Source organism: Leptodactylus fuscus, chromosome 11 (assembly GCF_031893055.1).
Source record: "Leptodactylus fuscus isolate aLepFus1 chromosome 11, aLepFus1.hap2, whole genome shotgun sequence".
NCBI lineage: Eukaryota > Metazoa > Chordata > Amphibia > Anura > Leptodactylidae > Leptodactylus > Leptodactylus fuscus.
The window spans coordinates 35474977-35547065 of record NC_134275.1 but is presented as its reverse complement, the minus strand read 5'-3'; the positions used below and the strand labels follow the sequence as shown (position 1 = coordinate 35547065).

The window sequence follows — 72089 nt, the reverse complement described above, 5'->3', positions numbered from 1 at the left end:
TATCTTTGAGAATATGGCTGTGGACTGTTTTTGTGCTTATTTATTGTCCTTAATACCCTGTTCGCAAGACAGCTGTAGGTCCATAAAGGCATCAGCTGTACACTTCATCTTATGGGGTAGGTGTCTATCCAGCCATTCTTCTGTATCATCTAGAGTGTCCTCACCTTCCACCATTGAGTTTCTGCACTCTCACTGCCTGGTACATCCACTCCATAGCACTGCAGAGCAAAGTATAACATGGCCACGGCTATATGCTGTGCTTCATAGCGGAGGCAGATGTCCCCATGATAGCTGTCCCTTAGAAGAGCCCAAGAAGCGGTGGCAATAGGTGTGCGCTCCCAGCTGTGCCGGTTCATCCAGTTCTTTAGCGATACAAGGTAGTGCAGCAGATACTACAAAGAAACATAGACTATAAAGCAGCCACAATTATATAATATATACACCTCTAGCAGGAAATGGAGAGTAGTTGATATATTTTAGAGTGGTTTCCACCTTGGTTGTGCCCTTCTTTGAAAAGAAGCAAACTCCTACATTTGCAGAGACATCTCCCATTCACTGTCTGCACGGACATGGTGGTTTAAGGCTGGGGTGTGGGGTTGGCGGATCAATGTTCTGAAAATCATTGTAGGACCGTCTACCTTCAGACCGGAAGACATGACAATAGGTCATGGGGCAGAGGGAGTTGAGCAGTGTCTGTATATACACATGGGTGACTATACACAGGGTTGATGCAAACATGGAGTGGTTATAAGCCGCGTTTGCCTGGTGTGGCATGGATCCAGAAGGTTCTGTCTCTGCTCCAACACAATGAACATACCCTCCACTACAGCATATGTTGCTGCATAGATGGAGGTGCTCTAACAGGTAAAATATAGTGCAGACTAAGCAAAGTGAATGGTAATGAGTACATGGAAGATTCACCAGAATATTAAAGTGCCGAGGGTGGAAAGACAAGAAACAACTCTCACCTTGTGCGGATGGATGAAAGAGACGCGGAAGTGTAAGAGGCGGAGCATCAATAATTCACACTGTACAATGCTATCCCGCAGCTCCCAAAACTTGGCATCTACTTCAAGGGGGTCACTCCCTGGATTCAGATATCTGTTAAAAGAATGATTAAAAGAAACACAGCAGAAAAAAATTCTCTGAGATCTCAAGTTGTAAGAGTATGACTTTGGAAAGCACGCCAACAAATAAAGCATGCATTACTGTCTCCTACTGTAGAAAAATGGCAGGCAGATTGGGCATGGTTTTTGAAGAGGATTTTGAAGCAGACTCCTCTCCAAATTCTGCAGTGTGAACATAACCCTAGGCCCCCTGCACATGAGTGTGCCATCCATCGTGGGGCCATCTGAGTGCATTCTGTGATTTCGGGGGGAAGGGTTATCAATGCTTTGAGCTCCGATGATTCGGAACAGGATCAAACCTGTTCATAGGAACGGACCATTGAACAGCCCTTGGAGGAGTGGCAGATGGTGAACTCCAACGTGTGCATTAGGACTAAAAATTCGTCCACACGGGATGGTAAAAAAAAAAAAAATCCTTTGTGGATTTCGCTATAAGTTTTACAACAAAATTGTGAATTTTTTTTTTAGATTTGTAGTGAAAATCTTCAGTAAAAATAAACTGCAGATTTAGAATGATGTTAGGGGGTGGGTACACATTCTCTGGGATCTGCCCCTTCTGGACAGAAGTCAAGTCCCTTACTGATGGCCTTTTTATCCAAGGTGTTCCCCTGGATCCCTTTACCTATATATTTAATCCCCCCCACCCCCAAGCACTTAAGTAAACAGACCTAAATTGTTTCTATATTTATGTACTGCCACCAAAACCCTTAGGCTGATTTCACACTGTTTTTTTGGTCCAGAAACTGAGGCGGCCTCCGTCTCAGTTTCCTGACCAAAAATGGGTAGCTGCAACTTGATGTCGGTGCAGTGACCTGGCATCTAGTCGCGCACTCCGCTCTGGATTAGGCCAAGTGAATGAGAATGTCGCTTCTTTTTTCCAGGAGCCGGAACAAACGGCTCCCGGAAAAGAAAGGACTGAGCGGCTCCCATTGATTTCAATGGGAGCCGTCTTTTTGGTCAGGATTTTGAGGCGAATTTGGACTTGGGTGCAAATGTAAATGGCTACAATGTGCAAAACATGTGTGTAAATTTACAAAACCTCAGGGAAAATCCACAGCACGTGTGGACAAACCCTAAATTCCTTTCGTCATGGAGTAAAAATCTAAATCCTTCTTGTTCTCAGGGGAGGCTGGAACCTTGTGACCCCATTGATCCAATACACTTCAAAATATACCAGTACTGTGTGTGAACAGAGGCTTAAAAGGGAAATGCAGCTAAAATAATCTGATTTCCAGAATGAAAAGCCTTTATAGAGAGTAGGAATCCCACTGGTACTGCACAGATTTCTATTACTGAAATCAGACAACATGCAAAGCCAAGAACCATTGATATAGATGTACCTTTACTGACCAAAAAAAACAGACGAAAAGGGGGTTTTGTCTTAGAGTTTGCTTTTTGAAGGTAATGTATTCCTATAGCCACTATGCTATTTACTTTGGATCCTTTAGCTAGACTATTAGTAGTTTTAGCTTGACTGAACAGCAGAGATCCTCACTAAGTATTAGTAGCCAGGCCTGGGTTCTCTTCGATGTGAGATGCACTGAATACCAATTATAGTAATGTTGTGGACGCTTCTTACCGGTGACACACATTAATGATGTCCCTTGTCCTGAGATGTTGCTCCTCTACCTTCCCAGCCAGGTAAATTGCAGACATGGCCACCAGGTATGGGTCATAGGCTTCTAACGTGGTCTCGTGGAAGAACTTGTGATACACAGTACATGCCGTCGCTATAGGGATGGACTGCATCCCGAGCTTCACCCCTGCAAAAGATGACACTACAGTGAAATGTCCAGGCCCATTGATGATCTCCTCATAACCAGGGAAAACGGTCACTCTGTCTATCCTAGAGATCTCAAATGCAGTCCTAGACTCATCACATGCGGGCAAATTATATGCAGCCGGGGTCTGAACAAAGGGTAGATACAATAGGGAGACTCGTACAGCTCTCCCTCCCTGCACCAGCCACCATTACACCTCTCCCACTCTGTGCTAGCTACCGCCACATCTGTCCCTTCCTTCACCAGTAACCATTACACCTCTCCCACCCTGTGCTAGCCACCACCACACCTCTCCCTCCCTTCACCAGCCACCACCACACCTCTCCCTCCCTGCACCAGCCACACCTGTCCTACCCTGTGCCAACCACCTCCACACCTCTCCCTCCCTGCACCAGTCACACCTCTCCCACCCTGTGCTAGCCACTGCCACACGTCTCCCTTCCTGCACCAGCCATCATTACACCTCTCCCTCCCTGCACCAGCCACCGCGACAACTCTCCTTCCCTCCTTGCACCAGCCGCGGCCAAACCTCTCCCACCCTGTGCCAACCACGGCCACACGTCTCCCTCCCTGTACTAGTGACCATCAAGCTTCTCCCTTCCTGCTCCAGAGGCCATCACACCTCTCCCTCCCTGTGACTGCGACACCCCCTTTGTCCCTTTGCCTGAGACCCCCACACTTCTTCCATCCTGTGCCAGCAGCCATCACAGCCATAGATATCCCTCCTTAGAGGAATTACTTACCGGTCTCCATAATAAATCTTGTAATCTTGAAGTGGGTTTTTTCCGCTTTGTCTTTTTCTGGTGGCGCTGTACTCGATGACTCCTCCATCTCTCCAGTGCTGGAAATAAAGCAGGTCAGGAGAGGCGTCAGCGCCATATGCAATAATGTGTAATATAGAAAGTAAGTGCCCTGCAGTGTAGTGATAATATGTGAGGTTACCATGCTGCGCCACAGTCCATAATATCAGTATCATAGTGTTTGGTAAAATCTGCATATCTATCCCTGCATTACAATACAGATATGCCATTCAGGGTGCTAGGAAAGCTGGGTGAAAAGCATCACTACAGCCCCTATAGCGGTTGTCACACAGCTGTCCTGCAAGTCTGCCTGCCTATAGATCTGCTTACAAGTGATCTATCCCTGCATTACTGTACAGACATGCCAGTCAGTGTGCTAGGAAAGCTGGGTGATGACCTTTTCATGTGCAATAATTCAGCCACACTGGTTGTCACCCAACTTTCCTAGATACAGATATAGTAACGTTACACATCAAGAGCTTCAGAAGTGGTGTGAAACTACAAGTCCCGGCATACACTGCTGTCCACCAGCCCGGCACTGGAGGAGAGGAGCCGTAGTCCATTTACCTGCTGTGCAGCACTGGTGTCCGGCTCTCTGCTGCTGCTGCTCCACTGTCCAGTATGGAGCTGCTCATGGTGTGATGACGTAGAGGTCACGTGCTATTCAGATCACATGACCGACCTGGGAGGAGCCTACAAATAATACAACTCTATGGAGCGGGAAGCAGAGGGGGGGGGGGGGGGTGTAGTATGGTGACAGAGGGCTCCTCCATGTGAGGGCTCCCTGACCAGCCGCCATCTTCTCCCTATAATGGGGGCAGTGCTGGTGTCATTAACCCCTCCCTGTGTAAGAGTGCATTCACACGGTGCAGCTACAACTCCATTATATTTATAGCTTACAACTCCATTATATGTATAGCTTATATGAAGAAAAAAACACCTCAAGGTTCTCTCAGGAAAAAGGTTCTGTGGAACCTGCAGCAGAAAGCGTCTCTGGTCCTCACGCCGCTGTAAACTGTGGCGAGATCGAGCAGACGCTTATACATGGCCGCAACCGTGTCCTATTGAAATCAATGAGAGGAGCAGGAATCCACCTCAGAATCCGCTCCAAATTCTTTTGCCCAGGGTCTGGTCAGGCGGGGTGCGTCCTCTATATTTGGGCTGTGACCAGTGATGGCGGCCTCCTTTAGCGTTACTGGTGAATGGAGTCTCATGGCAGCCACTAGTGTGCCGTCACCGTCGCATAAAGGAGAGCAATGTCTGATTTTCTTTGTGACTAGATGTTGCGGTGACGGCTCTTTCATGGTCACAATATGACGCCATTAACTAACAATAGTGAAGGTGTCACAGGGTGATCTTTGGTCGCCACCAAAATGATTGTGTAGCCCTAACCTATGGCTACATGTACACAACCGAAGAGCACATGGATGACATCTGTGTGCAGCCTGAGCCTCTGACCCGCTCACTTCATCCTGACAAAGATGTATTCTAATATCTGTACTATAACTATAGCTATATACACATGCTGCGGGAGCCATCAGCTATAACTAGTGTCTATGGCTACCATTTATATATGGACTGGTGCCACCTCTGTATCCCCAGCACTATGTTCTGTGCATCCTCCTGTAGTCTGTACTCACTGTTGCCACCTCCTGGTTGTCACTATGCAGCTTCAAAAAGTTGGTATGAAGCTCCTGACTTCATGTGTAAAGAGTTGGCAGGGGCAGCAATTCTCTGACAGATGGATGGCTGCAATCTGGATATGTCTGCCATGCTAAAGAACAAATAAGAGCCCCGCTGATATTAATAATAGTAGTGTGTGCCAATAAATATATGTGTGCTACAACATATGGAGCTGATATTATAGCACTGTCACATAGTCTATAATGAATTGTCTACAGAGGACAGTGCTGCCCTTTGATAGTCTGAGCTCTAGGTGGGCAATGATCCTATTTTTAACCCTCCACCTGCAATGACATATCATATACCATACTGTGGGTCTCCAGTCTCTACATTGTGAAGTACCTCCACAACCAAGTTATAGAAGCTGCCATCAACCACTTGTGTGACCTGCAGATATTGCAGGGCGCTCTCCTGGTATTTCTGCTTCATCTGTCTACAGTCACTTAAAGCCTAAGTGTATAAGGCGATGGTCAGTGTCCCCGTAGACATCTACAGATGTTTTACCTGCCCCAAGAGTGCAATGAATGAATGACGAGAAGTTAAACCAGAAATACATGGGATGTACGGGGGCCTGTATTTAGGCCACTGTAACAGTAGGGCTCATGTCTAACTCTGCTAAGGCTAAGTGATGGCTTTGGCCTCAACTACAAATGCCTGGCCACAGATCACCATGTCACCCTTGCACACCTTTTCTAATGTAATTGAATGTGATCTGTAACTGTAACTCCTTACTAATTGGCCTTCCTCTTACTAAACTCTCCCCTCTACAATCTATTCTGAATGCAGCGGCCAGGCTCACCTATCAGTCTAGACGCTACAGCGATGCCTCTGGTCTGTGCCAGTCACTACATTGGCTGCCTATTCATTATAGAATAAAATATAAAGTTATCACCCTCATCCACAAGGCTCTCCATAATGCTGCACCTCCCTACATTTCCTCCCTCATCTCTGTCTTCCGCCCAACCCGTATTCTCCGTTCACTCAATGACCTAACACTTACATCCTCTATTATCAGAACCTCCCACTCTCGTATACAAGACTTCTCCCGAGCTGCACCACTTCTCTGGAATGCTCTACCCTGGACAATCAGATTAACTCCCAATTTCTACTGCTTCAAACGCAAACTAAAGACACATCTTTTCAGACAAGCCTATCACAATGTCTAACGTAAACCCTTCCGTACTATAATTAGAATCCCCAAAATGTAACCCTCCTCTGTCCCCGCTCCCACATTAGCCCACATGATATGTCATCTCATGCTAACTTTATCTGTGCAAGCTCCATCCACATGTTAAAGGACACGACAGTTGACGGCTCATAAAGTTTTATGTTTGTGTAATGACAGTCACCTCTATTACAAAAGTGTCTGACCTCTGCATAAGCAATGCCGCCCCTGCTACCTCTTGTGTCACCCCCTCTACCTCATAGATTGTAAGCTCTTGTGAGCAGGGCCCTAAGTCCCATTGTGTGAAATGACTTTCTTTGTAATGTATCTTTCTGTCTGTATTTGAACCCTACAAATTGTACAGCGCTGCGGAATATGTTGGCACTATATAAATAAAATGTATTATTATTATTTATTATCACATTGCAACCCTGAAGGTGCTGTGACTGTGATTGAGCAGTGTTCAATATTTTTGCAATCAGAAGTCATAGACGCAACATCCACTAGGTCGCACTGCGACTCCATTCACTTACATTAGTGAAGAAGCCTAACGTCAACATGGCGATCTTTGGTTAAACCTCAAGAATCCTCATGCATCCCTAGTCTTAATGGACTTTGAAATCACCACATTTCATGGAGGGCCAGTTTGGTGCTGTGAAGACCCCTTCCTCCTATGGGTGCATATTGATGCTATTATCTCACCTCACTAAACATAGTTCTGTCATTCTGATCTTTGGGATTCTTCAGGGCATTGAGCAAACTCTGCATGGAGCTTGCCCAACCAGTCCTGTCACCCACGGCCTGCCCCATAACGCATCACTACAATAGAGGTAGTTGGTTAAGGTGAAATGGCAGGAAGATGATACCATCTCAGGAGCTGAGCCGGTGCCATCAGCCACAGATGTAAGCTGTAACATACAGCTGATACCCAAATATATTGTTACAGCTGTGTAATCCCCTTAGCTGCTGCTCTCAATAGAGACTGCAACATGTAGGGGGTTTGCAGGTATCACTGCTCCCATTCATTGGCTACCTCCACAGCACAGGGTGCCAATATTTTGTGACTGTGACAGAGGCTGTAAAAGGCCCTCACTTCTCCCATCTGAGTGAACCTATTAGATTCTGCTACTAATATCAGCTGAATAATACAATACACTGCAACACAGTACTGCAGTCTATTGTATCAGCCCCCTAGTGGTCAAGTTCCATACTGGGCCCAAACAAAATATAAAATAAAGTAACATATATTTAAAAATAAAAGGAAAAGTTTCTGATTAAAAAAGTTGTGTATACCCCAAAATGATACCAGTAGTAAATATAACACACAGGAATATTCGGGGATGTTCACAGGAGGAATTTGGGGCCGATTTTCAACTGTTTTCAATGGGACACAGTGACAGATGATTCTTTTTTCAAGACGTTGAACTAAATAAGCGTCCTGCTCGATCTTCCTGTGGACTTCTTTCCTGATTCTTCCGTGTGAACATAAGGGACCATTTACACTGAGAAATTTAGGCACAAAAACAGCGTCAGAAATCTGAGGCAGATTTTAGAAAAGAATTTTGATGCGTTTTCTGAAAATCTGCACCAAAATCTGCTTTGAAAAGCACCTGAAAAATGAACAGGACTGCCAGTAAAGATTTGCCATTGCGAGGCAGATTTTAAGGCAGAATCCTCCGCTTACCATCCATTCTACATAACTCCATAATTTGAGAAATTTGCCTTTCAGAAATTTAGATATTTTGTGGGCTGTAATGTTTCATCACCCAGCTTTCTCATTACCCCAATGGCGGTGTAGAGCTGCGGTAAGCCTCCGCACCTCTCAGAATCCCCACGATAAGATTGCAGGGTCCGAGGGGTTGCCATGACTGTCAGGAAGCCCAGCAATGACCTCCTGACTGCCTTTCCCTGTCGCAAAAATAAAGTATAAAAAATGAACAAAAACATAAAAAGCTAAAAAAAACAAAACAAAATTTGAATAACCCCTCCCCCCATACACACACATATAAACAACATAAAATAACAAACATGTTAGGTATCCCCAGTTTTTTCCATATCAAAAAGTATAAAAATGTATTGGGGTCACAAACGAAAATTGCTATAAAAAAAACAACTACTGACATCTCCTTCAACTAAACAGTAAAAATGTTATAGGCTTTGATAATAAACACGGTATCGCCCTAATTGTAATGACACGTCGGGCAAAGTTGCCTTTGCAGTGACAAAATGCAAAAAATAATGCTAGAATTGTAGGTTTTTGACATGGACTCCCCCAAAAAGTTTATCAAAACATTTTATGTACCTGAAATAGCGCCAAATGAAAGCTCAGCTCATCACGACAAGAATAAGCCCTCACATACCTGTGTGTCAGCAGAAATATAAAAAAAGAAATACAGAAAAGAAAAATATAATAAAATGTCACGAGTAGAGATGAGCGAGTACTGTTCGGATCAGCCGATCCGAACTGCATGCTTGCATAGAAATGAATGGACGTAGCCGGCACGCGGGGGGTTAAGCAGCCGGCCGCCGTCAAAGCGGAAGTACCAGGTGCATCCATTCATTTCTATGGAGCGTGCTGTTCGGATCGGCTGATCCCAACAGTACTCGCTCATCTCTAGTCACGAGCATTAACGACCAAATTACCCTGTGTCCTTAAAGGGTTAATCATTGACCCTTATTGCACAATTTCAGGAATAACCACTAGGTGGAGCACTTGTCCATTGTACAAACCCAGGAGGAATCTCATCAGCCTGCAAGCAGTGAATTACCATTAGGCTTGTCATGCCAGAGCGCCCTGCACAAAAGAAATCTCTTCCAACTTTATCAATACACACAGTTACAAACCATTAATCAGTTCTGTGAGCTGTGATGCCCCCCTCCCCCGTCTCTCTGGTCCTGTGCCTCTCAGCTAAGAGTCTGCACTAGGTAAAGCTGTGTTCCCTAAATATTCTCTCCTTTCCTCCCGTTGCCATGGTGGTACAGATGCTGCATGGTTACAGAGCACGAAGCATTGCTCATCCAGTCTTCCCTGCTCGCTTGGCTGTGAATTGAAAGATTTTTTTTGGTGTAAAGCCTGCTGGGTGATTCTAAACTTAGCTCTCAATGTCACTGCCAGAAAGGTGGGCTGATGAGAACAGCCCCATCTGCCCACAGACGGCAGGAACATTGGTGAATTACTGGTAGGAGAGACCCTGTGCTGGAAACTAACAAGGTCACCCTGTAACTCCATGTTCTCTGCGTTTTACATGTAGCGGTGGGATGTCGTAACTGTGAGGTGACTCACAAAGCCGGCTGTATATGTTATGTAACTCCGAACAGTCCCCAAACATGCAGAACGGAGGAGGGAGCGACAATACAGACGCTTAATTTTCCATGAAATGAGTGTGCTCCAACCTGTGGCTGTCCAGCTGTTGTGCAACTACAACTCCCAGCAAGAGCAGGCTGGAGGCTATGCCACCAATTAAATCTAATGGCCCCCATACACGCAAGAACCAAGTTGTTGGACCCCGCTGATTATCTAAGAGGCCATTCACACAGGGCTAATCAGGAGTAGTCTCGCAGTGTCTGAGACAGTCACGAAATCCATAACAAGATCGATCAGGACGTTTCTTTTTCAGTGAACTGAAAAAAAAGAAGTTCCCGGTGATGTTGCCCATTAAAAACAACAGGAGACAGAAATAAGACGGAATTTGGTAATCTCCTTGGTGGTTTTGGGCAGTAAAGGGGTTCTTTATATTCATATTCTCCTCTCTGTTTGGGCTAAAGTGGTTAAGTTTAACATTTCTGTTAGTTTAGGGCAGTAAATGGGTCAGTATTAAAATTTATGATGGTCTAGGGCAGTAAAGGGGTCAATAATAAAATTGGTACTTTAGGCAGTTAATGGGTTAATAGTAACATCTCTGGTGGGCTATGGCACTAAATGAGTTAATATTCATAACCTTGGTGTCTAGAGCAGTAAAAGAATAAATATTAACATGTCTGGTGGACTAGGGCAGTAAAGGGGTCGATATTAGCATTGATGGTGGTCTAGGACAGTAAAGGAGTCGATATTAGCATTGATGGTGGTCTAGGGCAGTAAAGGAGTCGATATTAGCATTGATGGTGGTCTAGGGCAGTAAAGGAGTCGATATTAGCATTGATGGTGGTCTAGGGCAGTAAAGGGGCCGATATTAGCATTGATGGTAGTCTAGGGCAGTAAAGGAGTCGATATTAGCATTGATGGTGGTCTAGGGCAGTAAAGGGGCCGATATTAGCATTGATGGTGGTCTAGGGCAGTAAAGGGGCCGATATTAGCATTGATGGTGGTCTAGGGCAGTAAAGGGGCCGATATTAGCATTGATGGTGGTCTAGGGCAGTAAAGGAGTCGATATTAGCATTGATGGTGTTCTAGGGCAGTAAAGTGGTCAATATTAGCATTGATGGTGGTCTAGGGCAGTAAAGGGGCCGATATTAGCATTGATGGTGGTCTAGGGCAGTAAAGGGGCCGATATTAGCATTGATGGTGGTCTAGGGCAGTAAAGGGGCCGATATTAGCATTGATGGTGGTCTAGGACAGTAAAGGAGTCGATATTAGCATTGATGGTGTTCTAGGGCAGTAAAGTGGTCAATATTAGCATTGATGGTGGTCTAGGGCAGTAAAGGGGCCGATATTAGCATTGATGGTGGTCTAGGGCAGTAAATTAGTTCATATTAACAGATCTGGTGGTTTATAGCTGTAAATGGGTTAATATTGACATCTCTGATGGTCTAGGACAGTAAATGGTTAATATTCACATCTCTGGTGATCTAATTCAATAAATGGGTTAATAGATATTGACATCTTTACTAGTTTAAGGCAGTAAAAGGATTCATAGTCACATACTTAGTGGTCTAGGAGAGTAAAGGGCTTAATATTCACATTTCTGGTGGTTGGTGTAGGGCATTAAAGGGGTTAATACTCACATATTTAGTGGTCTAGGGAAGGAGAGGACACCTGTGGTTATTTTGTATAAGTATAATAACTCGATTACTTTGCAGTATTGGTTTATCTCTTCTCCTCGTCAGCGCCCCTACACAGCACTATTATCTGTTTGAGAGCCATTTTCTTCCTGACTCACTTTAAATGAAAACAATGATTTTACCTGCTGCCACCACTAGAGGGAGCTTAGTAGCTTACTTTATATATGGTTTCTACAGTATGCAGTTATCGCCCTCTGGTGGTGGCGGCAGGATGTCAGAATTTAGGCTTTTAGCTCCATACCTATGCTGGGGATTTGAAACTTTGTTTCAGGGTAAATTAAAGCTTGGACATAAATGATAGAATAACGAATAGAAACTGTAAGAGGAAGTGATAGAATTATTTCTCGGCAATGTGGGCTGTGGTGTGAATGTTCCTGCCCTGGTGTAGGAGGGTCTTCCTCTTTTGCTATGATTAGGGTTGAGTCGGAAGGCGCCGAGACATTTACGTGAATAACCTGCAGAATATTGGGATGGTAAAGGGGAGGTAAGAGGCTGCGTATAATGCATGTACACATGGGTGACCAAGGTCAGTGCTCCTTAGTCTACAAGATGGCTGCCCACCTTGTCACTTCTTATCCTAACATGGAAATGGACAGTGTCTGAAAATTCTGCATCACTATATTGGTGAAATAAATACTTGCCCCCTTTATATTATTACCAAATGCTTTGGATGATTTGACACACGCTAGGCTGTATACATCCCACAATAAGTAAGTGCCCCCTCTACGTAATGTTATCTCAGTCAAGCAGGCCATTGTTGTTGTAGTAGTCACCCACAGGTTCTGCCAGCGAGCTGTCTGAGCGCTGCCCCAATGATTTAGGCTGGCGTGTTCTGTACAAACAATGGGGCTGTTGTCAATGCCATCCGATATAGGAACTGCCCAGGGCATCGCTGTGAAGACAATGCCCTCAGTCAGTGACAGAAGCGTGTGTACATGTAGGCAGCTTAAAGAGCATTTCCCTGAAAAATTTTAAAAAAATGTCATTGAAAAATCCACTTTGTCTATTCAGAGGTATCTGTGTCTGGAAAAGCTGTGTGACAACTAACACGACCGCCACTACACTTCCTCTCATGTGACAATTCTGTGTGTGTGGCGGCCATATTGGCATACTTGGCAAAGATTTCCAAGAAAAGGAAGGCTTCCTGGGGGAGAAGACAAAGCACCCATGTGTCCTCTCTAAATACTCACCTCTTCATTCCTGGGGCTGGGACACAGACAGTGTCCTCTGGCTGACAGCGGGAATTGAAGGGGGTTGTAAGGTGTAGGAAGTGAGTGCCTTTAGGGTCTTTTCTGGGGCCTGAATTTATTTAGGGGGTCTGTATTTATTTGGGGTGCTGGGCTCGGGTCTCTATTTAAGGGTCTGGTCTGGGGTCTGTGTTTACTTAGGGTGGCAGGCTGGGGTCTTTATTTCATTAGGGGGTTTGGTCTGGGGTCTGTTTTTCATTAGAGGGGTCTATAAGGCTGAGATGGGCCCTAGAGCCTGAAGGAGCCCAGTAAGGCCCTTGTGTAATAGTTAGGGGGTCCTGTTTTCTTCATTGGGTCTTACAAGCCCCGCTGCAGTCTATCAATGCGCTTCATGAGTGTCAGATGACCTTGTGTCGTCCTTCGGAGTCAGCTATCAGAAGACACCAGCAGTCAGCAGAATCTGGTATGGTCTGAGGATGCAGGAGTAGGATTTTATGATGAAACATGGCGAGCATCTCAGATAGGGTCAGGTGGACTCCCTGCACGCAAGATGTCTGAAGCTACCAAGGAAAATAGCAAATTGTCCAAAAATAGTAACCTGAGTCATTGCCCTCGCCATATTGTGGATAGAGATCTAAGAGGTGACATATGTATAGGAAGAAACAAGTATCCTTATTGTTCTAGCAGGCTTCCTGTACCGGATGTGCGCCATAAGTCGTCTCCTATGTAACACCTGCAATACCAGCTAATTACAGACAGGGGACAGTATTGTCACCAGGTGTATACCTATAAGATAAACTTTACCATGATGAAAAGGTTAGTACAGGATTAGAAAATCATGACTGCTTTCTCTACAGTGCCACTATTGTGTATTGGTTGTGTCTGGTATTGCAGCCAAACCCCACTGGAATGACTAAATCGGAGCTGGAATAGCAGACACAATGAGGGAAATTTATGAAGACTGGTGTACTCAATGGCAGTCTTCATAACCCCTGTGCCGGCAGTTATGACAAGGTACACCCTCTGCCGGGCAGGGTGCCCCGACTGATACCTATGCCAGCTCTTGGCTGGTGTAGATTTCCAGCATCATCTACACAAGTTTTCTGACCTAAATAACAATAAATCTGCCATTAACCCCGCCCTCTGCACATCCTCACTGCACCCACTTTTTGGGGAGAGTGGCATGGGCAGTGCAAAAATCTGCGGACAGGTGTGGTACTGTTTTTCTGGCCTGTAGATTCATTGATGATCGCATTTGTTTGTTCCATACAAAAGATTGCTGTATCCTGGTGGAATAGCATGCAAAAAGTAGTGAAGTCTGACACACAAGTTCATGCTCATCATTCTGGTATTGGAATAGAATTCCAGAACTACAGTTAAGACTGACACACAAGTAGATATGTTAAAGATGGACGAAGTACTGTATTTGGCAGACAAGGACTGTAAGAAGCCACTCTGGGTATAATGTACATATTATAGATAAGGAATTTGAGCATTTGGCAGACAAAATATCTTGCCCCATGAGCCCTGCCTGGGTATCTCTGGCACTACAAATGTAAAGCTTCATTTTACTATATAGCTAATGGTCCGTGTCATCGTCCATCTCATGATTTATTGAAAGGTTCACCAGCTCGGAAATTGCTTCCATCCGTCTATTTTATGGGGAAACGCTCCATATGTATACCAGACGTCCTGGCCCATTCCCATTGTAGTCATTGCTATACTCCAGAGCAGTCTCCAATAATCTAATCTGAACCACTTAAAGGGATTGTCTTATCAAGACCACTACTCATATGCCATGCCGCAGGATAAGGATGTCACATGGACCCTGGTGTACCAGACCTGGCCATATCATTACTTTGTAGCTGCTGGACTTCTGCTGTTCATCTGATACGGACATGAGAAATTTACTGCAGCCACACATACAGATTCTATATGTCCTGTAGCGCCCACGCCAGGAAACCATATGGTATTACAGATGTATGTAATCAAAATATACAGAATTTATGGTTTTAACGTTGCAGACAGAGAAACAAATATTGTCTGTACATAACATCTGCACAACTATCACAGTGTCATGTCACAACCTTACCATTATATAGAGATGAGCAGTGCTATATTGGCGCAGTTTATCTCTTCATGTCAGAACAGTTTGTTGCAGATTGCTTTTATAGGAAGTTCATTCTTTTGTTTTAACTACTGATTCGGTAGCGTTCCATCTTTTTTGTGTTGCAGCTGCTGCAGAACATCCTAATACATAGCTCAGATACTGCAGAATATCATAAATCACACCACAGATGCTGCAGAACTTCATTATATACACCTCAGCTGTTGCAGAATATCATAATATGCAGCTCAGTTACTGCAGGGCATCATAGTACACAGCTCAGATGTTGCAGGACATCATAGTACACAGCTCAGACATCATAGTACACAGCGCAGATGCTGCAGGATATCATAGTGTACAGCTCAGATGCTGCAGGACATCATAGTACACAGCTCAGATGCTGCAGTACATCATAATGTACAGCTCGGATGCTGCAGGATATCATAGTACACAGCTCAGATGCTGCAGGATATCATAGTATACAGTTCAGATGCTGCAGGACATCATAGTGTACAGCTCAGATGCTGCAGGACATCATAGTGTACAGCTCAGTTACCGCAGGGCATCATAGTGCACAGCTCAGATGCTGAAGGACATCATAGTACACAGCTCAGATGCTCTAGGTGTAGGACATCATAGTGTACAGCTCAGATGCTGCAGGACATCATAGTATACAGCTCAGAGGCTGCAGGATATCATAGTACACAGCTCAGATGCTGCAGGATATCATAGTGTACAGCTCAGATGCTCTAGGACATCATAGTATACAGCTCAGATGCTGCAGGACATCATAGTACACAGCTCAGATGCTGCAGGATATCATAGTGTACAGCTCAGATGTTCTAGGACATCATAATGTACAGCTCAGATGCTGCAGGACATCATATTAGAAACTTCATGCTGTAGAACATCATAATATACACTTCAGATGCTGTGGGACATTATAAGATGCTACAGAACATCATAAGCTACAGCTCAGACCTGAGATATTGTATTACAGTGGGGCAAAAAAGTATTTAGTCAGTCACCAATAGTGCAAGTTCCACCACTTTAAAAGATGAGAGGTGTCTGTAATTTACATCATAGGTAGACCTCAACTATGAGAGACAAAATGAGAAAACAAATCCAGAAAATCACATTGTCTGATTTTGTAAGAATTTATTTGCAAATTATGGTGGAAAATAAGTATTTGGTCAGTAATAAAATTTCATCTCAATACTTTGTTATATATCCTTTGTTGGCAATGACAGAGGTCAAACGTTTTCTGTAAGTCTTCACAAGGTTGGCACACACTGTTGTTGGTATGTTGGCCCATTCCTCGATGCAGATCTCCTCTAGAGCAGTGATGTTTTGGGGCTGTCGCTTGGCAACACGGACTTTCAACTCCCTCCAAAGGTTTTCTATAGGGTTGAGATCTGGAGACTGGTTAGGCCACTCCAGGACCTTGAAATGCTTCTTACAAAGCCACTCCTTCGTTGCCCTGGCGGTGTGCTTTGGATCATTGTCATGTTGAAAGACCCAGCCACGTTTCATCTTCAATGCCCTTGCTGATGGAAGGAGGTTTGCACTCAAAATCTCACGATACATGGCCCCATTCATTCTTTCATGTACCCGGATCAGTCGTCCTGGCCCCTTTGCAGAGAAACAGCCCCAAAGCATGATGTTTCCACCCCCATGCTTTACAGTAGGTATGGTGTTTGATGGATGCAACTCAGTATTCTTTTTCCTTCAAACACCAAAAGTTGTGTTTCTACCAAACAGTTCCAGTTTGGTTTCATCAGACCATAGGAAATTCTCCCAATACTCTTCTGGATCATCCAAATGCTCTCTAGCAAACTTCAGACGGGCCCGGACATGTACTGGCTTAAGCAGTGGGACACGTCTGGCACTGCAGGATCTGAGTCCCTGGCGGCGTAGTGTGTTACTGATGGTAGGCTTTGTTACATTGGTCCCAGCTCTCTGCAGTTCATTCACTAGGTCTCCCCGCGTGGTTCTGGGATTTTTGCTCACCGTTCTTGTGATCATTTTGACCCCACGGGGTGAGATTTTGCGTGGAGCCCCAGAGCGAGGGAGATTATCAGTGGTCTTGTATGTCTTCCATTTTCTAATTATTGCTCCCACAGTTGATTTCTTCAATCCAAGCTGGTTGCCTATTGCAGATTCAGTCTTCCCAGCCTGGTGCAGGGCTACAATTTTGTTTCTGGTGTCCTTTGACAGGTCTTTGGTCTTCACCATAGTGGAGATTGGAGTCTGACTGTTTGAGGATGTGCACAGGTGTCTTTTTATACTGATAACAAGTTTAAACAGGTGCCATTACTACAGGTAATGTGTGGAGGAAAGAGGAGACTCTTAAAGAAGAAGTTACAGGTCTGTGAGAGCCAGAAATCTTGATTGTTTGTAGGTGACCAAATACTTATTTTCCACCATAATTTGCAAATAAATTCTTACAAAATCAGACAATGTGATTTTCTGGATTTGTTTTCTCATTTTGTCTCTCATAGTTGAGGTCTACCTATGATGTAAATTACAGACGCCTCTCATCTTTTTAAGTGGTGGAACTTGCACTATTGGTGACTGACTAAATACTTTTTTGCCCCACTGTATATTTACTATAGTGTATTAATATGTTGTATTATGTTAGATTTACCAGTATATTATTATATTATATTGTATTATGTTGTATTTAATAGTGTATTATATTATATTTACTGTTGTATATTAATGTTATATTGTATTGTGCTATATTTACTATAGTATATTATTACATTTATATTATTATTATTATTATTATTATTATTATTATTATTATTATTATTGTATTATATTATGTCATAATTTTTTTTTACTATTTTTACAATTTCCCTGTTATCATTTTGTTTTTAGTTGAAGATCACTGGACTGTGCGCCCGCCATTGTTATTTGCTTGTGTGGGGCCTGTCTTTGTCTATTGTGCCTGGGTCTGTGTGAGTTGTTGGTGCAGTGCATGTCTGATGTTGGTCAGTTCTCTGCTGAGATTTCGGATAACTTTGACTTGTCCTGTTTGTCTCCTTCGGCCTTGAACTCTGTTTTGAAAACATCCCATTCTTTACTTCCTCCCCCTCTCCGCCACCCCCTTATCTGTCCCTGCTGGAGGAAGGGGATTATAACTGAAGTGCACTTGGCCGGACGCAGGGCTGATAATACCAGGAAGCTCTTAATGGCTCCAGAACAAAAGCTTGTCTTTACTGTCCTGAATCAGCGCAGCAGATGGCTGGTGATATAAAATAGTCTTAGCGGGTGCGTGCAGGCTGTGCGGGTGGGCTGCACACAAGTTGTACTATCATACCAAGAGAGGAGACCACCACTATGCAGTAAGATAAGAGACCACCACTTCACAGCTAGAGAGGAGACCACCACTGTGCAACAACAGAAGAGATCACTACGACGCAGGTAGAGAGCACAATACTGCTATGCAGCAAGAGAGCCCACCACTATGCAGTAAGATAAGAGACTACGCAGCTAGAGAAGAGACCACCACTACGCAACTAGAGAAGAGATCACTACTACGCAGCTAGAGAGCAGACTTACTGCTATGCAGCAAGAGAGGAGACCACCACTATGCAGTAAGACAAGAGACCACCACTTCACAGCTAGAGAGGAGACCACCACTATGCAGTAAGATAAGAGACCACCACTTCACAGCTAGAGAGGAGCCCACCACTATGCAACAACAGAAGAGATCACTACGACGCAGGTAGAAAGCAGACTACTGCTATTCAGCAAGAGAGACCACCTCTATGCAGTAAGATAAGAGACTACGCAACTAGAGAGGAGACCACCACTATGCAGTAAGATAAGAGACTGCACAGCTAGAGAGGAGACCACCACTACGCAACTAGAGAAAAGATCACTACTACGCAGCTAGAGAGCAGACTACTGCTATGCAGCAAGAGAGGAGACCACCACTATGCAACTAGAGAAAAGATCACTACTACGCAGCTAGAGAGCAGACTACTGCTATGCAGCAAGAGAGGAGACCACCACTACGCAACTAGAGAAAAGATCACTACTACGCAGCTAGAGAGCAGACTACTGCTATGCAGCAAGAGAGGAGACCACCACTATGCAGTAAGATAAGAGACAACGCAGCTAGAGAGGAGACCACCACTATGCAACTAGAGAAGAGATCACTACTACGCAGCTAGAGAGCAGACTACTGCTGTGCAGCAAGAGAGGAGACCACCACTATGCAGTAAGATAAGAGACTACGCAGCTAGAGAAGAGACCACCACTATGCAACTAGAGAAGAGACCACCACTATGCAACTAGAGAAGAGATCCCTACTATACAGCTAGAGAGCAGACTACTGCTATGCAGCAAGAGAGGAGACCACCACTTGCAGCAAAATAAGAGACTTCCGCTAAGATGAGATCACTACTATAAAGCAAGAGAAGAGACCACCACTATATAGCAAGAGAAGAGACCACCACTATATAGCAAGAGAAGAGGCTACCACTATGCCACTAGAGAAAAAGTCACTACTACAAAGCTAGAGAGCAAACTACCGCTACAGTGCAAGAGAGGAGACTACCTCTATGCAACTACAGAAAAGATCACTACTATGCAGTATGAGAAGGTGACAGGCAGAGTGCTGGAGTCATGGTATATTGGAATATTTCCCCCAGATTCCTGACGTATATGTGGTCCAGGACGGATCTTGAGTAACCTGCAGCCCAGGTGTTGGTCATAGGCTCCTTACTGAGCCATAAAAGGCTGCAAAGCCTGCACTTCAGGGCAGATCTTGGGAGGAGAGGAAGTGGCTGGGGATGTCTTGACATTGAGAGCCTTGTGTTACGGTACACTGTTTTTTTCATTGATTTGTGTGGCTGGTAGTAAGCCACACATAGTTAGTATTTTCTGTTTAGTTAGTGCTCAGACGAGCAGGATTATTTTTGCCTGAAGGTAAGGCTGTATTTTATTTGCTTATCCTGTGCCTGAGCGCAGTGTCAGGACAGACCCAGCCACCTCCTCTCCTCCCAGGATCTGTCCTGAAGAGCAGGCTCTGCATCCTTTTATGGCCCAGTAACAAGCCTATGACTCACAACTGGGCTGCAGCTTATTCAAGATCTGCCCTGGACCACACATATGTCAAGAATCTGGGGGAGATGTAACGCGACTCCAGCACTCTGCCTGTCACCTGCTTACAGCAGCTAGAGAATAGATCGCCGCTATGCAGCAGGATTGGAGACCACCACTTTGTAGCAAGAGAGGAGACCACCACTATGTGGCTAGACAGGCGACTACCACTGTACAGCAAGAGAGGAGACCACCACTTTGCAGCAAAAGAGGAAACTACTACTATACAGAAAGGTAGAACAGCTCTAGGAAGCTAGAGGGGAGACCACAGTTATGCAGCTAAAGAGGAATCCACAAGTATGCAGCTAGAGAGGAAACCACCAATATGCAGATAGAGAGACCACCACTACACAGCTAAAGAGGGGACCACTACTATGCAGCAAGAGAGAACGTCACTAGACAACCTCAAAGATGACTACCACTATGGAGCTGGAGAAGGGACAACCACTATGCAGCAATAGAAAGGACCACTACTACGCAGCAAGAGAGGAAACCACCACTTGAAGGTCCTTCTAACTTTGGGTCATACGATTCTTCTTCCTACAGCTTTCGTCATGTCTGCTACTAGTTGGACAACCAGTTTGGCCTCCCATCAAATTTTTTAAAAGCAGCATATAGCACAGAGAAAAATGAGACCCATGTATAGGTGCTGCTTGACCTCATCATACTCCTAGCTATATGAGACAATTAATCTTGGTGTCTCCAGTTTCCTAACCTAAATACACATTGCAGCAAGTGTGGAGAGGTCAAAACTGTGCAGGTTCTTTCCTGCCATTAAAATGGGATTGACACAAACCTACAGTCCTATGAAAAAGTTTGGGCACCCCTATTAATCTTAATCATTTTTTGTTCTAAATATTTTGGTGTTTGCAACAGCCATTTCAGTTTGATATATCTAATAACTGATGGACACAGTAATATTTCAGGATTGAAATGAGGTTTATTGTACTAACAGAAAATGTGCAATATGCATTAAACCAAAATTTGACCGGTGCAAAAGTATGGGCACCCTTATCATTTTATTGATTTGAATTCCCCTAACTACTTTTTACTGACTTACTGAAGCACAAAATTGGTTTTGTAACCTCAGTGAGCTTTGAACTTCATAGCCAGATGTATCCAATCATAAGAAAAGGTATTTAAGGTGGCCAATTGCAAGTTGATCTCCTATTTGAATCTCCTCTGAAGAGTGGCATCATGGGCTACTCAAAACAACTCTCAAATGATCTGAAAACAAAGATTGTTCAACATAGTTGTTCAGGGGAAGGATACAAAAAGTTGTCTCAGAGATTTAACCTGTCAGTTTCCACTGTGAGGAACATAGTAAGGAAATGGAAGACCACAGGGACAGTTCTTGTTAAGCCCAGAAGTGGCAGGCCAAGAAAAATATCAGAAAGGCAGAGAAGAAGAATGGTGAGAACAGTCAAGGACAATCCACAGACCACCTCCAAAGAGCTGCAGCATCATCTTGCTGCAGATGGTGTCACTGTGCATCGGTCAACTATACAGCGCACTTTGCACAAATAGAAGCTGTATGGGAGAGTGATGAGAAAGAAGCCGTTTCTGCACGTACGCCACAAATAGAGTTGCCTGAGTTATGAAAAAGCACATTTGGACAAGGCAGCTTCATTTTGGAAACAAAAATTGAGTTGTTTGGTTATAAAAAAAGGCGTTATGCATGGCGTCCAAAAAGAAACAGCATTCCAAGAAAAACACATGCTACCCACTGTAAAATTTGGTGGAGGTTCCATCATGCTTTGGGGCTGTGTGGCCAATGCCGGCATCGGGAATCTTGTTAAAGTTGAGAGTCGCATGGATTCCACTCAGTATCAGCAGATTCTTGAGAATAATGTTCAAGAATCAGTGACGAAGTTGAAGTTACGCCGGGGATGGATATTTCAGCAAGACAATGATCCAAAACACCGCTCCAAATCCTCAGGCATTCATGCAGAGGAACAATTACAATGTTCTGGAATGGCCATCCCAGTCCCCAGACCTGAATATCATTGAACATCTGTGGGATGATTTGAAGCGGGCTGTCCATGCTCGGCGACCATCTAACTTAACTGAACTTGAATTGTTTGTCCAAAATACCTTTATCCAGGATCCAGGAACTGATTAAAAGCTACAGGAAGCGACTAGAGGCTGTTATCTTTGCAAAAGGAGGATCTACTAAATATTAATGTCACTTTTCTGTTGAGGTGCCCATACTTTTGCACCGGTCAAATTTTGGTTTAATGCATATTGCACATTTTCTGTTAGTACAATAAACCTCATTTCAATCCTGAAATATTACTGTGTCCATCAGTTATTAGATATATCAAACTGAAATGGCTGTTGCAAATACCAAAATATTTAGAACTAAAAATGATTAAGATTAATAGGGGTGCCCAAACTTTTTCATAGGACTGTATAATGGACATCTTTTATACAGTGTCCCCATGACGTCACATGGTATGGATGTCATTGGTAGTCAAGAAGCTTCATTGGATTTCTGAAAAGAGTGCTACTGTAATACATAAGCAGTTGCATTATTGTTGAATATTAAAGGTGGAAACCATCTATAAAAAGTGACACCAGCTTTGCCATGGTCATTACAACCATGTTATACATGGTTATTACTGCTGATGGTTGTAGCCACGGTGTTTGCCAGGAATGCTATTCTACCATCTTCTCCTACCATTGATGAAAAGAAGGTGAGGGAGTGACAGTCTTTGGTCTTCCTATATCTGAACTGGGCGCTATTTTGGTTTTGTAATGGGACAGTGACTACACATACAAGCTGATGTCATCAGATCATTGGTGGTTAGCTGGTGGGCCCATGAGCATCGGTGTACAATCCTGATGTAACCAAAATGCAAGAGCTCCATGTAAGAGAACTGCATAGAGAGAGAACTTCTTTTCAATCCCAGCTAAAGTAGACTAAAGTGGATATAGGTTTACCCAGTTTAGCATTGGACGCTGTGCCAAGCAACATAGAAATTATGCATTTGGCATGTTATTGCCTTTTGAATCATGTTGAAGTCACTTTGGGAGATGACTCGGGAGTATATCCCGTGCATGCTGGAAATCTGTGCCAAGAAGCCACTATGCCATGGGTATTACATTCATCCATTACTTTGCTCATGTTAACACTAGCTTGTGTATCATACACATCCCAGGACCCAAAAAGCGCCTCCTGTGGCCAATCGTCATACACATTTCAATTGCGGCACAAGGGTTATTTTTCCTCATCTCCTCCGCGGGTCTGTGGGTTCTTATCCAGCCAGTTAGTATGTACTTCCATGTAGGTTTCCTCTGGGTGCTTCCGTTTCCTCCCACACAAACATACTGGCAGGTTAATTACCATCTGACAAAATTGGCCTTAATGTGTATGTTTGTGCCCGTGGTAGGAAAATTACAAAGCAAGCTGTACTCAGGCAAGAATAGAAGGGAATGAATGAATGTTCCCTGTAGAGTGCTATGTAATAGGCCTGCGATATGAGATGTGGGATAATCATGGTTATTATTGTCAGGAAATTCTTCTATATTTGCCACCAGCTGCCAAAGTTCACATTTATCACCGGTAAGGTGTAATAGGTAATTTGTGAATCAATCCGAAAGAAACAGACCAAAGTATTAAATGATTGTCTCCAAAGTTAGCTCCGAATGGGGATGTCTTCTGTTGGAAGTTTGGGGCCCATTATTCTACTGAAGCCTGAAAAAATTGGAGGGTCCTATACACATGGGCCTGTTATCTGTACATTTTAGGTGTTACTGGACCTTCGGCCATCAAAAAGGATCAAAATCCAAGTTCTCTATCCATCAGTCTTCTCCATTCATGACCAGGTTCAAGGACGAACCTGACCTTCCCTTACTAGCCAAAGAGAGACAGCAAAGAAGCAACTAAAGATTAATAATTTACGTTAAAATGGATATTGAATGGCTCATAGGGATTGTGTCACCAGACCCCAGTTCTTTAGAGCAAAGAAGGTATTGTATTGCTCCAAAGACTTCTGTCTCCCACCACTCTGTACTGCTCTTCAGCAGAAGCCCACATGGATCACTAGCAGGTCGATCTCCTCAATGGTCTAACTCTACCCCCCCCTGCTCATCACTTGACAACACTCCTAACCAACTTGAGAAACCACATGTCTGCTCTATTTGTAGAGACTGTTCATTCTTTGTAGATGAACTTTCTTCTCAACTTCATACAAGCTAGTGTCAAGACTTTTTGACTTATGGCCCACCACTTCACAGCATCCAGTTTACTACTGGTCTTCTCAGAGGGACAGGCTTGCTCACCATGACCATGTTTGGACCTATGACATGCACAGACCTCTAGCAATCAGGTCTACCACATCATGCTGTTAGTATGCATCCTCCTCTATGGTGGTGCAACACAAATAAAACAATATATATAGTGCAGCCACATACCCACATGCATATACGTGGACTAATGAACATCTAAGTAGTCCCACAATATCTTTCAGTGCATTTAATGAAACAGTTAACTGTAAAGTATATATGGTCAGTCCATAGGTCCCAAATTCAGGCCACATGGCTCACCCCCTTTACAAGCCCCTTTGCAAAATAAGAGGATACCAGAATTCTAAATTGCAGATGATGGCTGGGAACCCCTGGTACAGCTTTTATGGCCAAGGCACTTAAGGGGGTTGTGCCAATTTTATAACTTATCATCTATTCTATCCATAAGATAGATGGTAAGTGTCTAATTGGTGAAGAGCCGACTGCTGTGACCTTACTAGACAGTAATGGGGACATTGACAATCTATTAATCTCTATGGAGCTGCGATAGAGAAATCGAGCATAGTGCTTACCAATCTTCAGCAGTCCCATAGAGCAGAATGGAGTGGCAGAATGCCTGCACCACTGCTGTTTCATTTATAAGGGGTTACAAGGAACCTCCATTCTTGTATTTGTTGGTGGCCCCATCGGTTAATAGAGCATATGATTCTGGACCAAAATGTAATGCACTTTAGTATCTGCCACTAGGTGTCTCCCTTCTAGCTAATTTACTGTTCACTCTTTTGTTACTAAGGAAGTCTGTCCATAGATTTTGCTGACAGTCTGCACAGAAATGTCTGCAAACTGCTGCTGTGCGCAAAGGACTGAGGAATCTGCAAATCTCACAGTTTACAATATAAGAGAAGTCTTCTATGTACTTGTATCTACAGCTAGCTGCTTGTGTGTCTACTGGGATATTATTCAATACTGATAGCAGCTTTACTGACTGTGCTCACACTTTTTTTTTCTTGTGGTTTATCTGCTTGGTTACATGTAGTTGTCACTTATTTGCCCTGTATTTACAGCCAGTGTTCCTGGATCTCCTACCTCAGGGGTCGGAAACTTTTTTGTATAGTGAGCCCAGACAAAGTGCTCAGTGTGCAATAATAGATCTCTACATGAAAGTCATATAACACAATCCATGTTTGTAACTCAATCCCCATCCCCAACACCCAGAAGTGTCACTTGTTTTAAATTCATATGAACCTTTCCAACTTTGTTGAACTGACCAAAAGCCCACCTTAGCCTGTTCTACTGCCATATCAGACTTTTACACTTGTTTCAAGCCATATAAACAATTGCTGCCATATTGCTAGCAAGCTCATGCCCGGACACAATGGCACACCTCATGCTACCCCTTCCCTTCAACCTCCTCTCGTGGAGCAACACAACTGTAAGAGCCCTTTGCCAGGTAGATATGTCTGAAGTACAAACTGGGGCACCAATGCCCTAGATAATGGTCACTTGGGCTTTTTATTCAGGCATTTGCTTGCAATTGTACAGTTACTCCTGGCAGAATGACAGAACGTTATCAGGGGGGTGACTGCTCCTTATTATATACACCCCCTGCCTAAGAGACAAATGTAAACCGTGTTTTAGCCATATTATGATATTCAGCAGCAGAAAAACTGAACATTATGTATAAACGCTTATACAGTCATAGAACAAAATGCCCATCAACACCCTGCACATATTTTAACTTTTCATAAAACTCAGGTACACTTCAAGCTATACATATAGCAGCGACTGGCAGAGGTCACAAACAGAACGCTACCAAGGGAATATGGACGGCGAGTCCCAGTAATATCTTGTGAGATACTCCTTTAAAGGGGTTCTCTGGGAGTTAAAAGGAATATATTGCCAATATTTCTTAAAATTAGAAATATATCTGTTTTTATTTTCTGAATATAGATTTTTTTAAATTTTATTTTCTATTTATCATTATGGGGGTAGCCATATTGCCTGTGCTTCATCTTTGCTCTGATATGACTTACTTAATTTCATAGACATGTTTTAATTAAGAAAGGGAAAAAGATAATGTCAGGGTCTGGGGTTGCTAGGTGGGGTGACATAGACACAAAAGTCCAGATTCTTTAGTCCAAAAACATAGGTAGAGTTTATTTTCACTCAAAAAGGTAGTGCAGCAACAAAAGGAAACAATACAAAAATAAATATCTGCCCGGCTAGACACTAACTAAACATAGAATAGGTTACCTCACCTAGGATAACAGAAATCCAAAAGCCAGTAGAATCACTCAGGACACAGCTCCAAAAATATGACCTCTCTCTTTCACTCTCCAGCCAAGCTCTGCCAAAGTGTTGCTGCTGGAGCAACTTCTTAAGCCTCCTTGACGAGGAGACTCTCTGCAGCTAAGTCGCTGCCGGAACATCCCCAAATTGTGGACTGGAGGGGGGTGGAATGACAGGTCCCACTACCAACCTACCTGTCATTCCTAAAAATCCAGCCCAATACTGAGCATTTACCAAAATGCTCAGCAGACGATAGTTATCTGCTGAGAACAAACATTCCTGGAGTTTTCTCATCTCACCCACCTGAGTAGTCTGGATGAGATGTACACCCCCTCCATTACCTGACCAGCCATCGGCTTACAATAAGCTGTGACATCATCTATTATTAGCAGTAGAAGTAATAAAGGTTGTTGTGTGGTGTTATCTATATAGCTGTACCCCTACATATTTGAAAAATGTCTATTATTAGGCTTGGTGGTCAGAGTAAAAATTCTATAGTCATACTCTTTTTTTTTGATACAGACAGTGACATGGAAATTTTTAAGAAAAACTTTAACTTCTTTAAAAACTTTCATTTTCTGCTGACATTCCCTTAAATATTGATGGCTTATCCGACACTGCGGTCTCTTCAAAAATACCTTTTCTCTAGGGGTCGTAGGTATTGGACATCCACCCGTCAGATATTGATGACCTTTTTTAAAGATAAGTCATCAATTTTACAATCCCAGAAAACCCCTTTAAGCCCATAGCAACAAAGGCGTGCTTGTGCTGATCTGTGGTCGGTGATTTCATTGCACAAGTATTATATGATTACAGGCCTGGCCATATTCACCTTTAAAGGTTGCCCGGGGACACAGTTTATCAAGTCACAGGAAATTGCAGGTTCTTAAGATTCAGTTGGCGTCCGCACCTGGCGTGTCACTTGTATGAATTGCTTGTATTATGTCTTCATGGTAATGCTGCCAATATTATGTTAGTGGACAATATATAATATAAAGTTGTATGTCCCAACCACTTTTCCTATTTATGCCCTACAAATACCATGCCCTTTTGCTAACGCTTCAAAAATGTCCTATTTGGCCAAAATCAGCCTAACTTCCTCGGATTGTCCTGCAAAATCTTCGTCATTTCTCAGAAATCATAGAAACCGGCTCGCTACAACTCCTTTCATCACGGCTGGCGAGAGGCCAATAATAAGGAATTAGCTCCTGTCGCTTCACAAAAGGCTTTTTTTCCCCAATCCTGAGATTAGAAAAGAAAATATCAAGACCTGTGTAAATAATTGTCTGGATCAGATATTGAAATTATTATTCAATTCTTTCTCGGTATTGTGAAGACTTTCTATTAGATGGCTTTATTTAGGGAGACATAGCCAGACCTATGTATTACTGGTTTACCATATTGTGTACAGGGCATATTAAAATGAATGTCCACCTACTGACACCATGTCATTCTTCGTTCCACCATTAGGGGGAGCTTGGGTTCTTACTGCACACTGTTTTAGTATTGACTCCAGTGTAGAAGTTGTAACAGTGAGTTTCTGAGCTCCCTCTAGTGCTGACTGTTGGCAGAGAAATATTAGTTCAGTGACATAGAACTTGCGTCCCCTACAACCGCAGAGTCTCAGTGTATCATAGGTGATGCAAAGAAAAATCTTCCTCCTGCTAGTGATAGGTTTCTCTTTGCCAGCTCTTACAAGGAAAAGGCAGAGGAATGAGCAGTATGAAGCTGTATCTCATGAATATACACTGAAGATTCTGCACACAGCACATACAGATAGCACATGCAGGCAGAGTAGTTCACAGAAGATTTATAACACTAGTCATTGTATGAACTTGTCTAGGGCTGTATATATCTAACACTATCCTGGCTCTTTGGATAAGGCAAATGATATCTTCAGCAGCACTAGGGAGGAATAAAAAGGAACAGGGAAGGTGGAACTGTAAGCAGATATCTGTCCAGTGTGAGGTTGAATCTCATGATAATACACTGAAGATTCTGCACACAGCAAACATGCAGACAGAACAGGCGGGCAGAATGAGGCAGGGGGTTTATAACTCTCCCCCTAGATTTTGAGATTTTCCTATTGCTGTATATCACTGACGCTGTCCTCATCTTTGAGATAAGGCACATGATATCTTCATCAGAACTAGGGGCACATATAGAGAAACAGGGATGGCGAAGCTGGAGGCAAAGGAGAGAGTGGTGTTAAGCTGAAGCTTATGAAAATACACTGAAGGTTCTGCACACAGCACACACACAACAGGCAGGCAGAGTGAAGTGGGGAGTATATACAGTCCTATGAAAAAGTTTGGGCACCCCTATTAATCTTAATCATTTTTAGTTCTAAATATTTTGGTATTTGCAACAGCCATTTCAGTTTGATATATCTAATAACTGATGGACACAGTAATATTTCAGGATTGAAATGAGGTTTATTGTACTAACAGAAAATGCGCAATATGCATTAAACCAAAATTTGACCGGTGCAAAAGTATGGGCACCTCAACAGAAAAGTGACATTAATATTTAGTAGATCCTCCTTTTGCAAAGATAACAGCCTCTAGTCGCTTCCTGTAGCTTTTAATCAGTTCCTGGATCCTGGATAAAGGTATTTTGGACAAACAATTCAAGTTCAGTTAAGTTAGATGGTCGCCGAGCATGGACAGCCCGCTTCAAATCATCCCACAGATGTTCAATGATATTCAGGTCTGGGGACTGGGATGGCCATTCCAGAACATTGTAATTGTTCCTCTGCATGAATGCCTGAGGATTTGGAGCGGTGTTTTGGATCATTGTCTTGCTGAAATCTCCATCCCCGGCGTAACTTCAACTTCGTCACTGATTCTTGAACATTATTCTCAAGAATCTGCTGATACTGAGTGGAATCCATGCGACTCTCAACTTTAACAAGATTCCCGATGCCGGCATTGGCCACACAGCCCCAAAGCATGATGGAACCTCCACCAAATTTTACAGTGGGTAGCATGTGTTTTTCTTGGAATGCTGTTTCTTTTTGGACGCCATGCATAACGCCTTTTTTTTATAACCAAACAACTCAATTTTTGTTTCCAAAATGAAGCTGCCTTGTCCAAATGTGCTTTTGCATACCTCAGGCAACTCTATTTGTGGCGTACGTGCAGAAACGGCTTCTTTCTCATCACTCTCCCATACAGCTTCTATTTGTGCAAAGTGCGCTGTATAGTTGACCGATGCACAGTGACATCATCTGCAGCAAGATGATGCTGCAGCTCTTTGGAGGTGGTCTGTGGATTGTCCTGGACTCTTCTCACCATTCTTCTTCTCTGCCTTTCTGATATTTTTCTTGGCCTGCCACTTCTGGGCTTAACAAGAACTGTCCCTGTGGTCTTCCATTTCCTTACTATGTTCCTCACAGTGGAAACTGACAGATTAAATCTCTGAGACAACTTTTTGTATCCTTCCGCTGAACAACTATGTTGAACAATCTTTGTTTTCAGATCATTTGAGAGTTGTTTTGAGTAGCCCATGATGCCACTCTTCAGAGGAGATTCAAATAGTAGAACAACTTGCAATTGGCCACCTTAAATACCTTTTCTTATGATTGGATACATCTGGCTATGAAGTTCAAAGCTCACTGAGGTTACAAAACCAATTTTGTGCTTCAGTAAGTCAGTAAAAAGTAGTTAGGAGTATTCAAATCAATAAAATGATAAGGGTGCCCATACTTTTGCACCGGTCAAATTTTGGTTTAATGCATATTGCGCATTTTCTGTTAGTACAATAAACCTCATTTCAATCCTGAAATATTACTGTGTCCATCAGTTATTAGATATATCAAACTGAAATGGCTGTTGCAAACACCAAAATATTTAGAACAAAAAATGATTAAGATTAATAGGGGTGCCCAAACTTTTTCATAGGACTGTAACTATGCTGCTAGATATTGGCTTCACCTGTCCCTGTATATCACTGATGCTATCCTGGATCTTCAGATAAGGCAATTTATATCTATATATCAGATGTGTGTAATGAGGACTGGTGCCCTGGCTGTCTGGTCAAGGGCCATATCGGAGGAGGAGGAGGATGAGGATCAAGGCAATATCTATGGCTGACCGACCCAGTCAGAGTCTGATGTTAAGCCTCCTCTTGTAAGGAGAAAAACTGTAAGTGGGAATAAGTGGTTAGAAGAGACTGAGAGTGCCTGTGCAGAACATTCAGAAAAGCTCAGTCAGGGTCACGTTCAGTAAAGTTTACTGTTGATGCTGTTCCAGGGGAAAGAAAATATTCTTAAGGCTTCGACATGTGGCCCTTAGGTAAGTGTAACCCGAGTGTCTTCTGGTTCTTCTGGTCCGGGGGTCCATTCCTATGAATACGAATAGGACCCGCTCTAAAAATATCCGGACAGAATGGAAGATTGGAAGACATCTCAGACTATACACTTGGTTGTGTGCATGAAACCTAAGGGTACACCCTGAGGAATAGCTGTGTTTTTGTCGCACACTTTGCTGGAGTTTTTTGAGCCAAAGTGGCCTCAAAAGGAATGGGAAATATATGGCAAGTTCTTATCCTTGTCCTCTCAGCTCAATCCACACTTGGCTTTGGCTCGAAAACTTTAGCAAAATCTGCAACAGAAAATAGAGCTTTTTTACAACGAGTGGCCTCAGCCTAAGACCTGAAGAATGAACATCTCGACCTGAGCGGTTCCCATTTTTTTCAATGGGAGCCGTCTTTTTAGTCAAGGTTTTTAGGCAGATACGGCCTCAAAACCCTGAGCAAAAAACTTACCCTAATACTGGGGCTAAATCCACTACTGATTTTAGCTAAAAAAGCAAAACAAAAAAAACGCAGCAATATCTGAAACAAAAAAGCCGCCCCTTTAATTTATTAAAGGCATAGTGAGGCCCTCCTCATAGTGATCCCATTCTAAGCTATTCTATGGGGCACTGTTCTTTCTGTGTAGCGCTCTGCTGGTGACCCCCAGTATTGGCATCCAGCCTAGCTCCTATGAGATATTATTTTCTACTTCTTTCACTGAAATAGTAGGAGACCCAATTTGGATAATTTTTGGGTTATGTTTGTGTTTCTTGATTTTGGATATTTGTGATTTTGCTGGCAGCCATGAAGAGCGCAGCAGCAGGGACGTGCCTTTTGGATAATTCTGCCTATTTTTAGTGTTGATGTGTAATCTTGTTCGACGAACATTTTACACACAGAGGTTATATTTGCCACTAAAACCGGACAAAGCTTTTTTAGAGGGGGGGTGGGATGTAATTACACGGGGGGCTTGATGGATTTGGTTAGTTTAGATGACTTTAGTGGTCTTTACATCTGTGAGCAATCTACAGATTGGCTGCATGGAACAATGCAATGAGATAGATCATCTAGGTTCAAGCTAAGGCTGAAGTCAATTTAAGACTTTTCAAGGGGGTGGGATGGGGGGTTTAGTCTTTTTGAGAATTTAGTAAGGTTATCACTAAAATACTTGTGAATTCTGATCAAAAAATATTTATAGTTTTCTTTACTAGGTTGTCCTATGGAAAATTCACTTAGATTCTATTAGAAAGTTGTTCATTAAAAAATATTAACAAGTCCTCAACCATTGGCCAAAAAGAAGAGTAGCTCTGCTTTGACATGACTTTGTTTATTATTCCTGTACTGTGACATCACTATGTGTATTTGTGAAGGTTATAATCATGTAATGTATGAAAAAACATTGTTATCCTTTAAAGCTGAATGCTAGATATAGTTGCTTATGCTTGAAACTGCTATAATGTTATATCATAAGATGGCGCCTGTATCCAAGATGGGTGCAAGAAAAACAAATGCTTGGATTGCTGCCACAAGACAGCGCCCCAAGGTCAACACGCAAAAGCGGGACCAGCTGGCTATATATGGCACTGCATAAACTTTTTCTATTTCATTGAGGTGTATCATACCAATCAGGAATGAATATGAAAACTTACATGGTATCACTTCCTTTCTCTGATACTATTTAACTCTATGTTCTCAATAAAAAGTGCGTCAGTATACATTATAGCTGAGGAAAGAATGAATACCATCACAGAATGGTGTGATTTCTTGACCGCCGGCCCTCAGCCTTATTAATTAGGACGACGACAGTTACCTGAAATTAATGGTCAATTAGTCATAAACGCGACTATGACCTTATCTTATTATCCCTGTACTGTGACATCACTATGTGTATTATCCCTGTACTGTGACATCACTTTAATATCCCTGTGCTGTGACATCACTGTGTGCATTATCCCTGTGCTGACTTTAGGTGCAACTCATCCAGCTGTTACGGGATTTTGTAGAATGGTGTCAGCAGAACCACCTCAGGATTAATGCTGAGAAGACCAAGGAGATGGTGGTGGACTTACCGTATTTTTCGGACTATAAGACGCACCCAGGTTTTAGAGGAGAAAAATAGGGAAAAAAATTTTCAGGCAAAAAATGGTAAAATATTTAATGTATGGGAGTTGTAGTTTTGGAACAGCTGCAAGGCCACATTGACAGGTGACCCTGCAGCTGTACGGGGATGTATAGGGCGTTTTTTTTTGTGGGGCCAGGTGTACTTTTTAGTTATACCATTTTGGGAAATGTTTATTGCTTAGATCACCTTTTATTTAATTCAGAGGCAAAACAGAGAGAAAAACCCGGCGGTTTAGCACTTTTGATTTTGACGTTCACTGTACATAAAAATATTAGTAGACGAGGCTAACTAACTGCCGGGACCTGCGGAGGAGGAGCGGATTTACAGCATGGCAGCTCCTGCCGCTGAAGAAAACCAGCGGTGGCAGTAGCGCGGCAATCTGCAGGCCCCGGCAGCTAAGACCGTCCCCGGCATCTGCTGTAATAGACCGGCGGATGCCGGGGAGTGTCTTAGCTGCCAGGGCCTGCAGATTGTCACGCTCCTGCCGCTGAAGAAAACCAGCGGTGGCAGTAGCGTGGCCATGCTGTAAATCCGCTTCTCCCCCCACATTCGGACTATAAGACGCACCCTCATTTTCCTCCGAAATTTTGGGGAAAAAAAGTGCGTCTTATAGTCCGAAAAATACGGTAAGTAAGCGGAGGAATGCCCCGAATCCAGTGGACAACCAGGGTACAGGCATTGAGACAGTCAAGTATCTGGGTGTGCTCCTCAATAATAAGTTGGACTGGGCTGATTACCTGGAGGCGCTGCAAAGAAAGTGTCACAGCAGGCCCTACCTGCTCAGGAGGCTGAGGGCCTTTGGAGTCCAGGGTGCACTTCTTAGGGCCTCTTTCAACTCTGTGGTAGCATCAGCCATTCTTCGGAGTGGCCTACTGGGGAGTAGCATACCAACCAGAGACAGAAATAGACTTGACAGGCTGATCAGAAGGGCCTGGGCCCAGTACAGGTGGTGGGTGACAGAAGGATACTGTCTCTATGCTCACTGTCTCCCATGTATGAGACCGTGACAGCACTTGGCAGTACTGTGGGTGACCGACTGCTTCACCCCAAGTGTGACAAGGAGGGGTATTGGAGATCCTTCTCCCAACCGTGGTCAGGCTGTATAATCAATATCAGGCTAAGCGGAGATCACTCTGCACAGAGAACTAAATGATCCTGAAGTCTTCTTTTCTTCTTAGTTGCTATGACTCCTAGTATATATTTTCTATCTGCTATGAGCTTGTACGTGTTCTGTCTTTCTTAAATTATATTACTGTATTATCCATGCAGCTGTAACACGCTGAATTTCCCCATGCTGGGACTATTAAAGGATTATATTTACCTTATCCCTGTGCTTTTTTTTTTTTAAATGTAGATTGTGAGCCCCATATAGGGATCACAATGTACATTTATTTTTTCCTATCAGTATGTCTTTTTAGAATGGGAGGAAATCCACGCAAACACGAGAAGAACATACAAACTCCTTGCAAATGTTGTCCCTGGCAGGATTTGAACCCAGAACTCCAGTGCTAACCACTGAGCCACTGTGTTACCCCCTGTGTACATTATCCCTGTATTGTGACATCACTGCGTGGATTATCCCTGTATTGTGACATCACTGCGTATATGATCCCAGTACTGTGATATCACTGTGTCCATCATTCCTGAACGGTGACATCACTGTCTGCATTATCCCTTTGCACAAGGGAAATACAGATGGCACAGATTTGGGATCAGCATAATCTTTCATGGTAGAGTTGGATTGTATTTCAAGTTTTGCTATGAGGCCCCATCATTGCAATGTACTAACCCAGCAAGGCCTTTTTCTTTTTCATCTTCTTCAAAGTACTAGTACCTACTGCGGTCCAGCAGTGTCTATACACATCACATTACTATCCTCTATTTATCCCGCTAAAAGAAAAAAATTATTTAATATTGTTTTTGTTTTTTTTAATTGCAAAACATTTGCCGAAATCTTGATTGGCACATGTATCCTGCTTACCCAGAAGGCCCCAGCAGGAATGCAGGAGTTAATTCTGTCTCATTCCTGAAGATGATCATTACACAGGCTCAGTCGTGAAAATGACTCAGAAATCCCCAGGCCCCCACTTTCCTGTGTAACCTGACATCAACCCAGGCCTCTGGTACTATGAAACCCCTCCTCGAATCCCAGATCAGCCAGTATGGAGCAGCAGGCCGGGCTTCAGGTTGTACACAGCTTGCACGTGTACTGGGAGGAGGATACTGGGGAGTGATGGAAGGAGAAGAGGAGGGAGGGACAGGGGCTTGCTTCTTTTTTTTTTTTTTTTTTTTTTTTTTTTGTAAGAGGAAACACAGCAGCCAAGCTGTGCTGGAAATCATTAAAAGTCTTGCTTGCCTGCCAGCGTGCAAAGACAAGAGGGGAAAGACTGAGGCAGGTTCTCTCGCCTTTTTCGGATCATCCTAAACCTTCCCTGCATGTACCAGGACAACTGGGCTCAAGAGCGGACTTTATCCCAGCTTGCCAGGTAAGACATTGCCATACTGGGACTCACTGTCTGCATCTGGAGTGGGCGGTAGGGCTCAGGGGAACTGCAAGGAAGTCCTCCTTCGCTGGAAGGGTGGAGGATTTGTGGAAAAAGCAAGGCTAGGCGGAGGCGAGCATAGCGAAGGAATGGAGAAAGATATACAGATGTAACGGCTATACTGACCCTTAGGAAAAGCAACAAAATCCCAAGACACTCACACAAATTCCCTTAATAAATCAGTATGTACGCATTACTAGATCTTGTTTGCAGGGGGTAGTAGACTGGAGGAACCTTAAGCCATGAAAAGTTCTCATGATGGGACTAGAATAGTGTCACCCATGGACCAATGAAAGTATACAAACCAGTTTTCCAATTTCTACAATTCACATTGCGATCATGGCATCCAACTTTGCAACTTTCGCCCCCTCCCCATGACTTCTCCTATAGTAGTTTTCCAGGTAATTTGAAGCAGACAGGGCACCACCGAGCAAGAGCAGGAGTTATATTGGGCACCAAATGGGCTTTGTAAATACAAAATACATGAATTGGATCAGACTGCACACAATGTAGGAGTTCTTGGCTGCTCCTAGCCCCTCTATCATCCCCCGGAAACCCCTAATTTACCATATAGCACACACAGGGGTCAAGTCAAGACAGGAGAGTAAATAAGAGTTATTGTTTTGGGCCAGTCGAAGGATTGTTGTAGACCTCTCGGAAATGTGTTGATGTTTGTCAGTGTGGGTGTTTGGGCAAACATTATGTTGTTCGAGTTGAGGAATCCAAAGGAAATGATGACAATATGTATGCAGGACGGACCAAATATGTCCCTGTGCTTGCCAGGAGGTTAAAATTAGTTCCATAAATGCGGTGGTGGTGGTGATGATGCCGGGAAGATGTGTTCCCGAGTCTCTCATATGTCTGGAAATGTTTAGCATGAAAATCGAAGGATAATAAGGCTTAGTCATGATTGTTGTCAAGAGTTTTCTGCAAAATGAGTGTCATCTTTAGTTACGATTTTGTGTCTACAATGATCCAATCCATTCTTCTGTAGTTGTCCATTAATGCTTTAATATAGTAACATCAAGACTGTTGAAGAAGACGGGTGGTCATTGACCACCAGCACCCAATTTTTTTTGGAAGTCAATGGATGCATATCTCGAATGTGATTGAGAATGTTACTCGTGGTATGTAAATATACAAGGGTTGAGCTATGGTAATGGGATACCTATTTCGAAGCATGGCGAGGTTGGGTTGGTAGCCCCAACGCTCACCCTTTCTCCTCTCTTCCCCCTTATTCTTTCCCATCTTAGATTTCTCTCTCTCCCACTTCCCTCTGTGTCTTTCCCCTCTGTCTCTGCTTTTCCTCCCTCTCTCCAGTACGGAGGCGATCAGCACATTTTCCATGCTCTGTAAAGCTTTTGATTCACAAGTAGGGATGTAACAGCTTCACGCAGATTCCTGCCCAGTCTCTGCTTCCAGGCTGATGTTATAAAGGAGACTTTGTGCCGGGATGTGATGCAGTGGTGAAACCACTAAATGGAATTTTAGGGGGGATAGCCTGGAGGGCGATTGACTTCATAGAATTACATGAAGGAGCCACATTATAGACTAGACCTCTAAAAATAGGATATCTTATCGTATTTTTGAGACAGAGATCACAGGCGATGCTCTGTTACAAGATTAATGTAACCTCCTTGTGGTTGGTTTGTCCTTCCCTCATTCTTAAATGTCTCATGAATTCTTCAATGTCTTTTTCTTGTTATGGTGGAGTCTTAAAGACATATTACACACGGCATGTGCTGTGCTGCCTTCCAGATCTTCCCTGCAATCTCTGGGAATTCCCAGTCCAAATCATTTGGAAGGGTCTTGTTTCCAGTTTACTAACTGGTTACCAAAACAACTCTTTACAAGAAATACTCTTACACTTCATGCATAGTGAATATGATAAAAGGGGGTGTCTACTTTTGGAAAACCCCTTCCTGAAATGACTTTCCCATACGTTTAATTCATAGGGGAAGTGCGGGGGAGGAAGATACTGTGAAATAAACATCTTTACTTAGTGGCCGGTCTCAGGAAAGGTAATAACAATTCATGATAATAGAGAGACTTAAAGTGAACCTTTCGGATAATTTCTGTTGTCTTATCACAGAGCTCAGTTTCTCTACTCTATTATATAATCCTATATATAACAGAGCTCAGCTTCTCTCCTGTATCTCATAATCCTATTTTATCCTGCTAATGTTATAAATATGAAAGTTTGTGTGTTTGGATGTTTGTTCCTCCAGCACGCAAAAATGGCTGAATGGATTTGAATGAAATTTGGCACATAGATAGTTTGTAACCCCAATTAACACATAGGATACTTTTTATCCCGGTAAATGTCATGGTTTCACGACTGTTTGGAGTTTATGTTCACATACTATATTATACTGCTCTTGCAGCAGCTTATCTCAGGTTCTGATAAAGCCAGGTCTGTTATCTCTCTATGTAAACACTCAGCTAACCCTCAGTAGATTGTGTACATACATTTGCATATTACCTGATCAGCTCCAGGCAACATGCTGACTCACTGGATGGGAAAACACCTTTAATCCAAATTGCCAGTTTGCCAATTTTAAACATGCAGGGGGGGGAAGAAAATCTAATTAGTTGCAAAATTCTAAAACAATGAGAGCTATGAACGTAGCCAGAAGTCAACAGAGTTCTCCTCAAGTGGAGCTGAGGGGGATCATTGGTGCCAACAACATGCTCATTATATGGCGCCCCAGTGATTTGCTGAGATGCCGGAACAATCACGGGCACAGTGCAAGGAACGAGTTTAGCGACAGGCCAGCTTGACAGCTGACGCAACGCCGGAGCAGGCGGATTATCAATGCCAACAACACGCTCATTATATGGCGACCCAGTGAGCTGGTGAGATGCCGGAACAATCACAGGCACGGCATGAGGAACAAGTTCAGCAGCAGGACAGCTTAAGAGCTGCCGAAACGCCGGAGCAGGCAAATAATCGATGGCATTAATTTGCTGAGCATAGGTGGATCATCGCCGCCAACAACACGCAGACGAAGTCGCGGGTAGAACCTAGTCCTATAAATCACAGAGCTCAGCTTCTCTCCTCTATTATATAACCCTACTAGCATATGCGACTTCATCTGCAAGTTGGTGTTGACGCTGAGCCACTTATATTTAGCCAATTGCTGTTGTGGATGTTCCACCTGCTCCCGTGTCTCGGCTCTGCTACATCGCAGCATATGCGCAGCATACTCAGTTATATGCACATCTCTGCATATGGAGAGCGTACTGAGCTGTGCTACTGAGCTGTGCTACAGCGCTGCCTAAGCTCTGCTACATCTGGCTATTTGGATTATAGGGGTGTTATTATGTCAGTGTGTGAGCAGCTTCTGTGTTACAAAGGGCTGAATGGATGTTGCTGAAATGTGCCAAAGTTCGATCAGCCTGCTCCCGCATCTTGACTCTGCTACATCGCTGCATATGTATAGGATACCCAGCTGTATGTATTGCATATGGAGAGCCTACAGAGGTGCGCTACAGCGCTGCCTAAAATCTGCTACATCAGGCAATTGTGATTACAGGGGTTTTGTTATGTGACTGAGCAGCTTCTGTGTTACAAAGGGCTGAACAGATGTTGCTGAAATGTGCCAAAGTTCTCCCCCATCAGAGGCACAACAACACATTCCCCGTCGTACTCACTGAAACTCTACACCCGATATACTCCTCTTTCCCACACACAGACTGCATGTTCTGTAATCTCCTGATCTTCCATGAGATTCCATTTTCATCAGCTTTGACACTGTCCAGCTTCATCCTATATAGCTCCGCACACAAAATAGTTTAGCTCCGCCACTGCCTAGCATGATCCTATCCTAGAATGGCTCAAGGACCTGTGATGATGTCATAACAGGTCCTTTAGTGTTGTGTGAACCTACATTCCTTCACTGCGGTTGTGTAGTGATGTCATTTACCGGGATAAAAAGTAGCCTATGTTTTAATTGGGGTTCCTATCTATGTACTGTATGTGGCAAATCAAGCAAATCCGTTCAGCCGTTTTTGCGTGATTGAGGAACAAACATCCAAACCCACAAACTTTCACATTTATAATAGTAGGATTTATAATAGTAGGATAGGAAGGATAGGATATATCACAGAGCTCATCTTCTCTCCACTGTTATATAACCCTATATATCAGTGAGCTCAGCTTCTCTCCTATCATATAACCCTATATATTACACAGCTCAGCTTCTCTCCTCTATCATATAACCTTACATATCACAGAGATCAGCTTCTCTCCTCTATCATATAACCTTATATATCACAGAGATCAGCTTCTCTCCTCTATCATATACAACTATATATCACAGAGCTCAGCTTCTCTCCTCTATCATATACACCTATTATATCACATATGCTTCATATATGTCATAGAGCCTGATCTCCAATGCAGACTTCCCCTGCATAAGCCGAGCTGCAGAGCACTGGGCATTGCTGTTTTGGACCAGGCCTTTTGATATATAACTACATGGACAGTCACTCATCTGCATGTCCTCTATAATATTACATAGGAGTCACTGCAGGGTAAATAAGGCTGCAACTTTATCTTATAATCACAGGTCAGTTCCTGAGACTCCTCCAAGCAAACAGCCAATCTTGTAAGACATCTCTATAGCTGGAGTCTTGGTGATCAGCTGATTGCTCTAAAGCAGGGGTAGGGAACGTACGGCTCTCCAGCTGTTGCAAAACTACAACTCCCAGCATGCATACTGGCTCTGCTGTTCTGGGAACTCCCATGGAAGTGAATGGAGCATGCTGGGAGTTGTAGTTTCACAGCAGCTGGAGAGCCAAAGGTTCCCTACCCCTGCTCTAAAGGCTATCATATTGAAAGATTTATCTAGGAAAAGCATGCAAAATGGTTGGTGGCTGCAGGCAGTTTATTGGGATTTTCCATTGACTTAGGCATGTGTGGTCAAGCCCTTTAAGTAGTCTATGACATAATTAATGCAAATCTACTTCTCACATACATGAAGTCTATGCCATTTGAATCAGTTCACTTCCTGACAAATCATGGTCATAATAAGAGAGGTTTTAGTCTGCTATGATTTATATTGCACAGAGCATATTCCTCGAAGAAATACCTTCAAGTCCTTGAGTTGACTTATTTCAACTATTGGGGCTGTTCACTATTACAGCTTTTCTAAATCTTGCTGTCTTAGTTCTTGTATTGCTTCATCACTACCATTACCTTTCAGGTATCCGGGAAAGCTGTGCGATTCCCAAGACGACACCATATTAGTTGTCACTAATGGAATTTTTAAGAACTTCAAATGTTCTTTAAGTGTAAAAAACATCTCCTTTAACTGGACTACTAAATAAGCTTGAGATATTCTCCCCCAACAGCTGCAGCAGTAAAGTATAGCCACCGGCAAAATCAGATTACGACCTGCAGAATCCTGCAAGACAAGGGATGTTATTTTCCCGACTCTCTTTGTATTCTTCTTGGGTGACAGCAGGAAATGTAACGTGAATGCCACACAGATGTTTCTGGTTAATTAAGAGGACAACCCCTGCCCTGCTCTCTGTAATGCCAAGTGTGACGGTGCCAGACCGAAATTACCGCATGAGCTCCTCTATGGACAATCACCCATGAAAGTCAACTCCTGGTCTATTTGGGCTAGAATCACCCAAGCATGTCTACAATTCCTGACTTGTAGTTAAGGAAATGAGAGGAAATGAGACCTCATCTTGAAGGCTAGACCAAAGGAGCAAAGTCAGCCTAAACCATTAAATTTGGCCGGACTGGCTGACTATGTTATGTGTATGGCGAATGGAAGGACTGGGCATGATAGATCTTTTGGAGATGAGAGAGTTGTCTGGCAGTGATTTACTCTCCTGTTCTCATTGAAAACGTGTATGCTTGGCCAAAACCAGTGTGCATGGACATGGGAGAAGGGAGAGTAGGTGGCCAAACACCAAGGGGTATGGGAACCTCCATTACTCAGGACTCTATATGCCTGTGTTTCTCTTCAAACTTTGTCATAGGTTACTTGTCATGATGACCAACCCCTTTTTAGAGTAAATCTGGCTGATCACCATTGATTCATCTCTAGATATTACTAAGAGAAGCCATGCTCATACTTACATTGTGTGTAGCATGGATGGACTTGGTCCATTGGCTCATTGAAGGTGACACAATGTTGTGGTCCCCACGCTAAGATGTCTATGAGGCCATCTTGCATTACTGGACTGGGTCTTCCGATGTATTACATGGACAGCCATTCATCTGCATGTTCTCTATTATACCACATAGGAGGAACTGCTGAGGAAATATGCTGTTGAAGAGGTGTGAATTGAAGCTTCTGGGTCCCAGTGCAGAATCTGTATTGGGACCCTATCTATCTTGTGTCATGTAGAATAGTGTTGTATTTTATGTGTCAGAGTTACCAAGGCTCAGTGACAACTGCTACCACTGTACCCCTGTAGCTATGCCCTTAAGTTGTTGACTGCCACGTTAGGTGATCGGCATCTATCCGGCTCCTAAGACTCCCAACAAACAGCGAATTCAGCCAGACGTGTCCATAGTCTCTGATGTAACATATAGAAAAGAGTTCTCTACATGACAACTCCTTTAAAGCAAGTATGACTCTATTATAGGGGTTTCCTAAGTTTCCAGTTGCTACTAGAGATGAGTGAACACTGTTCGGATCAGCCGTTCCGAACAGCACGCTCCCGTAGAAATGAATGGAAGCACCTGGCACGTACACTTTGCCGGCGGCCGGTTGCCGTGCCAGATCCTTCCATTCATTTCTATGGGAGCATGCTGTTCGGAACGGCTGATCCGAACAGTGTTCACTCATCTCTAGTTGCTACAATGGGTTAATAGAGATATATCAAGGTGGGTCTTGATTCTGTAAAACCCTACGGATCCCAATGTAAATACTGAATGGTATAGTTTATGACCTTTGATTTTATTGACCGTCCATGTATAATGGTTATGGTTTGGACTTAAGCAAAGACATAATGGTTCCCCATCTGCAAAACCCTTTGATTTAGGAGTTATAGATGAGGTTGTCCATTTCCTTTAAGTTCCTACAGCAAGTTTGATTTATTTACTGTAAAAGCCAAAGGAACTTCCTCATATCCAGGAAGAATTTACAGATGTTATCCAAATGGCGCTCTGAGTGGAATGGCCACACTTTTGCTTTAGGTGAATCTGTTCCATCCCTTTAACATATTTAAGGAAAATACTATAAGCAGGGAACCAGTCCGAAACATAAGGAAGCTTATAATGTAACACAATTCACAATAAGATACAAAAATATAAAAAAATCTTGAAGAAAAGCTAAAATATGAACCTTTTCCAAAACAATCTGTTCTTAGCAGAACGTCATTTAGAAAAAAGAAAAATCAACCCCCTCAATAGTTAAAGAAGTACATCTGTTTACTATAGAAATTGGAACCAGGTCTGTGTTTCCGTAATTGTGTCTTCAAGAGGCTCTCAGCTGCTCGAGGAATCAGGGACATCTCTAAAGCAAACATCACATACACAGGGGCCAAGGATTACTTTCATAGGCTAGTCCAACTGTAAGCAAGAGAACTTTTTAGAAGTTTTCTAAAATGTAATTTGAGTGAAATAATTTCTAATTTATTGTCAAATTTATCTTGAAATTTTACAAGTGCCCTTAAAATGTAAAAACAGGACTGGACTTCAGTTCACCAGAACACAGCCCTGCAGACAGATCACTCTTTTGTCACTATTTCCAATGGACTCTTTGGAGCAATGAAGACGTCACCAAAGAGGTAAATGGCAACACCCACATTGCTCCAAAGAAACATTTGCATATTAACAATGGAGGCAACGATTTACTAGGGGAAAACACTATTAGGTTAGGGTCATCTGAATCAATCTGTCTGGGCTGGGTTCTGGTAGACAGACTCACTTTAAGTAAGCTCACCTGAATGGGAAGTAGTTGTCTGAGCTACCAATGTCAGCCATATTCGTCACTTGGTCCCCCTAGATTCCCTCCTCCCTTGCCATTCCCTGTCCTCTTTAACATATGAAATGTACATTTTCCAGGAAAATAACAGAAATTCAAAGCCTTTACTTTCATTTATAGGCGGGCCTCACTCTGGAGGACCTGTCCTCTCCAGCATTTCACAGATCTTTTTTTTTACTGAACACAGCGCAATGCCTAGTCTTCCCTGTGGGGGTGCTGCAGGGAAGCTGAACACTTAGTGCTAGGCTTTCCCACAGATGACATCTGATCACTTTTCTTACAGGATACTCTGTGGTCAGTTTATGGTCACGGGACCCTTCTAAAAAGTGGAAATTGTCCAACGAAGACAACCTCTATGAACAGGGGGTGCTAAATCCAATTAATACTGCATAGAGTGAATTTGATTTCCGAACATCTGCAGATTATGAACAATTTACTATAAAATTCTCTGTTTTTTCAAAACACCTAACGAGGAAATTTTGGCAGTGACTCAAAAACAGTTTTTACCCAAATAGAGTTTATATCCATAAATTTGCCTTCTCAGCGGCAGCTCTGGCCTTCCTCTGCTCTTAGAACTTCTTAGTGACACAGATTGCCAAAACTCAGCTCATTTCTATAATCCATTACCTCCCTCCATAACATCATAAAATGAGCAAAAAATTCCACTATAAAGAAAAATTACAAGAGGTATCCGTTTAGACAAAAAGATAACGGTAGACTTCTTGACCTCTGCCATCCCTACAGCTGTGCCGCTGTTCTCCACTTCTAACCATTGGATTTACCTTTTTGGGCTGGTGTTGGTGGGGTTTCTCCTACTTAGCTTTTCTTGGATTAACAAATACAGGTGCCCGAGCTGGGTGGCATGAACACAAAATGGCACGGTTAAGCAATATGTCATTCTTTGTGCCAATATATGGTTCTAGTCTTTGCTTTTGAGAATAGATTGGGGAAGGCCCTTTTTACGCATGGTTGGAGTGGAAGAACCTGACGTCAACCCCATCCATCATCTTTAGGGTGAACTAGCATGGACATGGCTTGCCATGCCTTCTTGTCCTACATCAGTGTCTCGCCCCACAAATGCTCCTCTTGATGAATGGGCAAAACTTCCAAAAATCATGTAGAAAGCCCTCCCAGATCTGTGGAAGCTATCCTAGCTGCTGGGGGTGGGTTAGAATGGGATATCATAAAAGTTCCTATATCTGTAATGCGTATGTGTCCCAATACAATCTCCATATATTGTAAGAACTTGACAGGACCTACCAGAGAAAACCTGACCACTCCTGGCATGTCTGGTTTAGTAAGTACTCCTTGTTGTTTCTCTGTCATTCCTCCTAGAAATGTATATCCATGAACAGTAGTAGTAATAACAGAGGAATGACACATGCATATTTCTGTAGAGTCCATAGGGTTCAGTTGTACATGGTCCCTATCATTAGAATAGATGGACCGAGCATCAAAAATGGACAGAAATAGGACCTGTTACATCTATCATATAAAAAATCCAGCCGTGTACATGGCGCCATTGAAATGAATCCGTCCGTATGCCGTCCATTATTACGACTCCATAGTAATGGCTAGCACACAGACTTAATACGGTCATGTGCTTGGAGCCTTAGAATAGATACTCCAAAAGTCTTATTTCATGGTTGTCTTTAGGAACCAACACGGGATTAAAGGGGCCCCCAGTCCACTGTATGAAAATTGGGACATAAGGGCCCAATAGCTCTCCTTTGAGTTGTCTTGAAGATCTTGTACAATCTCCTTGTGTTATATGGAAAGGCTTGAAATTCTCCCTACACACAAAATTGGCCAAATGTGGAGCTTTGCTATAAATATCCCATGGCCTGCTCATGCTGGAACACTTTTCTAATTCTTATTTTGCTCATAGTTTCCTTCAGGCGCTGGGATAATTGATCCAGTTCTTACGGCATTTCAGTATAACGTCATCCCAGTAAATGTAATTGTTTCCCGTTTTACCCGGGCAGAGGTCTATATGGCGTGGTATCTGTTTATTGCACCGTTGCAGCCTGGGGCATCACAACTGCCTTTTTGTGCGATGAGTGTCTTGTTTTTTCTGGCATCCTTGGAGTTAAGAGAACATGGGGCTGGTGGGTAGTCGTGTGCTTGGCATGTTCTAGCTTGCTCAGGTAGTAAACCTCCTACCTCTCCTCACCTCAAACCATCCCAGAACCCAAAACCAGTCACTACACATTCTCCCTGCCAAGTCCCTGTTTTTTTTTTTAAGGCCAGCCCTTGGAAACGAGACACTGGCTGTTCCAGGAACCTGCAATTACACATCCAGGAAAAAGAGGAGTGATGGCGGGCATGCTCCAGGACTGCTTCCCTTGGAACATAGCATGTTAACCTCATCACTGCCAAAGCCGAAGGTCAATGCTGGCTAGGATACCAGACGTGTGCGTTTCAGCTTGGTTCGCCTTTTCCATTGCTGGCAGAGGTAGGGGTGGTGAAGGGGTTAAGGCTCACAGCTCAAGGACCCCTGATAGAAGTGCCATTGTTGGGGATAAAAAAGAGACTTGCAGCTGCTGGCACAGTGTGGCGGTGTGTGCTCTGTCACGAGTTGGTATGGGTACGAACAGAGCAAACTCACATGATAAGCAACATGCAATGATGTGATGCCACCGCTACTGTCAACACCACCCAGTACCGGCTATGGCAGAGGCTTTAGATGATTTATAGAAGCAGGCACATTCTCTAAGCCCTGATCCTGTATAAACCTATGTATATAGACATAGCAGAGCTGGGTTTGTCATCTGTCCACTGGTTGTGATTCACATTTTTGTGACTAATGTAACCACCATCGGTACTGAATGAGTAGGTACAGCACCAGTCCTCCGGGCACAGAAGATGAACTCCAGTGCCCACAAAAGCCCTTCATATAGAACTAATCCCATTACTGTATGTAGGGCTATGCATAAATATTGCCCACAGGTAACTGCTTTGATCCATCACATTTTGGAGGGTTCAGAGTGAAGAGCATTTAGTCCTAAAAGAAGAATGTAAGTATAGGAGATTTTTCACACTGTCTCTGCAGCATACATCACCTTATACATCAGGAAAGCTCCCATTGGGCCAGGACTAGCCTAGCACTAGGACCAAAGATTGCTATGTTGCCCACTCCCATAGGACCCCATTAGGCTAAAGCTCCCCTAGCACTAGGACTAAAGTTCGCTTTGTTGCCCTTCATCTCCTTCCCAAATGTAAGCGAATGGAGTCACAATGTAACCACGAGGGTGCAGCGACTGCAATTGATAGTCACAGAGAAATTAAGAAAATCCTTGTGTGACTAGAAACGCTCAGGGTTGCAATGTGACTTAATTCACTTACATTAGCAAAGAAGTTGCAAGGTGAAAGGACTGTCTTAGCCCAATGGGCGGCATTTTCAAGATACAAAGACCTTTGTTGTTCTAAAGCCAGATAAGTCACCCACAAGTGTCTGGTTATTCTCCATTAAAAACACATGCATACTCACTGACACTGAGTGTACATGTGTATGGGAAGTCTGCTTGGAATAGCTGTTCTGTTTGGCTATTAAGTATGTATGGCCAGCTTGCGTGTGGATTAGGAGTAAATTGCTGTATTGATTTCTTCATTGTAAGTAACTTGTAAATGTATTCTCTTGCCTCGGTCAGAATGTGGCCCCCGGGAGCGCAGAGGATTAGTGGCATTTTGTAGCTACTGTTAAACCCTGAGCTGCATCACTGCTGCATTAAATAATCTGGTTTTGGATCCCTTGGGTCAATGGTGTGAGCTAAGTAATGTCTTGTCTCTGAGCTGGATGACACAGGCATGATGGACTCTCAAGGGGAGACGATGACCATAGTGTCCAATATTATGGGGTAGACTTTGATGAGGTCAGTAATGGTCTAAATGGATTTTTAGGAGGTAATGGATTTAGGTTTAGCGCCCATTACAAGATGTCTCGAACGTATAGAATAATAGACTGCACCCAGAGTGTAGTATGAATATATACCGCTCCAGTATACAATGGGTAAATAAATAGTGCAATATGGGATACTAACATCAAAGAAAGACTACTGCTCATAGTAGTCCCAAAGGAAAAGTGGCTTCTGAACACCTTTGTTGACACTTAACTGTGTTTGTAGTGGATGCTTAAGGGAGTCTAATCCTGGGATTATACCGCCAATAGATCCTATTAAAAGCGTGGGTAAGTGATTAATCTCAGGTGGTGATATATATCTAATGTAACGTAGGACATACCGACCTACTATCTGGAAAGTCCTCAAATCTGTGGGTCCATGGGCTCAAACCAGAGCCATAACTTGAAGTTCCTGGGACCTAAAGCAAAGTTTGTAATGGGCTCCTACTTACCATGTGCTATCTATAATACTGGTGTCTTCTTATGTTGTAGAGAAGTCTTTGGGCCCCATCAGGGCCCAATACTCTTTGCTACTTCTGCACCCCTCATAGCTACATTCTTGCATACAACTTCCACTAGTAAACCTATGGTGATTGACCCCTGCCCACAGCGGCAGCTGATCTGTAGAGGTCTTGGCTAGTGTTGAGCGAATAGTATTCGAATCCTAGATTTGAATACCTCCACTCTCATAGGAATGCTTGGGAGCCGCCGATCGCAAAGGGGTTAAGCACAGGCCGGCGCAGCCGGCAGGCTTCAATGCATTCCTATGGGAGCGAGGCATTCGAAACTAGGATTCGAATACTATTTGCTCAACACTAGTCTTGGCACTTGAGAAAAACTAGGACCACTAACTTTGGTTCCCTTCTAGCTGATATAACCTCCTATAGCCATGGGAGGTTTAGGTGACCCCACCTAACCTGGGATTGATCTATACCATTTTAGGGATTGTTTGCACAATTGGCCTACAATTTTTTCTCATCCGTGGTTAGCTTACCTAACCCACAGGAAATCCAAACATGCTCACTCCTATTGGCACCAAACTTATTTTATCTGCATCCTATGTCTTCTCCCAATCTGCTTATGCAATGCATTTGGTTGTGGGGATTAGGAGAATGGTGCATGATGTGGATATTTGGAGTGAGACCTATTGATTTAGGCTCAGTCCCTTTTTGTGGCATGGCGCAGCCCCTTTATGTGCATATAATGCCCCCTTTTGGTGATTGCCAGACCTTTTTTTGCACATAAAGTGCCCATGTAAAATGAAAGACATTCAGACAGATGTGTGAGCAGTCCACCAGCCCGGTTAATTTGCCCACTCTTCCCACCAGGAGGTCTCTTTTCTTTTGAGGAGCCTCCCACATTGTCAGGCACCATAGTGGCACCACGTACATCTTATATGTGTACCTCCCATCTCTTAGCCAATACCAAAAAAAACTGTTCTGGCAACTGTTTAGCAGTCGACCGCCACAGATTGTCCTGGTGGTCCTGGAGGGCATTGTGAACCGCCATCAGGATAACCTGCAAAGCCAAAATGCCGAAACATTACACAACTCATATGTTCAATGAAGGTGGATGTTCTATATGCTAGGGCAGAAAGCACAGTTTACTGTCCTTACTCTGCAGGGGGCAGCATCAAGGTCTTTCATGTCCCCCACCGTCTGCCTACTGACTGTAGCAGTTCCTGTAAAGCAAGGCGTGCAGGATTTATTAATAGACCGCGGCATAGGATTTGCAATGTGGTTAATTAAAGTTTAACATATTCTCGGATGAATGTTAATGAATCATGAGGGTTTTTTGGGGGATGATCAAGCACAAAGCGAAATCTACGTAGATTAAGCATCACCATGGGGTTGGCGATCCCGTTACTGCTAGCATCACTGGGCGTGCGCCATGGAAGCGAATATCACGTCTTATAGGACCAGCCTGATGCCTTGGCATGAAAACTGTTCAGATGATGAATAAGGACAAATCTGGAAAGTATAGGACCAAATTGGTAGCAGACTATAACAGAATTAGGGAATTACGTACTGTCACATTTTACCGTTTTGTCTATACATTTCCTATACAGTTGTGTCTCCATGGTGACAGACCATAAACAGAATTCACGTAGTCCCAACCCTAGTCATATTCTCTTTTATCTTTCTCTTTTCTTTTTTTTTTTGCACATATCCCTTAAAGAGCACCCTTCACCAATTCCACCGCTATATATCCGTCAATAGGGGCCGCTCCACTAATTCCTGCACAGTTGGAATTTTTTCTCTAGCCCCCACCATTCCTGAGCAATTGATGCTGCTAGTTACAGCATCCAATATGCTAATTAAGCTATACTATCTATCAGGTGGGCAGTCTCAGACTACCTGTTCCAGCACACAACTGCCCACCTTTACAATAGGAAGCCTAAGTAGTAATATTGGATGTTGAAACTCACATCACTGACTGCTCAGGAACGGTGGGGGTTACAGAAAAAATTCCAACTGTGCCAGAATCAGCGGGGCAGAATATTTTGAAAGATGTAAAGAGATAAAGTAGGTGGAGGGGGGGGGGGGGGGGGAGGGGGGTGAAAAATGGTCTTTAAAGGGAGACTTTCGCATCCAATCAGATTTGCCCACAGACAAACACAACCAAGGCAGAGATGTAGGGTGGGGAATCTAGAGCATTTGTAGCTGTCTGTATGCAAATCTGGTAAATCAGGCCACGCCCCACGATACTTGCAGGTTGATTTGTATATCCATAGATAGATGATTATCTCTGCATTGCTGTATTGGTCTGTGGCCGCACAGGTTTGTTTCTGCTCCTATTAAAGGCCACTAAATGGACCATTATTGGTTTGGGAGACATTTTGAAGGTTATTGTTTGGGATTAGGGGTGTAGCTACTAGTGGTTACACAGGAAACAGTCTAACCTCAGCCTTGGTGCCTGGAGACCCCCCACCCAAAGATCCTTGGAGCACCTAAAGACCAGTAGATAGCACATGGAAGGTGGTGGTGGGCTCCTCCATGACTAGTATGAGGAGCGCTAGAATTTCTTCGCTATATGGATGCATAGCAGATAGCTACAAGCTGCTCTCAAGTTCTATACATTTCCTGGAAAGTCCTCATTTCCCTATTCATAGTAATATAATGGAGCCTGCGCACATTACCTGCTCTGTGAATACTTTTGCAAATCAATATTCCTTTATGTAGAGCATCTCGCCTACTTCGCAGCTACTATTTTGTGTATTTAAAGAGCCTAAATAAGTCAAATATAATGCCACCTTCCCCTCTGCAGAATAGCTACATTATAATAACTTATTTCTTTCTATGTAATATAATAATGTTCATCATTTTGGAGCAGTTTTACCCCGATCACCTGTGGATTTTTGTTTCATCTAAATAGATTTTTCATCTTAATAGATGATTTTTTAAAATTATTTTTGTAAAGGGGTTTTCCATCTAGAGCAAGTGTCAGTATATAGCAGGGTATGCTGCCACTTGCTGATATGTACAGGTCTGCGCTGCTTGAGCCCTCTTTGACATTTTCTTTTCCGTTCCACAGCACCGCCCCATGCTAGGCTTTGTGTAGAGAGCAGCTATAAGTGGCAAGTAGCGACCCTATATAGAAGGAGCCATGATCACCACAGCCCTCTTATTCTAGAGCTTGGGGGTCCAGCAGTCAGACACCCACCTATCTGTAAGAGATGGCATGTCCTATGCTGTTACTTTCTATGGATGAAATATTGACCTCGGGTTCCTACACTGGGAATGCATAGTTAAAGTACTTGTGGCAGATCCGCCAATTCTTGGTCCAATTTGCTTTCACCTACAATGCCTTCAGTTCCTTAGACTATCTTGTACACACTGGGGCAGTTTAATTCTGACTTGCCCCCGCTCTGCCCACATTCACACAATGTGGTAAGTATGGCACGGATTAGGGCTTGTGGCACAGATTTGGTCCTTGCACCAAACATGCGCCACAGAAAACTGGCATTGAGTGAATGACAAATCCCCTCCACTATGTTTTGGTCTTAGATTGGCCAGCAATGATGACATCAGAAGTGCTGATGTCATAGGAAAGGTGATAAATGTCTGTCTGCTGGGCCACAATACTAGGACTTCCACCAGTCACTACAATGGGGGTCCCAAGCTCCCATTCTAGAGATGGAGTGGTGGTCACATATTTGCAGTGTTGTATTATTCAATTTATATGGGACTGCTGGACTGGCAGGGGTACTCTTCTTGGCCCTGGCTCTGACATAATACAGTTTCAGCAGAAGACATCCAAATTTAGGGTAATATGGTCTGTTTCCTAGGGGATGTTGGGCTGTGGGCCCCAGTTTTTCCTAACCTTTTCAAAACTCGGGTACCCATAGAAAACAATATTTTCCCAGAGCACCTCTACCAATAATTTTTACCCAAAAACGAAAAAAAACAAAAAACATCTTATGAATGCAGTTAATGCTCCATGAAGGCATGTGGTCATCTTCCCAAACAAAGTGTCGTGGACCCCTGGCAGATATATAAGGCACCTTTGTAGGGAATCGATTAAAATTCTCTTCTTTGGAATTCTATTTGTACTTTTTTCCCCCAAAATACCAGAAACTGTTAAGGGGCCATAGTAGTTACTATACAGAGGTTATAGTCATACCTGGTTCAGTGACTCCCAATACCACATAGGAGGACGCTGGTTCTATAAACATACGACAAACAAACGAAACATAATGGTTGGTGGGTCTTGAGGCCAAGTAATGACTCTTAGTGGGTAGGTACAGAGGTGAACCTGCTCCTTTCGCCGCCCGAGCGAAGTACAGAAAGCCGCCCCCCCCCCCCCCCCGCCAGGAGGAGTGGGTGGAACGGGGTGTGGCTTAGCGGAGGGGCGGGGCGCCTCGAAAGGGGGCGGGGCTTAGCGCCATTCGCCGGCAGAGAGCAGGCCCGGAGACTGCCTGAGCGTGAGGGGAGGCTGCTGGAGCAGCGCTGCTCCAGTGGCCTCCCCAAACCACCGCTCCGTGCTAAGCCAGTCCAGGACAGCTTGTCCTGGACTGGCTTAGGTTAGCAAAAATGCCGCCCTCCCTGAGGCCCTGGCATAGTGCCGCCTGAAGCGCTCGCTTCAGGTCGCCTCATGGGAGGTGCGGCACTGGGTAGGTACCATATTGGCATCTCACATGAGACCCATAGTGATGCAAGTTCTATCTCAAGTAGGCCCAGCAACCTTTTTGAATGGGTCAAAAGCTCTCCTTCTCTACAAAAACTGTGACATTGGAGATATCTCATTGGTAATGTTTGGTCTGGGAAATCAAGTGGCGGACGTTCCAGTTCAGAAGAACTCAATGTCAGAATGAGGGTTTTGGGGCCCATTAGATAAAATTATTTTGGGGTGTCCACTCGCCAACAACGACTATTAAATAGTCTACAATAGTCTTCAATTTTGAGTATCTTCTTGGTCCATTTATTGAGTTTTAGCCTGGTTCCTACAGGAGATCTTCTGGTACTCTGATGGACACAGGGGCCAAAGTTTTGATTTTTACAGTGAGGCCACAATTTTTGTGGTCAGCAATGATGAAGGAGCTCACTCAGCACATGGAACAATTGTGTCACTTCCTCTGCAAAATCTGAGGTCATGTCAGTAGGAAACCTGCTAACATCATGTAGACATGCCCAGGGCTCAGGGAGGAAACTAAAGGGGGTGGATGTCCAGGAAAATAGTCAATGAGATCCTCTCTAAGTTATTCGCCCCAGGCTTACTTTGCTGTTTTTCGCTTTTGCAGGTTTCAAATAATTTCCACGTGTGAGACATTAGACCGTTCAGCACAAGACGTGAGGGGAACAAGAAGCCGCGTTATCTGACTTTCCACACTGGAAGACACCTGGATGCCTTCTCGCCAAAGACGCATGATAAAGAGGAAAGCGGCTGTGGTATCCGAATTGCAGCTTGGAATGTCTTGTGGCTTTGGATAGGCTGTAGAAGAACCTTGTAGACCGTTCAGTTTGGAAGGACCATATCCACTTTTTTTCTTACATGAAGGAAATGTCTGGAGCTACTGATTGCTCAAAAAGATATAGGACAGAAAGAAAAAGCAGAGCCATGTTTTATGAATGAAGGGAAGGAGGAGTTGATCGAGAAGAGACCATAAATGGGATTTCAGTTGGGACATTGACGGTATTAAGCTGGATTAATAATCTAGCGCTACTTTTTGGATCTGGTTGAGTCCCATAATGACTGCCTGGAGGCTCCGGCCAAGATTCGGTTTTGCATTATTAGAGTAATCCTTATTTTTAATCATCTCTAAACAAGAGGCAAGAGGTAAGAAGTGTGGAGAAATGAGTGAAGTCTACTTTTAATCACTAACTGCTCCCCTCTTTGGCTGTGTATAGTACTGCGGCTCAGCTCCATACAATACTATACACAGCCCTTGGTTATAAAGCAGACGTTCACTTCTGATATCATGCAGCATTGCTTAAGAGGATATGACTTATTGCTATAGCTACGGTTGTCAGTATAAAAAAGGCGTTACAGTGTACCTGCAACCAGACAGGAATATTCACAAATCCTGGTATGCAAATCATCAACCATATTTAGCTTTTCTAGGTCTTCTTTTTTCTTTAATAATGTAGATTGTGAGCCCCATATAGGGATCACAATGTACATTTTTCCTATCAGTATGTCTTTGGAGCATGGGAGGAAATCCATGCAAGCATCGGGAAAACATACAAACTCCTTACAGATGTTCTTGGCAGGATTCAAACCCAGGACTCGAGTGCTGCAAGGCTGCAGTGCTAACCACTGAACCACCATGTTGCTTCTTTCTAGGACTTCTTTATCTCTCAGGAGGTCATCCATTTCTTAAAGGGATTCTACCATTAAAAACCTTTTCTTCTGTGGATAAGACGTCGGAATAGCCTTTAGAAAGGCTATTCGTCTCTTACCTTTAGATGTGGTCTCCGACGCCTGCACAGTTGGCTCTGCCAGTGAGACACTAGTAGAGCCGACTGCGCATTCCGGCCGGCGGCCATAGTTCCAAGGCCGCAATTGCGCGCATGCGCAATCGGCTCTACTAGTGCCTCACTGGCAGAGCCAAGTGCGCATGGGTCGGAGGTGACGCCGCCGAAGAAAGACGAGGAAAGAAGGGGAGGATCCAGCAGAAGATGGAGGCGTCGCAGGATCTTGTTCTCGAGCAGCAGTGGGGATGCCCCAGGGGTGAACCTACCCCTTTCGCCGCCCGAGACGAATGACAGAAAGCCGCCCCCCCCCCCGCCCCGGAGGAGGGGGCGGAGAGAAGGGGGCGTGGTGGAGTGAAGGGGCGGGGCAAAGCAAAGGGAGCGGGGCTTAGGACCTGCTCTCTGCCTGAGCGTGAGGGGAGGCCGCGGGAGCAGCGCTGCTCCCGTGGCCTTCCCAATCCACCGCTCGGTGCTAAGCCAGTCCAGGACAGCTTGTCCTGGACTGGCTAAGGTAAGCAAAAATGCTGCCCTCCCTGGGGCCCTGGCATAGCGCCGCCTGAAGTGGTTGCTTCAGGTCGCCTCATGGGAGGTGCGGCACTGGGATGCCCTCATCGCATGTTCAGCGCTGGGGCCCGCCCCCATCGCTGCGAGAGTACTATTTTACATACCGGTAAAAACCGATATTTCTAAGGAACGGCGCGGCGGAGATCACATCTAAAGCTAAGAGACGAATAGCCTTTCTAAAGGCTAGTCCGATGTCTTATCCACAGAAAATTGGTTTTTAATGGTAGAATCCCTTTAACATTCCCTGGAGAAAACACTTAAACTGGGTGTTGATCAGGTCCAAAATGTCTCCCAGAACAATAATAGTGCCCTTATTAGGAGTAGGAACATACCATTGTGGCTAAAAAGCAATGCAGAGAATCAACTTTTTATGGATATGCAAATCAGCCTGCAAGTGCATTGAGGGTGTGGCCTATTTTGGTAGATTTGCCTACAGTACATTGCTCCAGCTGTGTTCTGGAATAAATACACGAATGCTAACAGGCTACAAACGTATATGTATGGTGTAAGTGCTTTGTCAAAAGACAGAACAACCAATAATAAAATGGTATAAATTTATTAATGATATCAATAAAATGATAGTGAGGGAACAAAGAAAGGCCAATGTTGCCTTAAGGCATCACATATGGAGAAATAAAAACATGAATATAATACAAGGACACAGGTGGTGATATAAATGTATCTATATGCTAACAAGGATAGATAAAAGAACCCCGGTGACATAATGTGCACAAAAAAGAGAGTGAACGCATAATAATACAATCAATTGGATACATAAAGCCATACAATGTTGCAATATCATAATAAAACACCACCATTCTGTCCTTAGAAATATAACATAAGTCTCACCATATGAAAACGCACCCCGACGCGTGTTTCGCCATACTGGCTTCGTTTTTTTTTGTGACCAAAAAGATCTATTTTTGCTCTTTTTAAAGGGAACCACACAACACCGTTATTGGCTTTGAAGGCATTTTGGACATGACAGACTCTGTCTGGCCCAAGGGCACACTTTGGGGGGCTGGCGGGTCATATAGGTCAGGTGTTGGGTGCCAGGAGGGATACCAACAAACCACTCTGTCTTGCCACTTGTATTTAGGACAGCAAACTTTATCTTTGCTCTAGTTGAGAGAAAGTTGGGCTAAGATATCACCTAGATTCTTTCAGATTTTCAATATTTTCTGCTCATGTCTATTTTTCCTATATGTTATGGAACCTAAGACTGACATAAGTGTAGGAGTTGCCCACAGCTAAGAAATGACAACTCAGTTTTAATTGATGTGACTTGTTCTAGTTCAATGTGAATGATAGCTGCCATGCCATTCTCTCAGCATACTGACACACAGCTCAAGTCATAGACACAAGTCAGATCCAGAAAACTTTCATTTAAAGTGAACTTTCGCTTAAAATAGAAAATTGACCAAATATTAGTAAATCATAAATGAGAGCAATGAGCAAATTTTGGTAATAAAGTTTTATTTACTTGCAAAGATGTTGGGATTTCTGTATATTGTTGTGGCGGCTATTTTTACAAAAGGGACAGCAGGAAGTTTAGGCTGTTATGAATTTTCTGGGACTTACCTAAATTTTCAGCAGCAAATTGGTAAATTTGGAACATCATGGGCTCAAACCCCACCTGAAATGGGTCTTCCGGCCTGGTTTGGAGCAGTTCTAGGGGAGGGTCTTAAAAATCCCTAATCCGTGTATTTTCTCACCAAAATAACCCCTTCTCAAACACCTATATAGGGCAAATTGACATAACTGAGGAAGGTTACCCCACCACACAGATATTTGGGCTGGTAAAATAAGGGCCTCAACCCAACAGGAGTTTTTATTAGCTCCTCTTGTTTTGACCTGGGGTGCCAAAATTGCGGAAATTGTCTTTAAAACCTTGGGACAATCCTGGCAAATTCAAGTCTGTTGGCAGGTATGCCATGAGACCCAAGAGTCACTCTCTTCAGTTCATTTATAATGTTATACACCTATAAGATATATGGCCAAACACGATACCCCCTGCCCTCAGTATCAGATGCAATGCTTCGCAAGACGTAAGCATTCTTTAATTCAGGTGACCCTAACCTATCTATATGTTGGACATCATGTCCATCAATAAAACGCTGGGATGGGTCAGATAACCCAGCCAGAAAGAACTGGATCTAGGACCGTCCGGTCCAGATTATTAGTAGTATTACTATTATATTGTGCTTTATTATATTTTATTTATAGCGTTTTCAACTACGTCAGTCTTTATGGTACCGAATGCTGCACAATGTTCTTTTATTGCGGTGTGTTTTATGAATCTTTGTCGCCTGATCTAGCAGTCCCTGTGTATTCGGAGATGATTTAATAGACACCAATTAAATTTGGTGACTGACGATAATACATTTTTCTATACACATTCATAAAGTACATATATTGCTCAGTGTCTTGATATATCAGGACGGTATTAAAACACAAATCCTCCTGGAGAACCTCTTTTTGCTGGAGGGTACTCTTAAAAATAACCCTTATCTAGCTGCTGGGACCTCCAGAGATCAACTGTTATCTATGAGAGACCTTGACTGAAATTGTTCAGTTTCCCTGCAGCACCCCCACAGGATGAATAAAGCATTACAATGTGTTTATTCAAATGATTAAACGGCTGCTAACTGATGTAGGCCACAAATGAGATTGTCATGGAGAATGCCAATGGCTAGTCTTAAAGTAGGTTATAGATGGTAAGTGCATGATCGCTGGGAGCCCTACAGCTGTGACCTCCATTGAACCCAAGTACAGGGTCATTAGACATCGCTTTTCATGAATGGGGAATCTGTCAACCATCATACATCTATAACTTCTCATGTGGATGGCTTCAGGAGTGTAATTTTCTGAAGAGACACCCATAATATGAAGAGACCAGTACTATAAACAATACATTATAACTGGGGGGTCTGGTAGAGATATTGCATTGGGGCACAGGAGCTTCATCTTACTCCTCTGGATGGGTTATAGATTTGTTATTATAGGATCTGGTACCTCCATGGTTTTTGCTTCTCTGGATGGGTTATAGATTTGTTATTATGGGATCTGGTACCCCCAAGGTTTTTAAGAATGATCAACCATCCACCATTGATGGTGGAATTTATGGGCCTGGAAGCTTTCTATCATGTTATGTACCATTCATGCCATAAAACAGGGGCATTGTACTCTCAGAAAGGGGCTTGGTCTTGTCCCCAAACCCTTCTGCCCAACATCAACCCTAAAATATTGACAAGTACGCTCAAAGGTTTCCAAAACTTATGAGTGTTTTGAGGGAATAAGAGACCAGGACTGAAACGTTCTTGACGTCTGCGAGGTCCTCCTTGGTAAACTCCAACTACATGGCCCATTATAAAAGATTTCAATGACCCTTTTGTTACCCGAGTGCTAAATTATTAGACTAACACACGATCTCCATTATAAGGTAAATAATATAAGTAATCATTTCCAATGTGCTTAGTAGGAGCAGCCCCATTATCTACAGCAGCTTCCATACATGGAGGTCCATGGTTCACTTAATTATCTTTGACGCGCTCCATACAGCAGACGTGTCAGTGTGTATCCGGGCGTACACTGTGCCGCGGAGATGCTAATTACACCATTCACATTTCACCCCTATACTAGGCTATTCAGTAATGCTGCGGACAAGTACTGCGGCTGTCACGGGATCACCCTCTTCAGCGTCAGAACCTTTCACTAAGCTGTCAATGTTCTCTGTTTCATACATTAACTATTGTGCATAAAGCAAAAGCTGTAAAATTGAGAAAGATGTAAACTTTAAAGGGACAGTACCCTGAAAAAAGCTGTTTATTTAAAACAGATCTGTCACCAGATCTGAAAATCCCAATGACATCCCTCATCGGATCAGCGCTGTCCTCCTGAGCATTTTGTTGTTTAGTTTATCCAGATCCGTTCAGGCATTCCAAAGATATAAGCCCTGTTAGTGTTTATATAAATTAGAGCATACTAGTCAAGTGGGCGGGAACACTTTGGCTTCTCTTGGGACGGGGTCTCTGTGTCCTGTAGGTCATTCAGTGTTAAAGCCCACTTGGCTAGTAGATCCTAATCTGCATCAAAAATAACAGGGCTTTTATCTTTGGAATGGCTGATGGGATTTGGATAAGCAAAACACCCAAATGCTCAGGGTGACAGCGCCGATCAGATGATGGATAACGTTGAGTATTTCAGACCTGGTGACAGAGCCTCTCTAAAGAGAATATTTAGTTTGGGCCATTGCAGCCACATGGTTATAGGTAGACAAGGATTTCTAGAATTAGGCAGAGTTGAGAGCCAACCACTGAATAGGAATCTGCAGAAAATTTGAGTCACATCATGGTCGCCACCGTAAACAGAGCCCTTTCAGATATCACATGCAGTGAGAAAAACCAGCTTCATTGAGGCAAATACATATATACTTACCCAACACAAGCACTGAGGACTGGCAGCACTAGCAGCCATCTTCCTCCTCAGGTACTGGGCATATTGTCAATGTACTTAAATACAGAGTGATATTGCCAACTTCCCCAGGCGTCGGGCCACCCAGAGTCCTCAACAACGTATGCAGTACCATCTGCCAAGCAATGGAATACAACAACTACATAATGGATGGGGTCTTGACAGTGAGCCTGACTGAGCTTACTAACCTCAAGAGGACATAATAACTAAATCCATAGCTGAGTGTAAAAATTGACAAGAAAATTTTCAAAAATTTTCCTTAGAAAATAATAGTTACTAAGCCCTTTGTACATGGCAGCCCAAATACTGTAATGTGTGGGGTCTATATGGCTTTCTACAGGAGAAACATAGGCACTCTGTGTGCTGCGTGATGGTGTCTCCGTATGGCACCATATTATAAGAATATTCTCCACCAGATGTCTACAGGTTTTTTTGTGTGTTTGGTTTTTTTACATAGCTATACATGCGCACTATACTATGGACATATCCCATATGCAGAATTCAGCCAACATCTCCACTACTACATTTTATATAAGAATATTATAAAATTAGAACTGTCCTCATCTTAGTCCATAAAGTTATAGCCTTAAAGGGATTGTCAAAACTTTACATTAATGAGCTACCCTTAAAAAATGTCATCAATACTATGAATATGAGATTGGTCAGGGTCTGATATCTGGCACCCCCACATCAGACATCAACACGGCAGTTGAATTAGAGCTTTGCTGCTGTAGTGCCTTAAAGGAGTCCTACAAGACTCTATATTAAAGACCTATCCTTAGGATAAATTACCAATATGAGATTATTGGAGTCTGACACCTGGCACCCCCACCATCAGTTGATATCTAAGCTTCAATGGGAGCCGAGTTGCCATACCCACTGCACAGTATACAGAGCATCTGCTTCTTGCTCATACACAGTGCAGAAAGCAGATGATCGGTGGTGATGCCAGGTGTCAGACCACCACCTATCTCTTATTGATGACCTATCCTGAGAATGGGAGACCTGAATGGACCAACAAAATCCTGCAGGATCGGGCAGAAGGACCAGCGCTCACCCAATAAAATGTTCTGGGAATCTTCTATATTAGGATCAAATAAACACAACGCGTTTCGAGGATTATCCTGAGGATAGTCTTGTAGAACCCCTTTAAAGGTTATGACCACAGAGTCCCCCACTGCCTATACCCCCAACAATCACTTGTAGTCTGATGGGGAACCCAGTAGCAAGTGTTTTATATCTATCAGCACCACCACAGATGACATGCAGCAATAAGTACTGGAATCGATAAGCACAAAATGGGCCAACTCTTCTTGAGCTAGAGACACTTTTGGTAGCGACTGTCTGCTACAGTAGTCAACAGTAGACACCCTCTTCTGTAATGACAACTTTTTCCTCATGATGTTTGATTTAATTTTCTTCTCGTTATCTTATTTTTAGGAAATGCCCTGAAATACTTCAAGACGGACCATAGGATTATCGGCAACTACCGTATCTTGTGCAAGAATCCTCAACTCTTTCATTCCAGTTTATTCAGTATATGGACTGTCCTCTCCATTTCATTCCCATGGTCCTTCTCATGTGAGTGGAACAGATGGAGTCCCTGTGTAAATCCACAACATGGCTGCGGGATGAGCTGGACTCTCCTGCTCAAAATGTTCGTATCCTGGACTGTCGTAGCAGAGAGCTCTTCGACTCCTCACATGTAGAGAAAGCCTTGCATGTAGCTCTGCCTGGGTTGATGTTACGGCGACTTCGTAAAGGCAACCTCTCTGCTCATTCCCTCCTACCTGGATCCCCTCCTGCTGTAAGGGAAGTGGCCCTTTTGTATGATGAGTGCACTGCCAGCCTCCCAGGGCGAATGGGTGTCCAGTCAGAGGAGCAGGAACCAGTCCTGGTGACCCTACTCCATAAGCTTAGGAAGGAAGGATGTCAAGCCTACTACTTACAAGGTAAGAGACACATATGGCGACAAATGTCATGATGGTTGTACATATGACTCTCCTTATCGAGTGTGGCAGTCCACAATTGACTATATCCTTAGTTTCTAAGTAGAGTTGTCAGGGTCAGGATACAGAATACAGACTTTTGTGACTATGGAGGACACTTTTTTAGCAGAGCCAAGACTTAGGCTACTTCTTTTTCTCATGTAATAAGAGAGCACTGACTACACAAAGAGGAAAGTAGGTTTGTACGCCACCATAGAGGAGGATGCTTTACAGTAAGAACGGTAAAACTGTGGAAGATTAAGTTATCATGGTGAGCTTGCCACAAGAGTCCAACAGTTACTAGATTTCTGAAATTGGGTTGACAACCCAGGGATTCGTGCTAGTTGACCTATTTGGGGTCGGGAGTAATTGTTTCCATAAGATGAGGAAATTTGGTTTCTACCTCTTAGTTGTATTTGCCCAAGACTTCATGGACTGTATATGCAGGCCAAAGAGTGGTCAATTTTTCTAATGGAGAGCACTCAGATGACATGAAGGCTGCCCCTTAGTGCCTTGCGTTCTCTGTTGATTTTAATGGAAGGTTCCATGAAACTATAAATATTGGAACATTGGAACCTCCGAGCGGAACGTCACCAGGCTGCACACTCAGTACATGTGGCCTTATTCAGGATCAACGTTGCAGGATGATAAGCGAACTGGATGTATGTATGTCTGTTTTTGAGTTTCACGAACTTCTCCTAGCCATATGAGAGGTGGTCCAATGAATTGTCCATGGGAGAAGAAGCACTGTGCAAAGAAGTCACATCAGGCCTGCAGGAAGAGTCACTCTTCAGTGATGTGTCATAGGACAGATCGGGACTGATATACACACGATGGAGGAGTATTTCTACACAATTTTATACGAGGAAAGCCGAGAGAAGTGCCAGGGATTTTACTATCTAATATTCAGAATGTAAAGCTCTTACTGTGAATTCCGTCCTTCACTTTTCCTGTCAAGTGAGTGACATCCACGTAAGATAATTGCAGTATAAAGCAACCTCAAAGCATTTATAGAGCCTGCCTGTCAATAGCCAGACATTCAGAGGAGGCCACCACTATTTATAGCACATCTCAAAGTCAGCGGTCAATGGTCCATTTATTGCCTCAGCTCTCTGGGTAGGGATGTTCTAATTCATTGCATGGAGTCCTATAGTTACAGGAAATAGTTAAAGAGGACCTTTCACCATATCTGGGCACAGGCAGTGTTATATACTGCCAGAAAGCTGACAGTGCGCTGAATTCAGCGCACTGTCGGCTTTCCCAATCCATGCCCGGTGTAAAGCGCTTTCGGTCCCGGTACCGTAGCGCTTTACAGTCAGAAGGGCGTTTCTGACCATTAGCCAGGAACGTCCTTCTGCCTCGCAGCGCCAATCGCGCTGTGCTGTGGAGCGGGGAGGAACTCCCCCCTCCCTCTCCTGATAATGCTCGTCTATGGACGAGCTGTGTGAGCAGAGGGAGGGGGCGTTCCTCCCCGCTCCACAGCACAGCGCGATTGGCGCCGCGAGGCAGAAGGACGTCTCTGGCTAATGGTCAGAAACGCCCTTCTGACCATAGAAGAGCTACGGTACCGGGCCGTAAGCTCTTCACACCGGGCACAGATCGGGAAAGCCAACAGTGCGCTGAATTCAGCGCACTGTCAGCTTTCTGGCAGTATATAGAACTGCCTGTGCCCAAAAGTGGTGAAAGGTCCTCTTTAAGTATAGGGAACAGTGACCACTGACCCAACCATCATCATGGAGGTCCTACAAGGCCTAGGTCCATGTCATGTGAATTTCTTATTAATCCTGGTTTCTACATGGCAGTCATTGGAACTTGATGAATTCCACCATTAAAATTTTTGGACTTATCACAATGGTGTCTCAGAGTCGTCTTTAACCAGGACCCAGCAGATAGATAGGTTATGATGTTTGATCCCCTTTTGAATCGCTGCCTCCATTGCCAAGATATTACCTGAACCGTCAATATGCAGATTAGCCCTGGAGCAATGAAGATGTTGCTGCTGACTTCTTTGGAGCAATGGTAACATCGTTGTTGCTCCAAAGAGCTGATTTGCATATTGATAAAAAGGGGATATCTTGGTGTAAGGTGTACATGGGTAAGGATGAACAACACTTGATTCAGGTGACCCTTACCTATCTATATATGAGGCTGAGATGATATACTGGGTTCTGGTGACACACTCCCTTTAAAGGAGTATTCTAGAACTTAGGATGGGTGTTTGGATCAGTGGCGTCTCACACTCACTCACTGCAAAAGGATCACATGACTGAAGGACATGACATCAATCACTAAGTGGGGGCCTCAGTGTTTGCCCAGGTGTCATGCCCCTTTTAATTAGCGGATCAGTGGGGCGGCTGGTATTGGACCCCTTTGATCTATCTTAAAGATACCGCTCTGTTCACATAATAGACCTCTCCTTATGACATGACAAATCATTTAACATAAATTGCCCCCTTATGCCCAATACATTTGATCTGTATTTTTTAGGTATTTTTGAATGGCCAGAATGTAATACAGTATGTCTCCTGTAGTGGGTGCTGTAGCTTTACCCGATCACTCGCAACGATCATCCGAGCACCTGCCCAGCATCCTGTACTGCTTCTGCCTTTACAAATATGACCAGTTTTATGTATTTTTCAGGATTTTTTTTCTGAGATATTACATAACAAGCTACACGATATAGAAACGAAACAAATTCAGACATCACAATTACAGCCCATTCATACTCAGCATATGATGCTGCACGAAAATTGGTAAGCGCTCCTTCCAGTTACCAGGAAACGGTCCAGTCTGGGGAGCGGAGAAGGATGGGAAACACAGAAATATAAGCAATTAGAACTAATTATAGGCCACGGACATGTGTTCAGCAATGGATCCCATATAAAATAAACCTCGCCAATTAACCCCAAGACTGATTATGGGAATTTATAATATTACAGTAAAGTTGTTCTTCATCTAGAGGCAATATAATAACTAAAATTTTTGGGGAAAAAATTGAAATATTTTGACATTGCTAACTAGAGATGAGCGAACACTGTTTGGAACAGCCGTTCCGAACAGCACGCTCACAGCACGCTCCCATGGAAATGAATGGAAGCGGCCGGCACGCGGGGGGTTACGGCAAAGTCTGCGTGCCAGGTGCTTCCATTCATTTCTATGGGAGCATGCTGTTCGGATCGGCTAATCCGAACAGTGTTCGCTCATCTCTGTTGCTAACGCCCTCTAGTCTATGCTACATCACACTGCATGATGTTACCATGTAAGTGGTATATACCATTTTTATATGGCACATATGTTTAGTGTATAATTTTGTATGTATTTATTTTATAGTACTCTGTGGTATTACTATATAGGTGCAGTATGGCAGTATTATGTAGGCACTGTCTAGCATTATTTTTATTTGGCCATTATATGGCACTATTAGGTGCTCAGTGTGCTATACTAGTATGTATTCATTGTATGTTAATAACTACCGTATATAGATTCTGTACTGTACCGTTATTTCACACTTTATGATGTTACTGTTTAGGTGTAGTATTACAGTATGAAGAGTGATATATAGCTTTATTTTCATGTGACCCTTATATGGCACTATTATCTGCTCAGTGTATCAGCCTGCAATTCTAGAATGTATTTATTTTATTGTATTATGTTGATTCTGTACAGTACCATTATTTGGTATACAGTGCAGTATGGCAGTATTATTTAGGCACTATCTTGCATTATTTTTATTTGCTCATGATATGGCACTCTTATGTGTTCAATATATGAGTATAAGATTCTAATATGTATTTATTGTATGGTATATAAATTCTATACAGTTCCATTATCTGGCACTCTATAGTATTGCTATATAGTTGAAGAATGGCAGTATTACAATGCTTTTATTTAGCCTTAGTTTTATTTGTTCACTATATGTTATATGTGATATTAGAATGTATTTATTGTATAGTAATAACTATGTATTTTCTGTACTTTACTGTTATTTCACACTGTATGATGTTCCACTTTAGATATAGTATTGCAGTATGAAGTGAGCGATATATACCTTTATTTTCCTTTGACCATTATTATATGTTTGGTATATGAGTACTTGATTCTAGTATGTATTTATTGTATGGTACTAACTATATAGATTCTGTACAGTACAGGCTCTAATCGTATACTAGTACCATTATGTGGCACTCAATGGTATTACTATTTAGGTATGATATTGCAGTTTTATGTGGTCTTAAACTAGTCTTATTTTTATTTGCCCATTATATGACACGATTATCTGTTCAGTATATGATACTGGTATGTATTTATTGTTTGTTGCATTTTATGTAGTTCCTGTATGGTACCATAATTTGGTGTTCTATGATATCACTATATAGGTGTATGGTGGTATTATGTGGGCACTTTCTAGTTTTAGTTTTATTGACCCAGTATATAGTACACTTATGTGTTTGATGTATGTATTTAGTGTATGGTACTCACTATGTAGATACTGTAAGGTACTATCCTACTAATATTATAAGTGTGAAAGTTTGTGTGTTTGGATGTTTGTGAGTTTGGATGTTTGTTCCTCAATCACGCTAAAACGCCTGGACGGATTTGCGTGCAATTTTCCACAAACATAGTTTTCCCTTAGGATTGAGTCACAGGCTACTTTTGGTGCCACTAAACAACATGGCTTCCTAGCAGGAGACTCACAAAAGCAGGACTCCTAGCCCCAGCTATAGACTCACACACACTGCCTGGCATTTCCTGCCTCAACCTGCCTGCACACTCCTTACTGTCACCTCAGGAGTAGCCCTCACTCTACTCACTCACATTTACATATAGCTTTCCACTATATAACAGATCACATTGTCTGTATCACTACATACACAATACAACACATCACATTGTCTGTATCACTACATACACAATACAACACATCACATTGTCTGTATCACTACATACATAATATAACACATCACATTGTCTGTATCACTACATACACAATATAACACATCACATTCACATTGTCTGTATCACTACATACACAATATAACACATCAGCTATAGACTCACACACACTGCCTGGCATTTCCTGCCTCAACACTTCTTACTGTCACCTCAGGAGTAGCCCTCACTCTACTCACTCACATCACAATATAACACATCACATTGTCTGTATCACTACATACACAATGTAACACATCACATTGTCTGTATCACTACATACACAATATAACACATCACATTGTCTGTATCACTACATACACAATATATCACATTGTCTGTATCACTACATACACAATATAACACATCACATTGTCTGTATCACTACATACACAATATAACACATCACATTGTCTGTATCACTACATACACAATATAACACATCACATTTGCTATCCCACCAAACTTTTTAAAGCACTTTTACAGTTTCACACGTCTGTGTCCGCCCAATTCTCAAATCACCGCAGACGAAGTCGCGGGTAAAAGCTAGTTATTTCATATTATATAGTGTTATGAGTAGAGATGAGCGAACACTGTTCGGATCAGCCGTTCCGAACAGCACGCTCCCATAGAAATGAATGGAAGCACCTGGTATGTACACTTTGCCGGCGGCCGGTCACCGTGCCAGGTGCTTCCATTCATTTCTATGGGAGCGTGCTGTTCGGATCAGCTGATCCGAACAGTGTTCGCTCATCTCTAGTTATGAGCAATATATAACATCATTATTATTATTCCTCCACTATATGCCACTGTTATGTATAGGGCACTAGTATGTGTTTATTGTACATCACAATTATGTGCTCCATGTATACCATTATGTAGTTATAGTGTGACACTATGTAGATTCTGTACAGTATCATTATTTGGCACTGTATGGAGGTAGGTTTAGGCACATCCTTGTGACAGCATTTCTCTCCCTTCACTTACGTTGAGAGCGCATTATTATCTGTTTGACTCATGGCCAGCCGGAGATGCCGGCAGATACATTGCAGATACATTTAGATTATATTGGGATTAGGATTTAAAGACATTTTAATTAATCCCTGTATGAAGACTTTTCTCCCGGGCAGATAAAGGGCTCGCTATTCGGAAAGCTGATGAAAAATCAGTATAATACCAACCAGTCACGTACAGTATATTACAAAGTATTTCCATATGTTGATTGTTTTACCAAAATATAAGTATGTTGTGCCATCATTTGGGTAATTTTTAGGCCAAAAAATATTTTGCAATTAATTTGTCATTTAATTTATTGCCAATATTTTCAATTCAAGCTTAGGCTTGAAGCTGAATCCTGGTTTTGGTCAATGAGCCAACTCATCATCAAAAGTCCTAGCTATAGTCGGTGGACACTGAGATATCTCCTGACATCACACACAGCCAAAATGTCTCATTTGAGACACCATCTGACATCATGATGAACCAAAATGTCTCAAATCAGAGGTCCTGACTGTAGCCACTAGACATTGACATCATACAGAGCCAAAGTGTCTCAACTAAGAGGTCCTAGCTATGGTCAATGGAGTTGAGATACCTTCTGACATCATGATGAGACAAAATGTCTCCTGTTAGATGTCCTAGCCATAATTAATGGATGTGGATATAACTTCTAGTAGGGTTGGAGGTATAGTTATAAATGGGGTTCTCATTGTCTTCCATTATTCTCTGTAGATGTAGAGTGAAAGTTGTTTACTGAATTATTTTCTTATGATTCTATTTCACAGGTGGCTTCAGTAAGTTTCAAGCCGAATTTCCTCACCATTGTGAAACCAACCTAGACTCTACCAGTTGTGCCAGTAGCTCACCTCTGCCACCAACCCCAGTGCTAGGACTGGGAGGCCTCTGCATTGCTTCTGACTGCTCCGACGTTGAGTCTGACCTTGATCGAGAACCATTGAGTGGGATAGACTCTGAAGGCATGAGTCCACGCAACCAGCCCCCATCCTTCCCTGTGCAAATTCTGCCACATTTATACCTGGGTAGTGCTAGAGATTCTGGGAACATGGACACTCTAGCTAAGCTTGGTATTCGCTATATCTTGAATGTCACCCCAAATCTGCCCAATATTTTTGAGAAGGATGGTGACTTCCATTACAAGCAGATCCCTATATCGGATCACTGGAGTCAAAACTTGTCTCAGTTTTTCCCAGAAGCCATTGAGTTTATTGGTATGTATGAGATTTGATTATAATCTTGTAATTGCAATAGATATTCAATCAACTAAATGTCCATTTTGACCCGTGAATTGATGGTCCATCCATGGACAAGATCCATGGGATCTATTAATGGACGGGATCCATCAATTGATAATTTTATTGTCATTTTCTTTATGAAATTATATAGGATTCTATTCTTGTCTTTGTCTCTCTATTCTACAGAGTCTGACTCCAGACAATGGGTCAGCTAAGAGAAGCCATCTTCAGGACGCTCTTGATCAGTGTAGAGAGTGGTTACAAAGAGCGTCTCTTGTTCCGGAGGACCTGTCCTGTCCTGCATTACATAGCCTATTAATTTCGAAGGTCTTTGTGTATTGCTTAATTGCTGGTGACGCTACTTGGAAATTGAACACTCCCTTGACTTGCTAACAGGTTTTCTTATACAATACTGCAGGGATTGATGTTTCTGGTAGCTGTGACTCCTCCCAAGAGCCAAAGGATTAGACACATTGAAAGCAAACATGACTGATTCTTCCCTCCCGTAACATCAGTTGTTGGGGAGAGTTAGGACACCCCAAACAGATAGTCACCTTGCCCCACTAAAATTGTCCAATCTGGCTGAAGTTAATCTAATGTGTATGGTGCCTTTGCAAGTAGAGATTGTCCAAATCAAATAAGGGGATTCAGTGACTCATATATTCCTTTATTTTATCTCAAGAAGAGTTTTGTTCTTTGAAGACTGATCACAAAACAGAGGCAGTAGATATTATGTTTGAAGACATCAGTGATGTGTATCTAGCTGGGCATCTTAAGGACATGTTTGTCTGTGCGTATCCTTGAAACTGACCTTGTCTGGCTTCTCGCTGCCTCCCGGATAGGGTTACCTTAATGGATGTCCCTCCTCCCATTTTCTTCACCACTTATTGCCTTTGTCTCCGAGCTATTTTTACATCACTTCTCTCTGTGCTGTCATTGGGAGTGTTGTTCGATGAAGACACATAGATTGTTTGATTATGATGAATGGTTTTCTGGTGGCAACTTCTCCACCGCTTCCATCCATATACTATCCGTTCTCCTTGTAATCAAGCATTATCATCTTATCGTCTAAGAAACAATGTCATGGTTGAAAATATACGCCGCTATTCCTGCTATTACTTTCATAACTACTTTTGTAGCTTTCTGCTTATTCGATGAAGGTCAAAAATTTACTAAATCGTTCTGCTTGTGAAGTGTTCTCCAGATGGTAGAACATAGCTCTTTGGTGAACCTCCATATATATCGTGCAGTAAATAACAATAATAAGATGATAATTTAGGCTAGTCAATAATCTCTAGTCTATGAGAAAAAGAAATGAAAGCAGAGGTAGATGAAAGGGACAAGGACAATCACCATTCTATCTCCTTGAACGTGACACATCAATAGGTTCTCAAAGAGAATTTTTGAAGAGTCACTCACCCGTTACCTAGAAAAGAAACCCCTGTTATGTTACACTTTTAACACTAGTTGTTCCTATTTCTTTTACAGATGAGGCAGCTTCCCACAACTGTGGGGTCCTTGTGCATTGTCTGGCAGGTATCAGTCGATCGGTCACTGTCACCGTTGCCTACCTCATGCAGAAGCTCAACCTTTCCCTCAACGATGCCTACGATTTTGTCAAACGAAAGAAAACCAATATCTCTCCCAACTTTAACTTTATGGGTCAGCTGCTGGATTTCGAGAAAAGCTTGGGACTCAGTAGCCCTGATGACAATCGGCCACCTGGCCACTCTTTCTTTACCAGTCCATCCAGCGATGATGTTTTCGAACTGGACTCTTTGGACTCTACGTAGGACTGTTCTTTGAGGGCTTCGCTATGACCATTTTAAGCTATTATCTTTTACGGGCCTAAGCAGCTCAGATATAGGGGAACATCTGCCGATTCATTGCGGTAGGCTTGAAGACCAACGTGACAATACTTAGTCTAATATCTAACGTTTTCCAGTTGAGATTTCAGTGGATGTAAAACTGGAAGGAGATAAGCGAATCCTGAGACGTGTGACAACAATTGAGAACCAAAGCATATAAACCGAAAGGTAACCTTACAGTAGACTCTTGTTGACTTTTCACCGAAGACCAGCATCAGAACATTGTAGCCTTCACCTGTGGATGTCAGCCAGTAGACTATCAGTCCTATGCTTTCCCTTTCCAGCATCCTATGGGTTAGTATTGTTCTATGAACTGATTCACTTTTTTTTAATTGCTGAATTTTAGAGCAGAGGCATCAGATGTTCTAAATGAAGTCTACTCAACTGGGAATAGAAGCTCCGGTCGGGAACGTACCATGTTCCTCTTTGAAATGGATCACGACGAGGACTGACTCACTTGTTTTGCTTGGTTGGAATGATAAATCCTGTGAGCGGGATTGAGGAGTTTACAAAGTGAAGGAGCAGGTGGTGAATAGACATGTTCCATCTGGAACCCACATTTACTGATCAGACTCTGCTTCACCGCACAGGATGAGTCCAGGCCAATCTGGGCTGGGCCTAAACATGCAAAGCCATGTGTTTCTTTTCGACTTTTGTACAGTATTTCTAGTCTATGCGTTACGCCATGGCAACTTTTATAATGATGCCACTCTTCTCAGGCCCCGGGCTATTATATGTTAACAAATATAAAAAAATATATAAGAACTCAGGATTACTTCTGGCATTTACAGACCTGACGTGGGCTGACATGCGGTTGACAAGCTTTTTGTTGGCATACAGCCCATAGTAAAGTATGACCTATACTCCATAGCCCTGCAGTGCAGGATGGGAATCATCACTTAGGAGTGTCATGGAGTTCAATAAGGTCCGAGTGAATAAGCTTTTAAGAGATTTGACCATAATCGAACAAAGGAGCCTCTAGGTTTGATGAACAAGTTTATTGTTTGGGGATTTTTTAAAAGAAACAGGGACCTTTTATTATTTTTGCCTTTTTTGCAGAATATTTATACCTTTATGACTGCAGAGGACAGAAAGAAAATGTCCAGTTCTCTCAGCTGCCTTAACACAGGGGTGAAATCTCCCATAAGTGACTCCTGAAATGTCATAGCTGGCCAGTATGCATAAGTATACATTGTATAGTAGATAAGAATGTATTAATATAACCCCACCAGATAAAAAACACAAGAACATTCTTTAAAGGTAATGTTTGCCTTTGAACAAGACATTGTATATTGGTCCAATAGTCTGTGCTGATAAATACTAGACAGAGTGTTAAGTGGTGAAATTCTATCTGGCTGTAGTCACCACTAGAGGGAGCTTAGAATCTTACCGTGTACTGACAGTAAGATCTTAAAGGGGTTGTCCAGGATTTTATATTTTTATGATCTAATCTTAGGATAGGTGATGAGCGAACAGTAAAATGTTCGAGGTTCGATATTTGTTTCGAGTAGCCACTCAATATTCTACTACTCGAATCGAATATCGAACCCTATTATAGTCTATGGGGGGAAAATGCTCGTTTCAGGGGTAGGTAACGTTCGATCAAATTATACTTATCAAGTCCACGAGTGAGGGTCAGGCTGGATCCTCCAAGAAGTCTTCTCCGTGCAGCGTCCCCGCGGCATCTTCCGGCTCTGAATTCACTCTGCCAGGCATCGGGCCTGGGCAGAGCCGACTGCACATGCCCGCATTACAAGCGGACATGCGCAGTCGGCTCTGCGCAGGCCCAATGC

At 43.1% G+C, this 72089-nt stretch overlaps 2 protein-coding genes across 2 annotated transcripts in view; one reads left to right on the top strand and one right to left on the bottom strand.

Moving 5' to 3' along the window:
• CCNQ (cyclin Q) overlaps positions 1-4311 on the bottom strand; it is a 7175-nt gene extending 2864 nt beyond the window's left edge. Inside the window, exons 1-5 of the mRNA XM_075260635.1 lie at positions 4276-4311; positions 3652-3749; positions 2707-2890; positions 969-1101; positions 165-392 (exon numbers count right to left, since the gene is read on the bottom strand). Of these exons, the coding sequence (XP_075116736.1) occupies positions 165-392; positions 969-1101; positions 2707-2890; positions 3652-3739 (633 nt within the window). The 5' untranslated portion in view covers positions 3740-3749; positions 4276-4311. The remainder of the gene's footprint in view (positions 1-164; positions 393-968; positions 1102-2706; positions 2891-3651; positions 3750-4275) is intronic.
• A 30917-nt stretch (positions 4312-35228) lies between these two features.
• On the top strand, positions 35229-71698 carry DUSP9 (dual specificity phosphatase 9). The gene is made up of 5 exons (XM_075260435.1): positions 35229-35404; positions 53052-53587; positions 60700-61211; positions 67961-68404; positions 69917-71698. The coding sequence occupies exons 3-5, from the start codon at positions 60854-60856 to the stop codon at positions 70219-70221; spliced, it is 1107 nt and encodes a 368-aa protein (XP_075116536.1). The 5' UTR covers positions 35229-35404; positions 53052-53587; positions 60700-60853; the 3' UTR covers positions 70222-71698.
• Positions 71699-72089: the final 391 nt, after the last annotated feature.

Coding starts and splice junctions, on each gene's coding strand:
- DUSP9 (XM_075260435.1), top strand. CDS start 60,854: ATGGAGTCCCTGTGTAAATCCACAACATGGCTGCGGGATGAGCTGGAC. Junction 61,212..67,960: donor TCAAGCCTACTACTTACAAG/GTAAGAGACACA, acceptor TCTATTTCACAG/GTGGCTTCAGTAAGTTTCAA. Junction 68,405..69,916: donor AGAAGCCATTGAGTTTATTG/GTATGTATGAGA, acceptor TTTCTTTTACAG/ATGAGGCAGCTTCCCACAAC.